This window comes from Hypanus sabinus, unplaced genomic scaffold (genome assembly GCF_030144855.1).
Source record: "Hypanus sabinus isolate sHypSab1 unplaced genomic scaffold, sHypSab1.hap1 scaffold_457, whole genome shotgun sequence".
NCBI lineage: Eukaryota > Metazoa > Chordata > Chondrichthyes > Myliobatiformes > Dasyatidae > Hypanus > Hypanus sabinus.
Genome location: NW_026781330.1, coordinates 330,400 through 387,564, shown reverse-complemented (window position 1 = coordinate 387,564; position 57,165 = coordinate 330,400). Strand labels below are relative to the sequence as shown.

The 57,165-nt window shown below is 48.4% G+C and overlaps 2 protein-coding genes across 2 annotated transcripts; both read left to right on the top strand.

The window, feature by feature from the left end:
* The first annotated feature begins 8,330 nt into the window (after positions 1-8,330).
* On the top strand, positions 8,331-23,087 carry LOC132388998 (C-type lectin domain family 2 member B-like). Its single transcript, XM_059961413.1, has 5 exons — positions 8,331-8,459; positions 11,627-11,731; positions 17,087-17,229; positions 17,676-17,740; positions 18,855-23,087. The coding sequence occupies exons 1-5, from the start codon at positions 8,435-8,437 to the stop codon at positions 19,042-19,044; spliced, it is 528 nt and encodes a 175-aa protein (XP_059817396.1). The 5' UTR covers positions 8,331-8,434; the 3' UTR covers positions 19,045-23,087.
* A 6,378-nt stretch (positions 23,088-29,465) lies between these two features.
* LOC132389003 (oxidized low-density lipoprotein receptor 1-like) lies at positions 29,466-52,791 on the top strand. The gene is made up of 8 exons (XM_059961420.1): positions 29,466-29,475; positions 31,915-32,034; positions 37,706-37,825; positions 44,252-44,368; positions 45,086-45,310; positions 49,921-50,063; positions 50,617-50,681; positions 52,132-52,791. The coding sequence occupies exons 1-8, from the start codon at positions 29,466-29,468 to the stop codon at positions 52,319-52,321; spliced, it is 990 nt and encodes a 329-aa protein (XP_059817403.1). The 3' UTR covers positions 52,322-52,791.
* Positions 52,792-57,165: the final 4,374 nt, after the last annotated feature.

Genomic DNA, 57,165 nt, shown 5'->3' with positions numbered 1-57,165 from the left:
GACGGAAGAAAATTGGATTAGTTTACGATTAGACTGTACGAGGTTGTCGGGAGCGTGCGGTACTGTGGGAACATTTTGGGACCGACAGGTGTCTGTCGGGGAAGGGCAGGGCAGTGGGAATATTTCGGAAACTGCCAGGGGACAGTGGGCACAGGGATTATTTTGGCACTGACGCATGTCGCCTGGCTGTGACTAGAGAAAGCAACAGTAGGATTAGTTTGGTGAATGAAATGGATCTGAGGGCGAGGATAAGAAAACGATTAATTTGGAGACGATATAGGGTGATAGTCACACAGTGGGTGAACGGGATTATTTTGCGATCTGAGGCAAGGATGTGGGGGAGAGGGTGCCAGTGGTATAAGTCTGGAGGCGGACCAGAGACTATGGGGAGAGCGCGGTGTTGTGGGATATGTTAGGGGACAGGCACGATGCTCTGGGTAGAGGGTGGGGCAACGGGATTAATCTGGGACCGGCACAGGGCTGAAGGAAGAGTGTGGATCAGTGGGATTCCTTTCGGGACAGCCATTGTTCTGTGGTGAGTCGATGGGACAGTGGGGTTTGTTTTGGGAATGAAACAGATCAGAAGGGAGAGGGTGGGCCTGGTCGATTCGTATGGGGACTGACAGAGGACTCTGGTGAGGAAGCGGTTCGGTGGGATTAGTTTGGGGGATACGGGATTGTGGTGAGACATTGGGACCGTGGTATCTGTCCGAGTACTGACACGGAGCGGTGGGGAGAGAGCGGTTGAGTGGGATGGGTTTGGGGAATGACACAGGCTGTTAGCAGAGAGCGAATCCATGAGATTAGCTTGGGGATGGTCTCGGCTCGGATTCTCTGCTGGAGCTGTTTTGTCTCTGTTGAAATTGTTTAACCCTCTTGGACAGGACTGTGGGCATGACCCTCTTGTACAATGTGTCCCCGTGGACGTCCAACTGCAGAGACTGCGAGGCGTACTTAGGGAGTTACCCTTGTGATAGAGATCGGCGTTTCATCTGCGAGAAGTCGGCACCTTTGTTCCCGGATATTCCTGAAGAGATCCAGGGTCTCTGCCAACAGCCAGAGGAGGCGACGTGAATGAAGTGACTACTCCCATTTTTCCCTTCTCTCTCTATCACTCTCACTCCTAAATCATTTCTAAATTTGCTCCCTACCCTCTCTGCCCCACCCTCCTACTCCATTTCCTCTTATCGCAAGCAGATTCTCTACACCAGACACCGACAAACCCGTCCCGCCGTCTATCCCTTTCTTTCTCGCCATTCCCACCGTCCCGCTCTTCCAAGCTCTGTCTACCTTTCTCTCTGCCCCGTCACCTCCTCAAATTTCCTCTAACTTACTTAACTTACTCAACCCACTCTTTCTCTGCATCCTCCGCAGATCTGTTACACCTCTCTCCCCTTCCCTCCCCAGGGACTCTGTACCTCCCCTCCCCGTTCTCCCGTTCTCTCTCTAAGCCCTCTGACTCCCTGATCTCTCTCTCTCTCTCTCTCTCTCTCTCTCTCTCTGCTTTCCATCCACTTTCAAATCAATCCTGTGCCGTCTGGTGCTCAACAGCCCAACCCTGTGGAAAAGCTTATGCCTATTCTCTCTGCCTGTGCCCCACTTGGGTTTATGGAAATCTGTAAATTTACAACTACTCTCCGGGGACTAAAGCCCCAACTTTCCCTCGCTCCCACCATAGCTCAGTGCTCCGAGTTTCGGCCACATCCCCTAGAACTCACTGTACAATATATCCAGTTCAGCGGCATTTTCACCTACGTCTTGTCCCACGGCAACGTGACCTCCCGACTCCTGGACTCAGTGTGACTGGTGAAGACCAGCGGGCAAAGTATCCTGTCCACCCCATCGGATGTTTTCGACAAGAATCGCTATTTCAATTATTATCTGAAACTCATAAAACCTGGAATTTGTTGCTTTGCCGTATCGATACGGCGCAAAGATGTAGGATCAATGTAAATTACCAAAAAAAAAAGATAATAAAAAATCGGTAAAATGTGGAGGCGTTGAACATGCGTTCGAAAACGTGGTGCTGAAGGGGAAGAAGGTGTCTCTGAACAGTTGGGAGCTCAGGCTTTTGTACCCATTCCCCGATGGTGTATTGACAAGGGAGCCTGTCCCCGGATGAGGTGCCTCCCTGATGGATGCCCCCTTCTCGAGGCATCGCCTCTTGAAGATATCCTCGATGCTGGGGAAGGTGATGCCCTTGACGCTGGTTGAGTCTACACCCCTCTGCAGCCTCTGGTGACCCTGTCCCTTGCGGCCTCCACACCAGGCGGCGATGCTCCAAGTCAGAATGCTCCCAATGTCCGTCTGCAGACATTTCCTTGTCTTCAGTGAAGGGCCAAATCTTCTCAGACTCCTGACGTTGTCACACTTTCTGTAATGGGAGAGGTATGCGTGGCGTTGACGGCAAGTGTAGAGAATGGTCCGGAATACTCTCAGACTTCGCGAAATAAACAAAACGACAATGACGAAAATCAAAGATTAGATCACAATCTGCAGCATTAGAAAAGATAATACAGCACGAGCCCTTTAATTCTGCCGGGCAATCATTGGCGCTCAGAAGCTTAAAGGGAAAGTGACAGCTAACCATGCTCCGGGTAATGGAGGTTCCGAATCCCGGATGCCTGCCGATGAAGACACTTTCTTCCTGTTTACATGCCCAGTGTAGATCCTCTGAGATGCTGACACCCAGAAACACAGGAACTTCAAATATGATCATAGGATAGAGAGGCAGAATTAAGCTCTTTGGCAAATCGGGTCTACTCCGTCATTTCATGATGGTCGATCCATTTCCCTCTCAGCCCCTGTCTCCCGCCGTCTCCCTGTATCCCTACATGGCCTGACTAATCAAGAGTCTCTCAGCCTCTCCCTTAAACATCAGGTCGTATCATTCGCAGCCTGCTGTGGCAACAGATTCCATAGGTTCATCCCAGAAAGGCAAACGAAATTCTCCTCATCGGCGTTTTAAAATGACGGTCCGCTATTCCAGGTGGGCCTACTGGCCTTAGACTCTCCCACCATAGGGAAACTTTTCTCCACGTTGATTTTATCGAGGACTTCAAGCATTTGATCGGTTTCAACAACACCAACCACCACCCTCCCACCTCCCACGACCCCACCATTCTTCAGATCTCCAGCCATAAAACGCCCCAGATTAATTAATCTGTTCAATCCCGGAATCATTTCCGTGAACTTCCTTTCAACACTCTCCAATTCAAACACATCCGGCCGGATGAGGTAAAGGACCCGGAACTGCTGACAATCTTCGTTGAGACCTCACCAGTGCTTTATAAAGCCTCAACGTTACACCCCTGCTGTTCTATTCTAATATTCTCGACCTGAATGTGACATTGCATTTGGCTTCCTCGCCACCGACTCCGCCTGCAAATTCATCTTCAGGGAATACAGCACAAGGACTCCCAAGTCTGTTTGTACCTCAAGTGTTTGAATTCTCTCCCCGTTTATAAAACAGTCTGTGCCTTTATTTCCTCCACCAAAGTGCATGACCATACACATCCCGATGCTGTGATCCATCCGCCCCTTCTTTCCCCATTCTCTCAATCTCTCTGGAACATTCTGTAGCCTCTCTGCTTCCTCAGCACTATCTGTAGATCGGGGATTTCGCTGCCGATCTGCACTGACTGAGTTTTCCCAATGAGGAGGACAGCTGCCCGGTGTTGTATTGTCCAAGTGGCCCAGTGACCAGTGGGGAGCGAACAGGGTCGTATCGGATGTAGACCTATTGTGCTCATCGTCAGGGTGCAGCGCGTCCACGTCCGTGCTGGAACAGAGGTTAACTCTGGGTGTGACCCGACTCTCAAAGCGCATAATCACAGCATTGTGAGTGACACTGGGCGAGTGTAGTTGAGGAAGCTCACCCTACTCTTCTCGGGCAAGGTGTCACTTTCCGCATTTGCAAGTAGGGGGTAAATTCCGTCTGCAACAGTGTAAGATTGAAGATATCCTCGGCAACTCCAGACCACTCTGCAGTCCTACCCATCTCCGCCACCTTGTCCCTCATCTACACCCCTCCCCATCTCCGTCACCTTATCCCTCATCTACACCCCTCCCCATCTCCGTCACCTTATCCCTCATCTACACCCCTCTCCATCTCCGTCACCTTGTCCCACATCTACACCCCTCCCCGTCTCCGCCACCTTGTCCCTCATCTACACCCCTCCCCATCTCCGTCACCTTATCCCTCATCTACACCCCTCCCCGTCTCCGCCACCTTATCCCTCATCTACACCCCTCCCCGTCTCCGTCACCTTATCCCCCATCTACACCCCTCCCCATCTCCGTCACCTTATCCCTCATCTACACCCCTCCCCGTCTCCGCCACCTTGACCCTCATCTACACCCCTCCCCGTCTCCGTCACCTTATCCCTCATTTACAACTCTCCCCGTCTCCGTCACCTTGTCCCTCATCTACACCCCTCCCCGTCTCCGTCACCTTGTCCCCCATCTACACCCCTCCCCATCTCCGTCACCTTGTCCCTCATCTACACCCCTCCCCGTCTCCGTCACCTTATCCCTCATTTACAACTCTCCCCATCTCCGTCACCTTGTCCCTCATCTACACCCCTCCCCATCTCCGCCACCTTGTCTCTCATCTACACCCCTCCCCGTCTCCGTCACCTTGTCCCCCATCTACACCCCTCCCCATCTCCGTCACCTTATCCCTCATCTACACCCCTCCCCGTCTCCGTCAATTGATTTGAATTGACGTTGTACTTGCATGCTTCATTTTCATGAGGAGTAAAAATCTTTATGTTACATTTAAATGTGGAATTTGCAATTTATAGCAATATGTAATAAAGATTAGCTGCAAGAGAACTGTTAATATAACAGAGAAATTAAATTCTATCAGCGTGAATTAATCCGTCTGATGGCCTGGCCAAAGACGCTCTCCCGGAGCACGATGGTACTGTTTGATTGTTTGTTTGTTTGTTTGTTTGTTTGTTTGTTTATTTATTCATTCATGCATTCATTCACTCACTCATGTATTTATCTGTTTATTTATTTATTTATTTATTTATCTATCTATCTATCTATCTATTTATTTATTTATTCATTCATTCATTCATTCATTCATTCATTCATTCATTCATTCATTCATTCATTCATTCATTCATTTATTTATTTATTTACTTACTTACTTACTTACTTACTTACTTACTTACTTACTTACTTACTTACTTACTTATTTGCTGCGGTACACGATCTCGGATGGTAGCAGCTGCAACTGTTGGTTATTGGGGCGACTCGGGTCCCCGAAAATCCTTCACGCCCCTTTTTCACATCTGTCTCTGCAAATGTTCTGAATCGTTGGAAGTTCACATCTACAGATGCGCTGGGCTGTCAACACCACTCTCTGAAAAGTCTTGCGATTGAGGGGATAAGGTTCCCATACCAGTCAGTGATGTATCCACTCAGGATGCTGTCTGTTGTGTCCCTGTGGAAAGTGCTAATGTTTCGGGGACCCATACCAAACTTGGTCTACTGTCTGAGTTGAAAGAGGCGCTGTTGTTCATTTTTCGCCGCACAGCTGCTATGTACAGTCCGCGTTAGATCCTGGGTGATGTGTCTGTTGAGGAACGTAAAGCTGGCCACCCTCTCAACCGAAAATCCACTGTTGTCAATAGAGCTCAGCCTGTCTCCAATCCGCTATAGTCCACAAACAGCCCCTTTGTTTTTGCGACATTGTGGGATCTACACCCCTCCCCTTCTCTGCCATGCCCACCCACCCTGATGCCCATTTTCCGTTGACGACCTCATCTCCAACAGCCTCAACGTGTCCGTTACTACCCACTCGCATCCAAACGCTTCCCGCTCTGTGATCAGAGGGAATTGTGGGGAGAATGGCGGAGAGCTGACCGTGTTCCACACGGTTTCCTGTCAGTAATTGCAACCTCACCACATCTTCACTGCCATCCCTCTCCCCCTTTTCCTTCGGCGCTGCGTCCGGTCACACACACATACCATCTCTGAAACAGACACAGAATTCAGGTCTACAGGAACGCGGAAGTGCTGGGGATTGGTGAAAGGGGAGTGTGGTTAGAGAGAAAGGGATTCACAGACTATCTGACTCCGTTGCTTTATTATGGCAGAGAGCGAAGCGAACTTCACTGAGTGTCTGGTACACGGATAGTGTGATTGGACGGTGCGGACGAAGCGCCACCTAGTGTCTGGCCTGGAAGTGTGTGATTAGACGGTGTGGGGGGAGCTGCACACTGGATGGGACCATATTAAATGTGTGATATTTCAGGTGCAGGGACTTAACCCTGTCTCTCATCCCGGGAGTGTGTGATGGTGCCGTCTTGAGGGAACGCCACTCTGTCTCTGAGGCAGGGAATGTGTTTGAGCCCACAGATTTCCGTCAGGTGAAAATTCTGTGGGAATGGGAGAGAAAGGGAAGAGACAAATGAGTGATGAAATGAGTGAGAAAGGGAGAGGGGAGATATTCAGCGACGGCCCAGTGAGGAGTGCAGTGAGATGGAAAGGCAGAGGGATAGAGAGAGTAGAGAGACGGAACGAGCTGGAGAGGGAGAGAACAGTTCAGTCAACGTGATAGCTGGACTGAGAGAGAGGTCATATAGGGAGAGGTAGAGGGTTGAAAAGATATATAGGGACGGTGATAAAGAGAAGGGTGCGGGATGGAGGGAGAGGGAGTGGAGAGGGAGGGGTGGTTGTTGAAAACCCTTCTGAGTTTCTCTGAAGCTCCAGCTTCGGATGGCAAGTAACTATTTTTCCGTTTGCTTTGCTCCTTCCAGCTGTCTGCTGGGCTGACGTCCCTGCTGTTTAATTGTTTTTGCTGTCTTGACCAAAGGTCAGTCCGGGTAGCCGCACGCCTTCAAGACTTCTCTCAAATACCTGCGCTCCCTGACTTTAGCTGTAATATTGGTGGGCTTACACTCGGCGCCGTGATGTCGTGTTCTGAAAACCCACAATTATGTTCTAATGGGTGATCAGAGTTAAACCGTAGATGATGATCTGTCTGTGTTGGTTTCCTGTGAACTTCAACATCCAGATGTCCATTTCCTTTGATAAGGACTCCACAGTCTAAAAAAGGCAGTCCATTGTTCTCGACGCGTCCGGTGTAAATTTGATGTTTTCATCCACCCAGATGATGCTTTCTGTGAAGGTTTTTGCATCATGGATTTTGGGGTTAACCCAATAACAGTTACAGCATGGAAACGGGCCATCTCGGTGCTTCTAGTCCGTGCCGAACGCTTAATCTCACCTAGTCCCAACGACCTGCACTTAGCCCATAAACCTCCATTCCATTCCTGTCCATGCACCTATTGATTTTTAATGACAATATAGAACCTTCATCTACCACTTCTACTGGAAGCTCGTTCCAAACAGCTACCAGTCTCTGAGTAAAGAAATTCCCCCTTGTGTTACCCCTAAACTTTTACCCCCAAACTCTCAAATCATGTCCTCATGTCCTCTGGTTTGAATCTCCGCTACTCTCAATGGAAAAATGCCTATCAACGTCAACTCTATCCCGCTCATAATTTTAAATACCTCTATCTAGTACCCCCCCACCCTCAACCTTTTACGATCCAAAGAGTGAAGAGTTAACTTGTTCAACCTTTCCCTGTAACTTAGGAGCTGAAACCCAGGTAACATTCTAACAAATCTCCTCTGTACTCTCTCTATTTTGTTGAGTTCTTTCCTATAATTCGGTGACCAGAACTGTAACAATAGTCGAAATGGATTCTTTGTATTAGTGACACAAATCCCTCCGAGACTCCTTCCAATTACACCTCCTTGATCCTGTCCTCTCTCTCTACTCCCTTCCCTCCCCATTACCCTCGCTTAAATTATTTCCTCTCTCTCCCGCTCATTCGAGAACTCTTTGCCTCCATCGTCATTCTCTCCCCTTCACTCCTCACTTCCATGAACTCCTCTTCACCCTTCCCGCTCTCCCTCTCGTCCCCCTTCTCCTCTCCGTTCCTCACATTCCATTTCTTACTCTCTGTTTCCCCCGTTTGCTCGCCCTCTCTTTACTCCTTCTGTCTCTCAGTCCCTCACCAAGTCTCCCTATCTTCACGTTTGTCATCTCCATCTCTTACTTTCTCAGGTCACGCCTCAGACTCCCCCTTCACTTTCTCTCCAACCAGACAGCCCCCTGTTAGCCACTTCTCTCTCTCTCCCCCAAAACCAATCTCTCTCCCTCCCCCTATCTCCCGACTCTCACATTCATTGCCCCGCCACACTCGACTCACTCGATCACCCTCCCCAACATCTACAATCTCTCTCCTCCCCCTGGTCTATTTATCAGCCGCTCATCCGGTATTTGTTTGTGGCGTTCTGATCCTCTTATCAAGGCAGGCTTCCTCTGACAACGGCTACTTCCTCTCGCTGAGCTGAGAGACACAGAGGAACCTCGACAGGAGAACTGAGCGATTCTTCCATCAATGCCAAGATGGAATCACGGTCTCCATCCAGAGGTGTGTGGGGAGGAATGATGAAGGGAGGGAGCTCCATTACGTGTCTGATCACGGGTGCGTTTGATCGCACAAGAGGAGGGAGTTTCTATCTCTGTCTGAGTCCTGGAGTGTTTTACGGAACGGTGTGGAGGAAGATTTACTCTGTGTCGGACCACGAAAGTGTGCGATGGGACGGTGTGGAGGGAGATTCACTCTGTGCCTGACCCCGTGAGTGTGTGATAGCACAGTGTGTAAGGAGATTCACTCAGTGTCTGACACCGGGGGTGTGTGATGCGACGGTGTGGAGGGTGATTCACTCTGTGTCTGACCCCGGGATTGTGTGCTGGGGCGGTCTGGAGGAAGATTCACTCGGTGTCTGACCCCGGGTGTGTGTGATCAGACGGTGTGTAGGGAGATTCACTCTGTGTCTGACCACGGGAGTGTGTGATGGGACGGTGTGGAGGGAGATTCACTCTGTGTCTGACCCCGGGAGTGTGTGATGGGACGGCGTGGAGGCAGATTCACTCTGCGTATGACCTCGGGAGTTTGTGATGGGACGGTGTGGAGGGAGATTCCCTCTGTGTCTGACCCTGGGAGTTTTTGCTGGAACGGTGTGGAGGGAGATTCATTCTGTGTCTGACCACGGCGTCTGTGATGGGACGGTGTGGAGGGAGCTTCAGTCTGTGTCGGACCCCGGAAGTGTGTGATGGGACGGTGTGGAGGGAGATTCACTCTGTGTCTGACCCCGGGAGTGTGTGATGGGACGGTGTGGAGGGAGATTCCCTCCTTGTCTGACCCCGGGAGTGTGTGGTGCGACGGTGTGGAGGGAGATTCACTCTGTGTCTGACCCCGTGAGTGTGTGTTTGGACGGTATGGACCTGCGCCTCCTTTCCTCAGTACGCGTGACACTTTATTCTGCACTCTGTGATTGATTTGCCTTATTCTCCAATAAATTGACCTGTACCTGTGGATGTAACTGGGGCCTCTCCTGTCTGTGATGTATATAAATAATCCGGAGACCATGTAGATCAGTGGGTTAGTAGATTTGCAGATTGGCCGAAGGTATGTGGTGCTGTGGAAAATATTCCAGACCATAAGACAAAGGAGAAGAAGTCGGCCATTCGACCCATCGATTCTGCTCCGCCGTTTCATCATGAGCTGATCTAATCTCCCCTTTAGTCCCATTCCACGGCTTCTCACCATAACATTTGATGCCCTGACTACTCAGATACTTATCAAATTCTGCCTTAAATACACCCAATGACTTAGCCTCCACTGCCACCCGTGGCAACAATTTCAAGAGATTCACCACCCTCTGGCCAAAAAAATCGCAATCCTTGTTCTGAATGGGCGCCCTACAATTCTCAAGTCATGTCCTCTCGTAATAGACTCCTCCGCCATGGGAAACAACTTTGCCTCACCCACTCTGTCCATGCCTTTCAGTATTCGAAATGTTTCTATGAGGTCCCCCCTCATTCTTGTAAACTCCAAGGAGTACAGTCCAAGTGCGGTCAAACGTTCCTCATATGTTAACGCTCTCATTCCCAGAATCATTCTAGTGAATCTTCTATGATCGTTCTCCTATGTCAGCACACACTTTCTTAAATAAGGAGCCCAAACTGGGATATTCACTGGGATATGGATCAGTTACATATATGGGTTGGAGAAAGGGCAGATGAAGGTTAACCCAGTAAAACCGTAAGTTTTTGTATTTTGGTATGCCAAATGCGAACAGAAGTCACACTATTAAAGCCAACGCCCAGAGCAGTGGGATCTTGGGGCCCAGTGTCATTGCTCGTGGCTACACAGTTTGATAGGATGATTGAGATGTCGAATGCCATGGTTGCCTTTATTAGTCGGGGCGTTATGTCAGCAAGTCAGGAGGTTATGCGGCAACATTATAATGCTCAGACTGGGCTGTATCAGGCAGATTGTGTAGAGTTCCGGTCACCACATTATGGGAAAGATGTCGGGGCTTTGGAGAGCCTCCAGAGAGGGTCAACAGGACGTCGCCCGGATTCGATGACGTGTGTTACAACGAGAGGTCGGTCGGACCCGTGGGCTGTTTTCCCTGGAGCGGCGGAAGACGAGCGGAGATAGGACAGATTATCTGAGACACGGACAGATTAGACTGACAGAACCTTTTTTCCACCTAAATTAGAAATGCTAGTACCAGAGGGAATGTACTCGGGAAAACACTGTGGGTCTGTTTTGTGTTGAACTGCTTGCTCTGTCTTCTCTCTGTGACAATAATAAACCAATTTCCAAAGTTACCAGGCATAATGTCCTGAACACACAAAGCCTAGATTATCATCCCGGTTTTCTTCCGGGTTTTTCCACTTATCACTGACGTCCAACCAGCGGTCTCCGCCCTCTGTATTCTGTGGATTAGGATTCGAAATAGATAACTCACAGTGGATCCCTTGCATCGCAAACTTGTGAATGATTCTCCCATGAGAGGGATGTTGTCAAAGGCCCGTCAGAAGTCAACTCTTTACCACTCACTAACATGCCCTGTCGACCCAAGGTCACTTTGTAGGTCGACATTTAAGATTCCTGCCGTCACCTCTGTGCTGCCCCTTTACATTTGACTTGGCAAAGCTCAAAACCTCACACTTACCCGGGTTAACCTCTTTCTCCCTTTTCCCCAACCACATTTACAACTGATCGATATCCCAGTGAATTCGTGGGCGATCTTCCACACAGTCCACAATGTCACCAAACTTTGGGCGATTCGCAAGATTAAAACCCACCCAGCTCCATTTTCATCCTTGTCAATCCGATACATCAAAAATACCAGAGGGCCCGGGCAGGTCACTGCGGAACACGATTAGTCTCAGACCACGAGCGAGAATAAGTCCCGTGCGCCACATCCTCTGGCTAGTGTGGGCAGGCCAACTCAAAGTCAAAAGTTTAGTATTCAAAATTCATTTATCATCAAATCCTTACTCAAATATTTACCAATCTCTGAACAACTTACAACTAGGAAAAGTCAATCAGACATGAAACAGTCTTTGCCGAGTACAGGATTTGGGACTGTCAAATACGACGGCTGGAAAGTGGATGAGATTGAGAGAGGCGGGAGGGGGTGATCGTGGTGGAAGGAGAGAGCGCGGGTGGCGGGTGGAAGGGAATCCCACTGGGGAACACGGCTGAATTCACGCACACGCTGAATGGTCTCTCCACAGCTGCGCATGAGCAGGAGCCGAGACATAGACCGTGCCGTAAGATCTGCCTACTCTGCCTCGTTACGTCCGTCCTCGTCGCGATAGTTGCCGGGCTCTCGATCCATGGTGAGTCAAACAGGCTGCGCGTGGAGTCAGACAGGAACGAAACGGAGTGGATTCAGGTCACCACGTAAAATCTCACAGTGACGCCGAGACAACCCGCACTTTTGACACCAACACGCTCATCACCGTGACACGGATACACCCCTCACCAACATGCTGACTCCGACTCGCCAATCATCGTGACAGCAATAGCAGTGACACGTCCACGGACACGCAAGCCTCGTGTTACCGATGGGTTTCAGTGAGATTCCCACTTCACACTTCTGACATCCAGTGAGTCCAGGCCCAGAGCTATGTTCTTCATTAGACAATCCTGGATTCATTTTGGTGATTCGCCTTTGAATCATCTCCAATGTCAACACATCCATTCTTAGATTCTTAGGGGCCCACAGCTGCTCATAATACTCCTCCTGCGGCCTCATCAGGGCTTTATAAAGGCTCAATATGAGATCCTTGCTTTTGTACTCTAGTCCGCTCGAAATCAATGCAACCGTCTCATGTACCTTCCTCAGCACAAATTCAGCCAATATATTCACCTGTAGGGAATTCTGCACGAGGGCTCCAAAGCGCCTTTGTAGTGATCGCTCTGCTTAGAAAATAATCGACGCTTTTATTTCCGCTACAAAAGTACATCAACAGACATAGTATTCCATCTGAAAATTTGTGTCCAGTTTTCTCATCTATTTCAGTCCTCCTATGTCCTCCCCGCTTTCTCAACCCTATCTGCGCCTCCACCTATCTTCGTCGCGTCCGCATACTTGGCCACAAAGCCATCAATTCTTTCAACCATATTATTGACATATAATGTAGGAAGATGCGGTCGAAACTCAGACACATTAGAACACCCCTCGTCTTGAAGAAACATTAGTATTGATCCACGATTTCATTGATTTATTCTTCAGCTACCTCCTTCAGAACCCTGGATGCAGCACATCTATTCAAAATGAATTTTCAAGCTTCAGACCTCTCAGTTTCTGGAGCACATTCTCTACACTTATGGCACCGTTACTCACTTCTGCCCTCAGACTGTCTCGAATTTCCGGCATACTGCTGGCGCCTTCAGTAAATACTGAAGCAAAATATTTATACCGTTCTTTCACCATCTCCCTGTGTATATTACTATCTCCGCAGTATCATTTCCCAGTGATCCAATATCTATTCTCGGCTCTCTTTTACACGTTATATATCTGAAGAAACATTACTTCAGATCCTTGCTTTTGTACTCCGTTCCGCTCGAAATCAATGCTAACGTCTCATTTTCCTTCCTCACCACAGTGTCAATCAGCATATTCACTTTCAGGTAACACTACACGAGAATTCGCAAGCGCTTATGTAGTTTGCTCTTCGTTTATAAAATAATGCACGTTTTTTTCCCGGCACAGCAGACATTGTATTCCATCTGAAAATTCTCGGCCAGTCTTCTCGTCTATGCAGGTGCCACTTTGACCACTCCACTTTCTCCACACTACCCGCGCCTCCATCTGTCTTCGTGTCGTCCGCATACTCGGACGCGAAGCCATCAATTCCTTCATCCATATTATTGACATATAATGCAAAAATAAGCGGTCCCAAATCAGACACGTTGGAACATTTAGAGTTACCAGCCGACAACCAGAAGGGTCTCCCTTTTTTCCCACACTTTGCGTCCTGCCAATCCGCCACTGTTCCACCCATTCTAGCGCCTTTCCTGTAATAACCTAGGCGTTTAACTTGTTATTAAACCTCATGTGTGGCAACATGTCGGACAATGGAATTCTGAAAATCCAAGTACACAATATCCTCCGAGTCTTCCTGCTTATTCAGAGCCCGATTTCTTCAGAGTATTTCAACGTATTGATCTTGAGAGATTTTCCTTTAAGGAAACTATGCTGACCTTGCCCTATTTTTGCATGTGCCTCCAACCCGAAACCACGCACTCAATAATCTACTGCAATATCTTGCCAGACACAGAGATCAGAATAAGAGTCCAGCGATTTCCTTTCCTCTGCCTCTCTCCGTTGTTGAAGGGGGAGTGACACCTGCAATTTCCGAGTTTCCGGAACCAGGACAGAATCCAATTCTTCTTGAAGTGGCATTAGAAATGATCCAAGATCTCTTCAGCCACATCCATCAGAAAACTGGGTGTAGAACATCTATTCAAAATGACTATCTAACTTCATACCTCTCAGCTTCTCAAGCACCTTCTCTATATTTCTGGCACCGTCAATCACTTCTGCATCCAGACAGTCTGGAACCTCAAGCATACAGCTGGCGTCTTTTACAGGAAATACTGAAGAAATACATAGTCAGTTCCTTCGTCATCTCCCTGTCCCCCATTACTATCTCCCGAGTATAATTTTCCTGTGATCCAAAAGCTAATCTCGTCTCTCGCTTACACTTTATATATCGGAATTAACCTTTTCAGTTGCGTGATGTGATGCACAAAGATTCAGGAGCTGAGATCCTGTGTTATCTTTTTTTTCCAATGATTTGATTTCATGTTTTATTTTAGGAACAAAGCCAAGCCGCTCTCCTGGCTTACGTGATTATCTTTTCCGTGCAATGCTCTAATCAATATAGAAGAATAAAACAACAACAATGACGATTAATAATAATAATAATAATAATAATAATAATAATAATAATAATAATAATAATAATAATAATAATAATAATAATAATAATAATAATAATAATAATAATAATCAAACGAATAAATAAATAAATTTCAGTATACGCATATTGAATAGATTAAAAATCGTGCAAATCAGAAATACTATATCTTGACATGTGAGGTAGTGTCCAAGGCTTCAGTATCCATTTAGAATTCGGACGGCGGAGGGGAAGAAGCTGTTCCGGAACCACTGAGTGTGTGCATTCAGGCTCCTGTTCCTCCTTCCTGATGGTAAGAGTGAGATGAGGTCATACCTGGGTGCTGGAGGTCCTTATTAATGGACGCTGCCTTCCTGGGAAACTGCTCACTAGTATTGTCCCGTGTACTTTGCAGGCGGACAAGATTTAGAAGCATTTGCAGTTTCTTTCGGTCCTGTGCCAGACAGTGATGCAGCCTGTCAGAATGCTCTCCACGGTACAACTACAGAAGTGTTTAAGTGCATTTGCTGACCCGTCGAATGTCTTCAAACTTGTAATAAAATTTAGCCGTTGTCTTGCCTTCTTTATAACTACAACTTCACGTTGGGACCAGGTTAGATCCTTAGAGATCTTGACACCCAGGAACTCGAAGCAGCTCACTCTCTCCAGTTCTGATCCCTCTATGAAGTTTGGAATGTTTCCTTCGTCTTACCCTTCCTGAAATCCAGAATGAGCTCTTTCGTCTTACTGACGGTGAGTGACAGGCTGTTGTCTACTTGCCAGAAGTCTGTCTGATCAGCAGAATTATCTGAAACTGGAATCTGATGTTCTGTGACGATAGTTGTCTTCTCAAAGAAGGTGAAAGCATCACAATGAAGCAGGGAGAGTCAGCAAATACTTTGCCAGCTGATCCGTGCTGAGCCAGTAAGAGATTTAAAATGTGCATGGAGCCCGATTCGACTTGTCGGCGGCCCTCAGTCATCACAGGCAGTCGCTTGTTTTGAGGACAGCCAGCAAGAGGTTTAAAAAGTGGGCGGTCCCTTTGGGAATTCTTTGCAGTCTTCCGTCATTGTGATTTATTACTAGACTGGTATATGGTGGAATTTAAGGTGGTGGGTGGTTATATGGGAGGCAGGGTTTGAGGGTCGGCACAACGTTGTGGGCCGAAGGATCTGTAATGTGCTGTACTATTCTATGTTCAATGTTCTATGTGCTATGATTAGGCAATTTGCGATGGCTAACAAAGAGTAGATAGATTTAACCGGGGCGGCCGTTATGTGAGAGGGCCAGTGTGAGAGTGCAGGACAATCCCTGTGTCATTAATAATCCAGCTGATAAAGAGATCTAGACTTCGGCCCCTGCAACAACGCTACAGGCACCGACACACCTCGCAGCGTGACACTTACACATACTTCACCGTGACACCAACATGTCCTTCACCATCACACCAGAGTGACGAGAGTCACCTCTCACCTTGACACTGACACATCCCTCACAGGAACACTGAAACAGCCTTTACCGTGACACCTACACGCTCCTCTCCATGGCACGTACACGCTCCTCAGTGTGGTATCGTCGCGTCCCTGACAACGAAATGGCCATAACCCTCAACGTGATACCGACACTCCCCTCACTGTTGACCGACTCGCGAATCAACGTGACACAGACACACACTTCACCATCTCGCTCAGTGTTACAGATCCGTCAGTCTCTGCTCGCCTCCGATCAAAAGTACCTGAGACTTTGGGAGCAACATCAGGAGATGAACAGGACCCAGCGCCAATGTCGACTGCAAATCCACGAGCCGAACTCAACCCTTGAATCGATAACATCAGAGAATTCACGCCTGGATCTCTCCCAGACCACCTGCCTGAAAAACATTTCCGTCCTAAACAACAACGTCTCAATCCGCGAAAACAAGTTCAATCACCTCGAACTGAAGTGTAAAGCTCTCAACGAAGCCAAGGATCAAATCTGACAACTGCTGACCAGCAGAAAAGGTGTGATAACATCCGCCATTCTGCCGCTCCAAATCACGGCAGAGGGAGAGGAATCTACATCCTGTGGCTGATCTCGGGAATGTGCAATGGGAAGGTGTGCTTGCAGTGATGCCGTATGTGTGTTATGGGACGGTGTGGGTGGAACGACCTACCCCGAGAGTGTGTGATCAGACGGTGTGGCGAGAGCGGCACCTAGTGTCTGTACCCCGGAGTGCATGATGCAGCGCCACAGAGGCAGCTTCTCTCAGTGCCAGGCATTGGTGAACAGGGAGCGTCAATCTGCGTTTGACACCGGGTGTTTCTGATAGAAGCTGCGCTCTCTGTGTGATCCCGAGAATGTGTGACCTGACAGTGTAGATAGAGACTCGGTCTGTGTCTGACACGAGAGACTGTAATGAAACGGTGTGGAGGGAACTTCAGTCTGTGTGACCCCGGGAGTCTGAGATGGGACACGATGCAGTGTGCTTTTCTCTGTATGACCGCGGAAGCTTGTGACGGGACGGTGACGAGGCAGTTTCACTCTGTCTAACCACGGAAGTGTGTGATGGGACGGCGCACTCTGTGGCTGACACCAGTGTGCGTGATAGGATGGTGTGCAGTAAATGTTGCACTGTGTCTGCCCATCTGAGTGTGTCAAGGGATGGTATGGAGAGAGATTTACTCAGTGTAGGACCACGGGTTTGTGTGCTGGGACTGTGTGGAGTGATCCTCCTTCTGTTACTGACTCTCAGCGAGCGTAATGGACAATGCGGAAGGTTATTCATTGTTCCTTATTCCTGATTTGCAGAGAAAGCGTGTTCCCAGGACTGGATCGGAAATGCAGGCCTGTGTTATTTCATATCCACGTTTGAAAGTTCTTACGAGCTGGCGAAGCAACTTTGTTCTATCCCTGAATCAAAGCTTCTTGAAATAAGTTCAAACGAGGAAGAGGTATGTGTCAGATAGACAGAAGATATATCCACACCTTCCCATCACACATTCCAATGGAGATACAGAGTGAAGCTCCCTACGCTCCGTCCCATCACACACTTCCGGGGTCAGACACAGAGTGAATCTCCCTCCACACTGTCCAATCGGACACTCCTGGGGTCAGACAGAGAGTGAATCTCCCTCCACACCGTCCCATCAGACATTCCAATGTAGACACAGAGTGAAGCTCCCTACACTCCGTCCCATCACACACTCCCGAGGTCAGACACAGAGTGAATCTCCTCCACAACGTCCCATCACACACTCCCGGAGTCAGACAACTATCGTTGTGAAGCTCCCTCTAACCTGTCCCATCATACATTTCTAGTGTAGACACATAGTGAACCTCTCTGCACACCGTCCAATCATAAATTTCAATCATTAATTATAGCAATTTAATTTCACAGGATTTTGTTGACAGCGCTGTCCGCGGCGAAGACAGTTCATACTGGATTGGAACATGCAAAACGGGGTGAGATTTGGGGTCACGCCGGTTTTATAGAGAGATTGGGCAGTGGGAATAATTTTGAGAACTGACACATGTCTGCGGCGGAAGTGTGGCACGTGGAGCTTTTGGGGGCTGCCACAACTCACTGGTGAGTGCTGGGTCATTGAGGATATTTTCAGGACAGCAACGGGTCAATGGGGAGAGTGTAAGACAGTAGGAGTATTCTGTGGCCTGGCATTTCCTGTTGGAAGAGACTGGGCAGTGCGATTAATATGTTGACCGACGCAGTCTGTGTGAACAAAGTGGAAAGGGGGGGGGGTGGTATTTTGGGAACTGAAATAGGTCTGTGGGGAGAGAATGCGTCGGTGGGAGTAATTGTGGTGGGACACTCTGGACAGGGTGTGGGGTATTGAGGTTAATTTTGGACTGACACGGGTCTGTGGGGTGCGATTAGGCAATGCGATTAGTTTGTGACCGACACGGGCTCTTGGTGGAGAGCGGACAGTTGGTTTAATCTGTGGGCTGACATTGACTGTGGGAAGAGACTGGCAAGCGGGAGTGTTTTGGTGATTGACAAAGGTCTGTAGGGGGCAAGTTGGACAGTGCGATTATACTGGGGACTCGCAAGGAGCTGATGGGTAAGAGTGGGAAGTGCAAGCATTTCGGGGTCAGACACGCGGCCTTGGGAGTGAGAGAGAGTGTCAGTGGGAGTATTTTGAGGAATGCGACAGGACTGTGGTGAGAGTGGCGCAGCAGGTTAAGTTTGCGGACTGACACGGTTCCGTAGGGAGAGGCTGCGGCTCTGGGAGTAATTTCAGGAGTGACAGGGCACTGAGGGGAGAAGATGTGATCGTCGAGTTATTTTGGGTTATTCTGGGGTTATTTTGACACTGTGCGTAGACCGTTGGGCAAGGGTTTATTCGGGGACTGACAGGGCTGCGGTGAATGGGTTAGTGAGAGCATTTTGGAAAATGGAAAAGATATGTATGGAGAGAGAGAAGGTCAGTGGGAGTATTTTGGAGACTGACACCGGTCGGTGAGGAGAGATTGAGTCAGTGGGAGTATTTTCGGGACAATCACAGGACAGCCTGCTAGAGTTGTGTTCTCCCTTTTGAAACTCTTTACCCTTCCTTAATAGGAAAGTGGCCTCTAACGTCGTGTACAAGGTGAACTCTGGAAAGTTCGAATGCGGTGAATGTAAATCCGGTTGGATTGGCAGTTGCAAAAATGATCAGCACCGTTTCATTTGTGAGAAGCCCGCAGCTTTGTGCCCGGATATTCCAGAAAAGATCCGGGATCTCTGTCAAAATCCCGTGGAGCGTACTTAAATCAAGTGGCATCATTCTCTTACCCCTATTCCAGCTCTCTCCCCGAGTCTGACAACCCCATCCGCTCTGCCCCTCGCCCCTACCCCATTCTCCTCTCTCTACCTATGGCACTCTTACTCGGCATCTCGCTTGTGGATCAGAACTGAGGGGATGATGAGTCTCAACGCCGGACTGTTGTCAGCCAACAGCAGCCTAACATTGGTGATGTAATGTCCAGCGAGAGTTCGTCACATTACAGCGGTCACGACTTTACTAAAGAGGGTGTCGACACAGGATAGGAGGGGCTTCTCAAAGCAGCCAGTCACAGTATCTGTGAGCGTCACTGGGCTGTTGTAGTTGAGGCAGGTCACCCTGCTCTTCTCGGGCACTTAATCCCAGTAGGTGTGAGTGTCACTGGGCGATTGTTGTTGAGGCAGGTCACCCTACTCTTCTCGGTCTCTGGTGTGATAGTCGCCCTATGGAAGCAGGTGGGATATTCCGACTGCAGCAGCAAGAGATTGTGGATGTCCTCGGACACTGCAGCCTCCGCTGCAGTCGCTCTCCTCTGCATCACCTTATCAATTATCCAAGCCCCTCCCATTCTCCCTGTCTCCATCAACCCCTTCATCACCTACACCCCTCCACTTCTCCGTCCGTCCCTCCCTCTCCGATGCCCTTTCTGCGATAGTCGCATCATCCCCTACAGAAACGTGCTCTGTCACCTCCCCCCTCCCCACCCTCCATATCAAACGGCTCCCTGCTTGTGTTCAAAGCGAATTGAGGGGACAATGCGTATCAATCCCAGGATCATTCCCGCGAGCTTCATTTCAATCCTTTCCAATGCAAGCACACCTGGCCGGTTTACATAAGGGACCAGAACGTAAAACTCGCCAGTGTTTTACAACACCCAAACTTCGCTTTTTTATTGAAATCATCTTGTTATGAAAGCTTCCTCGCCACCGACTCCACCTTTGAATTAACATTTAGGGAACGGTGTACGACGTCACCCGCGTCCCTATGCGCCTCAGTTTATTTTTTTTAAATTTTCTCTCCACTTAGAAAATAGTGTACGCCTTTATTTCTTCGACCAAATTGCGTGGCCATACACATCCCGCCACGGTAATCCACCCGAGGCTTCTTTGTCCATTCGCTCAATCTCTCTGAACCCTTCTGTAGCCTCCCTGCTTCCTCAGTACCACCTGTAGATCGGTGACGTCACTGCCGGTCTGCACTGACTGAGGTTTCCCGATGAGGATGTCCATCATCCAGTTACCCAGGGAGGTTCACTGGCCCAGGATCTGGAGCTTGTAGATCAGAACAGAGGAAATGTTTATGCTGAACGCCAACAGCAACCTGACGGTGGTTTTGTAATATCCCTCCTCATTCCCTGCAGAAGCGCTGCTCCGTCACCCCCCTCCCCTCAAACACCCTCCTGCATGTAATCACATGTATTGTCTGTATTGTCTATTGTCTATCCTATTGTCTATTGTCTATTGGGAATCAAGGGATATGGGGACAAGGCAGGGACTGGGTATTGATAGTGAATGATCAGCCATGATCACAGAATGTCGGTGCAGACTCGAGGGGCCGAATAGTCTACTTCTGCACCTATTGTCTATTGTCTATTGTCTATTGTAATTGCGGGAATAATGGGGTATTGATCTCTCCGTTCTGAGCGTTTCTAGCCTTTCAGGCTGGTTGTGTGGTTTCTCATCACCTCCTCCCAGTGGCTGCAAACTCAACACTTCTTCACTGCCCTCCCCCTCCTCCCATTCTCCTATTCCCTCTGCTCTAAATCCGGTGGGTCACAAATAACTGTCTCTGAGACAAACGCAGAATTCGGTTAGGCGGGATCGCCGTCTTCCTGGTGATCGGTGAGAGAGGAGACAGGGAGCTTCGCCTTGTTTCTTGACGACGTCAGTGTGTTATGGGACAATACGGATGAAGCTTCACTCTGTATGAACAAACTAATCAAGAAATAATGGTGCAGTGTTCCCTGAAGGTGGAATCTCATGTGGATACGGTGGCGAAGAAAGCTTTTGGTATGCTGGCCTTTATAAATCAGAACATTGAGTATAGGAGATGGGATGTAATGTTAACATTGTACAAGGCATTCGTGAGGCCAAATTTGGAGTATTGTGTACATTTCTGATCACCGAAGAATAGGTAGGATGTCAACAAAATAGAGAGAATGCAGATGAGATTTACTAGAATGTTACCTGGGTTTCAGCACCTAAGTTACAGAGGAATATTGAGCAAGTTAGGTATTTTTTGTTTGTCGCGTAGAAGGGTGACGGGGGAGTTGATAGAGGTATTTAAAATTATGATACAGATAGATAGCGTTGGACTGGATAGGCTTTTTTCTATTAGAGAAGTGGAGATTCAGGCAAGTGGACTTGAGTTGAGAGTTAAGGGGCAAAAGTTTAGGAGTAACTCGAGGGGGGACTTCTTTACCCAGAGAGTGGCAGCTGTGCGGAACGAGCTTCAGGTAGAAGTGGTAGAGCCAGATTGGATATTGTCATTAAAAAAAGAATAGGTATATGGACAGGAAAGGAATGGAGGGTTATGGGCTGAGTGCAGGTCGGTGGGACTAGGCGAGAGTAAGCGTTCGGCACAGACAAGAGGAGCCGAGTTGGCCTGTTTCCGTGCTGTAATTATTATATCATTATATGGTTGTACGTGTCGGACCCCCGATCGGGAGTGTTTGGACAGAGCTGAGTTTCTGTGTCTCTCTCCTTCTCCTTCCCTCCCTCTCATCCTCTCAATATAACCTCCATCATCCCACCTGCCTTCACTCTACCCCTCCATCCTATCCAAATATCCCTTCTCCTTTCCCCTTGCACCTGACTTGCAATGGAGAATGTGACCGATCTCGACTGCGATGATAAAAATAATGACGGGAATGTCCGGCCATTTCACCTCCTGTCCAGTGGGCAGCGCCGTTCAGAACTGCCGGTCGGTTTGTTATCAGATGTCCGTCAGTTGCGACTCGAGTGCGGGCGGGAGAGATTGGGAAAAAGAGGAAAGATGAGTGTGAGGGTGGTGGAGAAAGGGAGAGGGAAGAGAGAAACAGAGCGCTGTGTGAGAAGGACAGTGAGATCGAAAGGCATAGGGAGAGAGTGGCTGGAGCTGGGGAGGGAGCAGAAGAGAGGAGCGAAATTGAAGCAGGTTAGGGGAACTCATGCAGGAAAGAGAGGGGATAGTGAGGGGGAGGCAGTGTGCCATACAGAGAGAAAGAAACGTGTAGACCGAGGGAAATTGACTGGGATTGCGACGGAAGTCAGAGAGATAGAGAGAGAAGGACAGGAAAGGGAGGAGGAGAGAGGGGAAAGGACTGGGAGCGAAACGGGAGGAAGTTTGGGAGAGCAAGAGTGATGGGCAGAGAGAGAGAGAGAAGGTGAGAATGGTGATCTGGGCAGAGATAGGGGTTCACTGACCAAAAAGAGGATAGAGTGTTGCAGGTGAGTGGAAGGTGGGGAAAGAGAAGCGCGAGCGTGTTGGTGATGGAGTAAAGAGAGAGGTAAATATGCGTACAGATTAGAAGGGAGTAACAAACAATGATGAGCTTATGATCAATGACCTTATGGGTACCATATGTTGGCTGCTGTCCAGCCAAAAAGGGAACCTTACCCAGCAACAAGTGATTTCCCAGACATTGTTCCCTAATAACGTTAGTCAGTTGTCCATATAAAGAAATATCTTGTCGCACAAAGCATTTTTGAGGTATAACATAACTAAATAGGGGAAGGACAGCGCAGGGGGTTGGTAAAAATTTGGAGAGTAGGGGGAGGTGTCAACATAAGGAAATGAGATTATATCCAAGCTCACCTTGGCTGAAATAATTATAACGAACCAATAATGATTTTAAAACTAATTGCATCTTAGCATGTGATTGAAACTATTCTAAGACTGTATTAACTCGCGTAATTATAATATTCCCTGCTATGATCAACGTTATAAATTATGTGGAATTGTGTGCGAGGGGAGGGAAGTGTACTGACTGTCTCTTTGGGAGATCAGTCTGTAACTCCCACCACCCCCCCCCACCCCGCCATGAATAAAGAGTGAAGTTTGTTGAAGTATCGCTTGTTTTCCGGTTTTATTGAATTCGTGGTACCTCGGGTCGATCCGCCTTTGACACTGGGAGAGAGAAAAAGTACGAGAGAGAGTCTGATGTTGGCGAGAGAGGGAGTTGGGATGGAGAGGGGAAAGATAGAGAGGGTCGAAGAGAGAGCGAGTGGGGGAGAGAGTGTCACGGTGGAAGGGGGAGGTGACGGGGAGATAGGGTATGGAGGGTTTGGAAGGGAAAGGGATAGAGAGGGCGAGGCCAGTGGGCAGGGAAAGAGGACGAGACGGAGGGAAGAAGGAGCATGAAGATGGAGAGTGGAGTAAGAGGGAGATTGATGGGATAGGGGAGGGAGTGGAAGGCTGCGTAGGAAAAGAGCGTGAGGAGGTAAAGCGAGAGGAGCGGGAGACAGCGAGGGTGGAGGGAGAGCTGGAAGAGACGGGGTGGTGTAGTGAATAGTTGAGGGATGGGGAGAGGAATCCACTCTTGCCGTCCCTTTGCCGTGCGCCGTCTCTTGTCGGGATGTTCCTGACCGGATTTCCCGAGCCTTCTTAAAGAGGCAGAGACGCAGCTGCAGAGAAGTATAGGGTGACGGGGCAGAAATCCCCCAATTGATAGCCAGACCGACACCCTTCCCACCTCCTATGATCCCGTCCTCACCACTCAACTCCGTCTATCACTCCCGCTTTTGCAGAGACTCACTCTCCTTCTGAGCGAGGGGCCCTCGATACGGGGGAAGATAGTGTCTCGCCTGTGTTGTCAAGCCCCACATCCACCCTCGGGGGAGCAGGAAGGGAGGGTGAAGTACAGAGAAGAAATGCGCGAGAGATGATGTTGGAGAGTGGAGAAGCGGATAGTGAGACGGAGGGGAGGAGGTACGGTAGTGATTCTGGGAGGTGGAGAGAGAGGCCGAATGGTTGGGGAAGTAGAGAAGCAGGGGGAGTAGGATAAGAACCGAGGAAGATAGTGGGGGAGAGAACGCGAAGGCGGCAGATAGAGAGAGAGATGAGTCATGGTGGCATGAAGGGGACTAATGCAAAGTTTGGGAAAGGAGGGGATGAACGAGCTTTTGGGAGCTGGAAGAGAGAGAAGAGGAGGTGAAGATCAGTGACAGTGAGCGAGTGGGAGGGAGGAACAGTGTCAGGTGTTCGCTGACGTCACGCCACCTCCGTCAATCCTCCCCGCATCTCCCGGATCGCATGACGCCGAAGGCTCCATTGGGCCGGAGGGAGAGCCCCCTACCGGCCGGGCATGGCATGAGCTTGCATTCTTCTCCTTCTCCACCTCCTCTTAGCCACTCGCCCTTTTCTCCCCCTCCAAACTCGTTTTTCTCCGCTCTGACCACTCAGCGACCTCACTGGTGTTCCCTCCTTCAGATCCACCGACCTGCGTGAAAGGCAAGGGATCCAGCAGAGGGACGGTAGAAGCTGCACTCTGGTCTGCCCTGGGGGTTTGTGATGGGAGAGAGAAGTGAACCCTGTGTCTGACCCTGAGGGTTTGTGATGGGAGAGGGAAGTGAACCATGTGTCTGTCCCGGGGGTTTGTGATGGGAGAGTGCGGAGGAGAGGGAAGTTAACCCTGTGTCTGACTCTGGGGGTTTGTGCTGGGAGTGTGCGGAGAAGAGGGAAGTTAACTCTGTGTCTGACTCTGGGGGTTTGTGATGGACAGTGCGGAGGAGAGGGAAGTTAACTCCTTACCTGACCCTGGGAGTTAGTGTTGGACAGTGCGGAGGAGAGGGAAGTTTGTGTCTGACCCTGGGGGTTTGTGATGGACAGTGCGGAGGAGAGGGAAGTTAACTCTGTGTCTGACTTCGGCAGCGTGTGAAGGGATATGGCGGAGAGAGCTTCAGTCTGTTTCTGATACTCAGTGTTTCTCTTCCAGCTGAACCTAATATATTGAGTGGATTCTCTCTGAGCCTCTTCTCTCGTTTTCTCTCTCTTCAACTCCATCCTCTTACCCCTCTACTCGTTCGCCGCTTCTCAACCACTCTCCCCTCCCTCGTCCTCTCTCCGTTTTGTTCCTCATTTCACCCTCTCATTTCCCCTCTCTCCATTCTCGCCCCGTCACTGCCCCTTCCCTCTCTTTCCAGCCTTCAACCTCTCGCTCTTATCTCCCTCTTCCCTGCCACTGACGCTACCTGCTCCATTTCTCTGACTCTTTCGCCCTGTCTGCACTCTCTCTCATATTGTCTCCCTCCTTCACCCTCTCTATCCTCCAACTCGCTGTAACTCCCTCTCCCCTCTCGCTCGCTCATTCACTCTGTTCCCTGCTCATCTCTCAACCTCTCTATTCCATCCCCATTCTCTCTTCCCTCTCTTTTTGCCCACTTTCTCAATCCTCTCCCCTCTGGCACAGTTCCCCGGTCTCCCACTCTCGCTCTCCTCTTTGCACACTTCTCCTCTCTATCGCTCGCTTGGTCTCTGCCACCCTCTCTGTCTCCCTCGATCACACATGTTTTAACCGCCACATCGATCCTTTTGCTCTCTCAGCCCTTCTGTCTTCCCTCACCCCTGTTGCTGCCTCCCATCCCACTCACCCCCTACTTTACCTCTGCTTTCCGTACTCTATCTTCCCCTGTCACGATCTACCCCATTCTCTTGCTTTGTCTCCCAGACGGTCTCACATCCATCTACTCATAGCTGATGATTGGGAAGGGCGAAGACCCCCATTTGCTTCTTTCTCTATCGTTTACGTTCCTTGTCCCTCATCCCTCCCCTTTCCTGCTTTCCTCTTTCCAACCTCTCTCTCCCCTCTATATCCCTCTCCGATTGCTCTCATTCTTTCTCTCTCCGTCTCTCTTCCACCCATTCTCCTGCCCCCCCCCACTTTCTCCCTTTCTCGCCCAATCAACTCCTCCACCATTTCTCTAACTTTCCACCCCGTCCCATCCGGTGTCCCTATCTCCATCACTTTAACTTTCCTTTCTCTCGGACCTCACTCCCAACACTACCTCTTCTCTCATTCCTTTACCCACTCAGTCCATGGCCACACAGTTCCCTCTCTGGCTGCCGACCCCCAATCTCCGCATTCACTCCCTTCAGCTATTTCTCCCCTCTCTCGTTATTCTAATCTCAGTCGACCACCGTCTCGCACAGACTCAACCCACCCGCACTTGCTGCTCCCCACCCCCTGCTATCGGTTCGTCTCTTTACCAGCTGTTCATCTGCTGCTTGTTGGTGTCGATCTGACTCCCTTGTCAAAACGGGCTTCCTCTGACAACGGTGACTTCCCCTTCTGAGCTCAGAGAGGCAGTGAATCCTCACAGGATGGACGCCAGAGAGACTTACATGAACGTGAAATTCGCAGACCCGTACCCACTGTCTCCTTCTCCAGGTGAGTAGGGCAGGGAGACGAAGGGAGGGAGCTTAAATCTGTGCTTGCCCACAAGGGCTGAGATGGGAGAGTGTGGAAGGAGCTTCCCTCTACGTCTGGCCATCCGAGGGGGAGGGGCGCTGCTGTGATGCAACTACGCAAAGGCAGATTTTCTCTGTGTCTGACCACGGGAGTTTGTGATGGGTCGGTGGGAAAGGAGATTCAAACTGTGTTTGACCCCGAGAGAGTGTGAAGGGACGATGTGAAGGGAGATTCGTTCTGTGTCTGACCCCGGGAGTGTGTGATGGGATTGTGTGGAGGGAGATTAATTATGTGTCTGACCCCGGGAGTGTGTGATGGGTCGGTGGGGAGGAAGATTCAAACTGTGTTTGACCCCGGGAGTGTGTGATGGGACGATGTGAAGGGAGATCCATTCTGTGTCTGACCCCGGGAGTGTGTGATGGGACGGTGTTGAGGGAGATTCTGGCCTAGGAATGTGCGACGGGACGCTGCAGAGGGAAGATCACTGTGTCAGACCTCAGCAGTCATACCCTCTGTATGACCCTGGCGCGGTGTGGAGGGAAAAATTGATACTGGGAGTGTGTGATGTGACGGTGTTGCGGGAGCCTGAGGCAGCATCTGATACTCACTGTTTTTTCCCAGCATAACCCAATGTATCGTACCTGGAATTTAATGTCAAAAGCCTCCCTGAGCCCGTTATCTCGCTTTATCTTTCACCCACTCTATCCTTCTCTTTCCCTGTTCCTTTGCCCCTTTCTCATCGACTCTCCCCTCCATCGTCCTCTGTCCGCTTTGTTCCTCATCTCACATTCTAGTTCACCTCTCTCGCTTTCTCCCCATCACTGCCCCTTCTCCCTCTCTCCCACTTTCAACCTGTGTCCCACCTCCCCCTCCTCTGCCACTGACGCTGTGTTCCATTTTCCATGTGCCTCTTTCCCCCGTCTCCTCTCCCTCTCCCAGATTCCCCCTCTTTCCACCCACTCTCTGTCCCTCCCTCTCCACTCTCACTCGCTCGTTTTCGTCCCTCTCTACCCATCTCCAACCGCCCTATCCTGATCCCCACTCTCTTCCCTCTCATTATGCCCACTGTCACAATCCTCTCCCCTCTGTCACATTCCCGACTCTCCTATTCCTGCTTTCCCCACCCCTTTGCACACTTTACTCTCTATCGCTTCCTGGGTCTCTTCCACATTCTCTCTCCCAATTCGATCACGCGTGTGTCAACCAGCCCATCGCTCCTTTTACCCTCGCTCACTCCCTGTCTTTCACCCCTCTTGCTGCCTCTCACCCACTCACTCCCTGTGTTACCTCTTCTTTCCGTAATATCTCTTCCATTCTCTCTCTGTCCCCCATTCACTCATACTGTCTCACATTCTCTCGCTTTATCTCATAGACTGAACTCCGCCTTCTCAGAGCTGAACATTTGGAAAGTCGAGCCCCCCATTTGTGTCTCCCTGTACGTTGTCAATCCTTTTTCCCTCTCTCCGCTCCCTCATTCCTTCTCTCTCCCTTTCTTCCACGCATTCACATGTCCCCTCTTTTCTCCCTCTCTCTCGCAACCATCTCTCTCTCTATTCTGCAGCCCTCAACCCCGTCCAATCCGGTTCAACCATCTCCATCACTCTTACTTTCGCTCCTCTCCCACCTCACTCCCAACACTCCCTCTTCTCTCATTCCTTTACCCACACAGATCCCGACCACACAGTTCCTTCTCTCACTGCCGACCCACAATCTCCTCACTCTCTCCCTCCACCATATCTCCCTTCTCTCGCTTTTCTTATCTCAGTCGATCATCCTCTACAACACCCTCATACCCTCCCGACTCACACTTGCCGACTCCCCCACCTCTGCGCTCGGTTCTTCTCCTTACCAGCTGTTCATCTGCTGCTTGGTGGTGTCGATCTGACTCTCTTGTCAGAATGGGCTTCCTCTGACAACGGTAACTGCCCCTTCTGAGCTCAGAGAGGTAGAGGAACCTCGACAGGATGGACGCCAGAGAGGCTTACAAGAAGATCACTGTTTCCGATCCCGGCATTCAGAACCTGTGTATGACCCTGGCCCGGTGTGGAGGGAACTTCACTGTGTGTGTGATACCGGGAGTGTGCGATGGAGCGGTGTGAAGGGAACTTCACCGCGTGTGTGATACCGGGAGTGTGTGTTGGGATGGTGTTGAGAGAGCCTCAGGTAGTTTCTGATGTTCACTGTTTTTCTTCCATCTGAGCCTAATGTATCGTATCTGGAAAATAAAGTATACCCCTCTCTGAGACCCTTCACCCGATTACTCTCTCAACCAAACTATCCTTCCCTTTCCCACTTACCCCTCTACTTCTCTTTTCCACCTCATCTACTCTCCCCTCACTCGTCCTCGGTCTTCTTTGCTCCTCATATCATCCTCTCGTTTCCCCTGTATCCATGTTCTCCCCATCACAGCCCCTTCCCTCTCTGTCCCTCCTTCAACCACTCTCCTACCTCCCATCTCCACAACTGACGCTCTCTGTTCCATTCTCTCTCTCTCTCTCTCTCTCTCTCTCTCTCTCTCTCTCTTGCTTTTCCCCGTCACCCCTCCCTCTCACACTTTCCCACCCTCTTTACACCTCTCTTTCCTCCCTTTCTCTCCACTCTCGTTCTCTCCTTTGCACTCGTCCCCTCTATCGCTCCCTTGGTCTCTTCCTCTCTCTCCCACTTCCATCACGTATATTTCAACCACCCCACTGATCACGTTTACCCTCTATCCCCTTCTGTTTTCCCTCAGACCTCTTGCTGTCTCCCATCTCTCTCTCCACCTCTGTTAGTCTTCTGTCCGTATTCCCTCTTTTACTCTCCCGCCACCCCCCATTCTCTAACACTCTCTCTCACATTTTCTCGCTTTGTCTTCCAGATGGTCTGACCTCCACCTACTCAGAGCTGATGATTGGGAAAGGCGAGCCCCCCAGCGATCATGATGTGGAATCGTCCGTTGCCCCGGGACCGGGCGAGTGGCCAATCACTATACAGACAGGTCAGAGTTCTCGACAATGAAGACACTCTGGGGAACTTGCGCGTCATGTGCCGAAGTACCCAAGTTTTTAATGCTTCCGCCTCGACCGTTTCACATTCAGCTCGTTCCGTAGACTGACCACCATCTCGATAACAAAAGGCTGTCCATCGACTCCCCAATTAAATCTCTTCCCTATCTCACCTCAGTCCTGCGCGCTTCGGTCCATAATTCCCCAAGTCTCTCGAAAATAGCTGTGTGTATTCACTCCGTCTGTGTCCCTCGTGGCTTCAGAAACCTCTGAAAGGTCACCCCCTGCCCTACAAGGTATATTTTTGCAATCAGCCCAACCTCGCTTCGTAACCCAGACTCTGGAGGCCCGGCAACATCTTCCTCTGCACTCTTTCCTGTTCGATTGCATCTTTCCCAGAGCAGGACAATCAAAGCTGAATAACGTACCCCGTGTGCGCCCTTACCGACGTCCTGTTCAACTACAACACGACCTGCAGTATTGTCTACAGTTTTAGTCACCAAATTACAGGAAGGATATTAATAAGTTTGACAGAGTGCAGAGAAGATTTACAAGGATGTTGCCGGGACTTGAGAAACTGAGTTAAACCAGTTGAATCAGTTTGAATCAGTTAGGACGTTATTTCCTTGAGCGCAGAAGAATGAGGGGAGATTTCATAAAGGTATATAAAATTATGATCGGTATAGATAGAGTGAATGCAAGCAGGCTTTTTCCACTGAGGCTCGGGGAGAAAAAGGAAAGCAGAGGACATGAGTTAATGGTAAAGGGGGAAAAGTTTAAAGGGAACATTGTGCAGGTTTCTTCATACAGAGAGTGGTGGGAGTGTGGAATGAGCTGTCAGATGAAGTGGTAAATGTGGGTTCACTTTTAGCATTTAAGAAAAACTTTTACAGGTACATGGATCAGAGGTGTATTGAGGGAGATGGTCCAGGTGTAGTTCAGTGGGACTAGACAGAAAAAATGGTTCGGCACAGCCAAGAAGGGCGGAAAAGCCAGTTTCTGTTCTCCAATGTTCTCTGGTTCTCTGGTTCTGGTCCCGGCTCTTATCGTCTTATGGTCTAATGATTTTCCAGAGCGATATACCATCTGGAACCTAACAGCTACCATCCCGACCTGATCCGTTCTCCACAATTCAAATTAGTCAGACAGATCTCTTTGTTTTCCACGTCATCTTCCAGTATACACAGCCATCTGGGCCTTGTTAATAGCCGTGTTATAGTCTATCTACACTCCATCTAATCTCCGTGCCTGATCTGTCTTACCTGGTCAAATTATCCCGACAAGTCAACCTGGGTCTCACACCACCTAGAATTCTCCTGCCTCTTCTATCATTCACCCGCTCTATCATCCCCTTTCCATCCCTCTATCAGTGCTCAGTGATCCTTCTCTGCCTCTCCCAACCCTCTCTTCCATCTTCTGGAGTTATCTGCCTTCAGGGAACTTGTGAATGGATGCTTTAAAGTCAGTGTGCAGTATGCCCACCAATCCGAGCAAATCAGTCAGTCAAATCCCCCTGGTCACCACACTATTATACAGAGTGACCTACAAATTGTAAGCGAGAAATGCCTTATTGAGTTCCCACACTCATCAGGTCTACTTCCCAGTTCCAATGAAACGTCCTGGTTCCTCACTCATGATACAGAGATACTGTTCCGCCCGTGACCACAAAAAACTGCAAGGCTCTGTGGACACAGCTGAGCACAGCACCGAAACCAGCCTCCCCTCCATTGACTCTGACTGCTCTCCCTGCTGCCCCGGGGAAAGCAGCCAGCTTCATCAAAAATCTACCTTCACCCACCCCCACCCATCCCTCTTCTACAACAACACCATGGACAGGAAGTTATGAAAGTATGTATCATCAGAACATAGAACAGTGAATAATCTACAGCACATTACAGTTCCTTCTGTCCACAATGTTGTGCCGACCATCTAACCGACTACAGAGACTGCCTAGAAATTCCCTAGCCGCAAGCTCGTCATATATCCAATCTTTGAGAAAAGAATGTTTCATACAATAATAGGAGCAAAATAGTACAAATATAATCCTCTGTCTTTCCACTCTCTCTCGCTCCCTCTGTCTCCTCCTCCCACTCTACCCTCTTTCGATATCGCTTTCACACTTCTCACTCCCCTTCACTATCCTCTCTCCCTATTCTCTATCCGTCTCTCCGTCCTAATTCTTTCCCCTTTCCCTTTTCCCATGCTCCCCATTTCCAGCAGATCGCCCCAATCTCACACCCTCTTTCCCTCTCCATTCACTCATTCCACTCTTTCTCTCCTGCTCGATTTCCCCGTGTTTCTCTTCCCACTTCACTCTCTCCCGCAGCTCCTCTCCCTGCCTCTCAGCCCTGTCTGTCACCCTCACTTAACACTCTCTCGTTACTCTCTCTCTCCCTCGCTCCTGTTCAACCTTTTTGTTCGCACTCGCCCCATTTTCTAACGATCTCTCCTCCTCTATTCTCTCTCTCTCTTCTCATTCTCTCGTAGAGAGTCTGACACCCACCTACTCAGTGGTGATACTTCCAAAAGACGAGCCTCTCATCAATGAGAATGAAGATCCTCCCACTGCCTCGGGAACCGCCGAAATAACAGAGACTGCACAAGCAGGTCAGAGTTCACAATAATGACGTCATGCTGAATATGTCACGTGCCCGCTGCCAAAGTATTCTAGTCCTAACGCATCTGCATCGATCACTTCCTCCGGCAGCTCGTTCCAGCTTGTACTTAAAAAAAAAGAAGTCGTCACTCGGTTACCCTGTTGAAGGTTACCCTCTTTCTGCTATCATCTTAGACCTGTGCGCTCTGTTTCTCGATTCTCCAAGCCTAGAAGAAATTACTCTGCGCATTCATCTGTTCTGTTCTCCACGTGGTGTTATACACATCTGTAAGTTCACCCCTGCTCTCCAAGTTGTACAGTCACGACCCGCCCAACCTCTCTCTGTTACTCAGTCTCTCGAGCCCCGGGACACCGCACTCCAAGTGTAGTCTCACCGACGGCTTGTGCAATTGTAGCGTGATCTCTTGCCTCCCCTACTCAGTAGCAGCTCACGAGGGCCGACGCGTCAGACACGTTTTTCGCCGCCCTGTCTACGTATGACATCACTTTCAGTAAATTGTGTACCGTACTCCTAAACCCCTATGTTGTATAAAATTTCACCTTCTTCTTCTTCTTTCTTCTTCTTCTTCTTCTTCTTCTTCTTCTTCTTCTTCTTCTTCTTCTTCTTCTTCTTCTTCTTCTTCTTCTTCTTCTTCTTCTTCTTCTTCTTCTTCTTCTTCTTCTTCTTCTTCTTCTTCTTCTTCTTCTTCTTCTTCTTCTTCTTCTTCTTCTTCTTCTTCTTCTTCTTCTTCTTCTTCTTCTTCTCCTCCTTCTTCTTCTTCTTCTTCTTCTCCTCCTTCTTCTTCTTCTTCTTCTTCTTCCTCTTCTCCTTCTTCTTCTTCTTCTTCTTCTTCTTCTTCTTCTTCTTCTTCTTCTTCTTCTTCTTCTTCTTCTTCTTCTTCTTCTTCTTCTTCTTCTTCTTCTTCTTCTTCTTCTTCTTCTTCTTCTTCTCTTCTTCTTCTTCTTCTTCTTCTTCTTCTTCTTCTTCTTCTCTCTTCTTCTCCTCCTCCTCCTCCTCCTCCTTCTTCTTCTTCTTCTTCTTCTTCTTCTTCTTCTTCTTCTTCTTCTTCTTCTTCTTTCTTCTTCTTCTTCTTCTTCTTCTTCTTCTTCTTCTTCTTCTTCTTCTTCTTCTTCTTCTTCTTCTTCTTCTTCTTCTTCTTCTTCTTCTTCTTCTTCTTCTTCTTCTTCTTCTTTCCCCCCTGAACTTCCCTCCCCTTACCTTAAAGCCAGGTCCTCTTGTACTGAGCATTTGTGCCCTGGGGAAGGGGCGCTGGCTCTTCACTCTATCTATTCGTCTCAATATCTTCTGTACCTCTATCATGTCTCCTCTCATCCTCCTCCTCTCCAAAGAGTTAAGCACTAGCTCCCTTAATCTCTGATCATATTCCATGCACTCTAACCCAGACAACATCCTGGTAAATCTCGTCTGTACACTTTCCAGTGCTTCCACATACTTCCTTTAGTGAGCCGACCAGAAATGGACACACAGTACTCCAAGTGTGGCCTGACCAGTGTTTTATAGAGCTGCATCATTACAGCGCGCCTCTTAAACTCTATCCCTCGACATATGAAAGCTAACACCCCATAAGTTTCTTAACCAGCCTATCTACCTGCGAGGCAACTTCCAGGGATCTGTGGGACATGTACCCCCCCTGTTCTCTCGGCTCCTCCACTCTACCAAGTATCCTGCCATTTACTTTGTACTCTGCCTTGTATTTAGTCCTTCAAGGTGTACCACCTCACACTCTTCCGTGCTGATCACCATCTGGCACTTTTCAGCCGACTACTGCATCCTATTAATGTTTCTCTGCCATCTTCTACAATCTTTCACAACACCACCAACCATTGTGTCGTCTGCAAACTTGCCAATCTTCCAATCTCCCGATTGCCCCCTCCCTCCTTTTCTATCTGCTCCATTCCTTCTCCGTCTCTCTCTATCTCCCTGTCTTCCATCGTCCACAGCGATCTGCAATCTGGGACCTTGTGAACTGACTTATTAAATTCAACGTTCATTACCAATCCGCACAAATCAGTCTGACAAATCCCCCTGTGACCCACACCATTCTACAGAGCAGCCTATAAAGTGGAAAAATTAACCGGCCTCATTGTGTTCCTTGCAGATCACGTCTGCCACCCTGTTCTCATGAACCTCCCTGCTTCATCAATCAAAATACAGAAACCGCTCCACCAGCGCCCGCAGGAAACTGCAGAGCGCTGTGGACCCAGCTTAACACATCTCTGAAACAAGCCTTCCCTGCATGAACCCTGTCTACTCTTCATGCTGACCCGTTAAAGCTGTTAACAAAGTGTTGAGCTTAGAGCGTGGATGAGTACATGGAGATATGATGTGGTGATTATTACAGAGACATGTCTGGCTCAGGGACACGAATGGTTTCCTTTAAGTGCCGGGTTTTAGATGCTTCAGGAAGGACAGGGAGTCAAAAGTGGTGGGTGTGTGGCACAGTTGAACGAAGATAGTGTTACAGCTGCAGAGAAAGTGGACGCCATGGATGGATTGTGTTCGGAATCTCAATGGTCGGAGGTTAGGAACAGGAAGGGATCAATAACTTTACTGGTGTTTTTTTTAATAGTCCGCTCAATAGTAAAAGGAATATCTAGGAGCAGATACGGAAACAGATCCTGTAAAGGTGTCAGAATAACAGAGTTGTCGTGATGGGAGATTATAATTTCCCAAATATAGATAGGCATCTTCCTAGAGCAAAGGGTTTTGATGTGGTCGGGTTTGCTAGGTGTGTTCAGGAAGGTTTATCGACACAATTTGTACATAAGCCTGAAAGGGGAGAGTCTGTACTTGATTTGACATTGGGAAATTAACCAGTTCTGGTGTTAGATCTCTCAGACGAAGCGCATTCTGGAGAAAATGAACATATTTCTTTCTCCTTTACATTAGCATTGGAGAGAGAGAGGAACAGATGGAAAAGCTTTTAATTGGAGTAAGGAGAATTATGAGGCAAACAGGCAGGAAATTGGAAGTGTAATTCGAAACAGGTGTTCTCAGGGAAAAGTACCCGAGAAATTTGGGAAATATTGAGGGGATATTTGTGTCGTGTTCGGTATAGGTACGTTCCAATAAGACAGTGAAGTTACGGTAGCAGGCAGGAACCGTGTTGTAGAAAAGTTGTAATAAATCTAGTGAAGAAGAAAACAAAAATTACAAAAGTTTCAGGGAGCTAGATAATGTTAGAGATCTAGCAGTTTGTAAGGCTAATAGGAAGAATCTGCAAAAATAACTCTCTTCTCCTAAACTCTACCCCAGGATTCATGAAGGCCAATACACCGTACGCCTTCTTAACCAGAGAATCAACCTGCGCAGCTGCTTTGAGATTCGTTAGGACTCGAACCCAAAGATCACTCAGATCCACCAAACTAACAGGCTCCTTGCCATAAATACTATATTCTGCCATCGTATTTGACCTACCAAAATGTACAAATTCTCACTTATCAGGGTTGAGCTCCATCTGCCTCTTCTCAGCCCAGTTATGCATCACACCAATGCCCCGCTGTAACCTCTGACAGCCCTCAACACTATCCACAAAACCTCCAACATTTGTGTCATTAGCAACATTACCAAGCCATTACTCCACTTCCTCATCCAGGTCATTTATATAAAAAAATCACGAAGAGTAAGGTACCTAGGTGAGTTCTCTGAGGCTCTCCAATGGTGGCCAATTGCCACGCAGAATATGATACCTCTACAACCACTCTTTGCCTTCTGTGGGAAAGCCAGTTTTGGATCGACAAAGGAATGTCACTTTGCATCACTTGTCTCCTTACTTTCTCAATAAGCCTTGCATAGGTTACCTTATCAAATGTCTTGCTGAAATCCATATACACTACATCTACTGCGCTTCCTTCCTCAATGTGATTAGTCACATCCTCAAAAAATTCAATCAGGCTCGTAAGGCAGGACCTGACCTAGTCAAAGCCATGCTGACTACTACTAGCCACATTATAACTCTCCAAATTCAATCAGGCTCGTCAGGCGCGCTCTGACCTTGTCAAAGTCATGCTGACTACTACTAGCCACATTATACCTCTCCAAATTCAATCAGGCTCGTCAGGCGCGCTCTGACCTTGTCGAAGTCGTGCTGACTACTACTAGCCACATTATACCTCTCCAAATTCAATCAGGCTCGTCAGGCGCGCTCTGACCTTGTCAAAGTCGTGCTGACTACTACTAGCCACATTATACCTCTCCAAATTCAATCAGGCTCGTCAGGCGCGCTCTGACCTTGTCAAAGTCATGCTGACTACTACTAGCCACATTATACCTCTCCAAATTCAATCAGACTCGTCAGGCGCGCTCTGACCTTGTCAAAGTCATGCTGACTACTACTAGCCACATTATACCTCTCCAAATTCAATCAGGCTCGTCAGGCGCGCTCTGACCTTGTCAAAGTCATGCTGACTACTACTAGCCACATTATACCTCTCCAAATTCAATCAGGTTCCTAGGCAGGACCTGAACTTGTTTAAGCTATGCTGACTACTGCTAGCCACATTATACCTCTCCAAATGTTCATAAGTCCAGTCTCTCAGGATCTCTCCATCAACTTGCCAACCACTGAGGTAAGACTCACTGGTCCACAATTTCCTGGCCTATCTCTACTCCCTTTCTTAAATAAAAGAACAACATCCGCAAACCTCTAGTCCTCGGCATCATCGCTAGTGGGTTAGAAACCCCCTCCCTATCCCTCCCCCACAGTAGCATGGGGTACCTCTCATCCGATCCCGGCGATGTATCCAACTTGATGCTTTACACAAGCTCCAGCACATCATTTCATCACTACAATCACCAAGATCTTTTTTCCATAGTGAATACTGAAGTAAAGTATTGATTAAGTGCCTCTGCTATATCCTCCTATTCCACGCACCCTTTCGCACAATCATATTTGAATGTCCTACTCTTTCTGGTCTTATCCTCACGCACTTCACATACTTGGAGAATGCCTTGGGGTTTTCCTTAGTCCTGTCCGGCAAGGCCTTGTTATAGCCCATTCTGGCTCCACTAATTTCCATCTTAAACTCCTTCCCATTAGCCTTATAAGTTACTAGTTCTCTAACATTTCCCTCGCTCTCTGAAGCTTTTGTAAGTTTTTCTTTTCTTCATGACTAGATTCATTACAGGCTTTGTACACCACGGTTCCTGTCCCCTACCCTACCCTACAGGAACTGCAGCTCGACGCACCAGGCGCGGATGTGGCCGTCCGAGAGGCTGTGTATCTCCTGGACTTCCCACATCCAACACGCAGTATAGAATGCCGGCCTTACAGACATACTTCCTGTTCTATTCCTACAGGTAGCTTACCACGTCTCGATCCGTTATTGCTGGAGCCCGAATGTACCAAAGCCCCGACCACTCTGTCTCAGATCACCGCTTTGACAACCGCTCCTTAGGTGACCGCTCCGCTTGGCAGTGTCTCCCTTTTGTGGCAGAACATTCCCTGCTACCCAACTCACGATTGGTGCTCCGGTTACAGCCACTGACAGGCCACGTACAATGGACTAGAGTTCTCGAATCCCCCTTTATAAATAACCACTGCAGAACTACGAGAATTCCCATTTCATAAAGATCTGTTGACGCCGCCAATAGCCAAAGTACATTCTCTGCCAGTCTCTCAACCTTTTATTTCTCTGTCTCTCTCTCTCATTCTCTCTCAGACGGTCTGAAATCCACCTACACAGTGCTGAACCTGCCGAAAGACGAATATCTCGTGGAAGAGTACGAGGATCCTCCCATTGCCTCGGGACCCGCCGATGTGTCAGTGATTGCACAGGCAGGTCAGTGTTCAGAATAATGACGTCACGCTGAAGGGATCACGTGCTTTACGCATCAGTGTACAAGTTCTGATGCATCTGCTTCGACCACTTCCTCTGGCAGCTCGTCCCACAGACGGACCACTGTTTGGGTAAAAACAAAGTTGTCAATCTTGTCTCCACTTACGGCTGTCACTGTATCCCTGAGCGCTTTGGTCCACGATTGTCCAAACCTGGAGAAAGATTACACTGTGCGTTCACCTTGTCTGTGCCCATGTTCTTTTACACAATTCCCTCAGGTCACCTCTGCAGTCCAAAGTATAAAGTCTCCATAACTCAGTCACCCGAGTCCCTGCAATGTCGTGGTAAATCTCCTCTGTACTGCCTCCAGCTCAGTGGCAACTTATCCAGGGGAAAGTGAGGGAAACGGAACTCTCTACTCCAAGTGTGGCCTCACTGACGGCTGTACATTTCCAACGTGACCTCCCTACTCCTGGACTCATTGCCCTGACTGATGAAGGGCGGCTCGACTGACGCCTTCTTCACCGCCCTGTCTACCTGTGACTCCACTTTCCAGGGACCGTGTAGCTGTACTCCTGGGTCCCTCTGTTCTACAACACTCCCCAGGGTCCCTGTTTACCAGTGACTCCTCTTTCAGGGAACCGTGTCCCCATACCACTAGGTCCCTCTGTTCTAAAACACTCCCCAGGGTTCCTGACTATCTGTGACTCCACTTTCAGCAACCTTGTATCTCTGGGACCCTCTGTTCTACAACACTCCGGAGGGTTCCTGACTATCTGTGACTCCACTTTCAGCAACATTTTATCTCTAGCCCCGTTCCATAATGTTTCCCATGGTCCCTCCCGTTGACCGTGCAAGTTAGAACACAGAACATAGAAAAACTACAGCACAATACAGGCCCTTCGGCCCACAAAGTCGTGCCGAAAATGTCCATACCTTAAAAATTAAGAGGCTTACATATAGCCCTCTAAGCTCAATGTACTTATCAAAAAAAAAAAACCCTTTAAAAAACCCTATCGTTTCCGCCTACACCAACCATTGCCGGCAGCCATTTCCAAGCACGCACCACGATTGAGTAAAAAAAAACTTACCCGTGACGTCTGCTGTGTACCTACTCCCAAGCACGAAAAACCTGTCTCCTCTTGTGGCAACCATTTCAGACCTAGGGAAAAAGTCTCTGACTAGCCACACGATCAATGCCTCTCATCATCTTGTACACATCTCTAAGGAGAAAATGCTGAGTTCACTCAACCTATTCTCATAAGGCCTGCTTCCCAATCCAGGCATATCCTTGTATCCATGTATATTCCCGCTGCACCATTTCTATGGCTTCCACGTTATTCCTATAGTGAGTCGACCAGAACTGAGCACAGTACTCCAAGTGGAGTCTGACCAGGGTCCTATATAGCTGCAACATTACCTCTAGGCTCCTAAACTCAATCCCACAATTGATGAAGGCCAACACACCGTATGCCCTCTTAACCACAGGTTAAACCTGCGCAGCTGCTTTGAGCGTCTATGGACTCGGACCCAAAGATCACTCTGATCCTTCGCACTGTCAAGAGTCTAACAATTAAACTATATTCTACCATCATATTTGACCTACCAAAATGAACTACATGAAACATATCTGGGTTGATCTCTAACATTACCTAGCTCTCTGAACCTTTGGTAAACTTTTCTTTTTCTTGGCTAGATTTATCACAGCCTTTGTACGCCACGGTTCCTGTACCCTACCATAACTTGCCAAAAATAATTCACCTCATTGGAACATACCTAGACAGAGTTCCACACAAATATCCCCTGAACATTTGTTACCTTACTTCCGTACTTATCCCTGAGAACATCTGTTTCCAATTTAAGCTTCCAGTTTTCTGCCTGATAGTCTTATAATTCCATTACTTCATTTAAACGCTTTTCCAACTTCTCCGTTCCTATCTATCTCCAATGATATTGTAAAGGAGATAGAATTATGATATCTATCTCCAAAAGTTCTCCCACTGAGACATCTGACACCTGACCAGCTTCATTTCCCAACACGGGATCAAGTACAGGCTCTCTCTAGTGGGCTTATTTACAGATTGTGTCAAGAAATCTTCCCTGACACAAGTTCTACGCTGTTGTTTGCCTTCCTGAAATACGATAGCTCAAACTAAACTGCATGTGCTGCTGCTCGGCCTACTGACTCAGCGAATCGAGATCCCTCTGTAAGTTATAATTGTTTTCACTGCTTAAAACGCCAGAAGCGTTAATGCCATATGCTAGACTACCTACCGTGTGTTGTATAATCCGCTATAAATGGTCGATATAGTTGAGAAAGATCACTGGTCCCACCACAGACCACCCATGAACAACGCTAGGGACGGACTTAATGTCTGAGAAATGAACTGCAACCCTAAACCTTGTCATCCTTCGTCCAAGCCAATTGTATAAATAATCAGCCATCCCTCCCAACGTTGCGCACCATCTCCTGGAACGGTATACCATCTGGCATCTTGTTAAAATCTACGTACAATACATCCAGCACATCAACCTGATCAGTCCTCCACAATTCAACTGGTCAGACAGATCTCCTTGGGTTCCACATCATCTCCAGACCAGTCTACTATCTGAGACCTTGTTAATAGCCATGTTCAAGCCTATGTATGATCTGTCCTCCCCATTCAAATCCGCAGGACATATCTACCTGGATCTCACGCCACCTGTCATCTCTTTTTCCCTTCTCTATTCTGTTCTCCCGCCCAGACTCACCGCTCCATTCTTTCTCGGACTCTCTGTACATTTCTGTCTCCCAACTTCCAGAGTGATCTACCATCTGGGATCGTGATACTGGACTTCTCAAGCGTCCATTATAGCTATCAATCCGGACAGTCAAATTCCCCTGGGTCCTCACACCGTTACACAGTGTAGTCGACCAAGTGAAAAAAAATGTTTTATTTCTTCCATGTTCACCATGTCTACTACCCTATTCTCATGAAGCGTCCTGGTTCCTCACTAAAAATATAAACACTGCTCCGCCCATGACTGCAAGAAACTGCAGAGCGTTGTGGAAAGAGCTGAGCCCAGCTCCGAAACCAGCGTCCCCTCCATGAACTCTTTCTACGCATACTGCTGCTCCGATAAAGCACCCAGCGTCATCAAAGGTCCCTGGACATTCTGTCTTCTGCACCTCCTATCGGAGGGCAAATGCGGAAGCATGTATCAGGAGGCTCAAGGACAGCTTCTTCACAACAGTAATCAGACTAGTGAACGGACCCCTAATACGATAAGATGTACACTTGACCTCAAATCTTCCTCTTCGTCGCTCTTGAACCTTTTCGTCTGCCTGCACTGCAATTTCTCTGTAATTTTGATACTTTATTCTGCATTCATGATTGGGTTACCTTGTTCTACCCCAATGAAGTGACCTGTATCTATGGATGTGGGTGGGATCTCTCCTGTCTGTGATGTATATAAACGATTTGGATGAGAATGTAGAAGGGTGGTTTGGTATGTTTGCAGATAATACTTTGATAGAGGCCCTGCAAATAATTCAGTAGGACATGGATCATTTCTGATATGGGATGGAGGAGTGGCAGATGGTGTTTAACCGGGACAAACGTAAAATGTTGCACCTTGGCAGGTCAGAAGTTCAAAGAAAGATCACTACTAAAGCCAAAACCCTACAGTGTGTTCTTTAGCAGAGCGATCTTGCAGTCGAAATCCATTGTTCTTGGCCATGCTTTCTGTTGTGAAGTCAAAGAAGGCTCACATCATGATTGACATTATTAGTTGGGGTACTGGGTTTAAAGGTTCGGCTGCTACAATGCAAATTTATAAAAAAATATTGTTATGCTTAGTCAGGCGTGATGAATCTCATTGCCAAATGTGAAATGTCTAACACGAGAGGGAATGCATCCTGAACAGCATTCATCTGCGGGACTGGCTCGTCTCCGATGCAGGATCTTCCAAACACGCAAAGCCTTGTTAAATGTCCAGGTTCTCACAAGTTTTGGCCACAGACAGCAGTTCCCAGTGCGGAATCCTGGGTGACACTACCAGTCACGGACATCCGCCGCCCTCTGTGTTCTGTGGACAAGACAGAACCGAAACCAAATTGACAATTCACTGTGAATCCCATTCATCGCAATCTGGTAAATGGCTCTCCCATGATAGAGACTTTGTCAAAGGCCCATCTACCGTCAATCCTTTAACTCTTCCATACTGTTCGGGTCATATTTCACCGGTTTTGACATTTGAAAACAGTAAGAACACTCCAAATGCCACTTGTTTGGCCGAAATTTGATGACGTTCCCTAAAGTGGCAAAAAATGTGCGACAATTAAAATATTTAAATATTTTAAACCTTTCTGCAGGTGCTACAATTTTTTTTGTATATTGAAGCTGTTCCGGGTCACATTTGACCCGTATATATTGAAATGGATGTTACATCTCTGAAACATTCATTAAGGATTAATCACCCATTTATTTACACATATATAACACATATAACAATCACAGCACGGAAACAGACCATCTCGGCCCTCCTAGTCCGTGCCGAACTCTTAAGCTCACCTAGTCCCAACGACCCGCACTCAGCCCATAACCCTCCACTCCTTCCCTGTCCATTTACCTATCCAATTTTACCTTCAATGACACAACTGAACTGGCCTCTACTACTTCTACAGGAAACTCATTCCACACAGCTATCATTCTCTGAGTAAAGAAATGCCCTCTCGTGTTTCCCTTAAACTTCTGCCCCTTAACTCTCAAATCATGTCCTCTCGTTTGAATCTCCCCTAATCTCAATGGAAACAGCCTATTCACGTCAATTCTATCTATCCCTCTCAAAATTTTAAATACTTCGATCAAATCCCCCCTCAACCTTCTACGCTCCAATGAATAGAGACCTAACTTGTTCAACCTTTCTCTGTAACTTAAGTGCTGAAACTCAGGTAACATCCTAGTAAATCGTCTCTGCACTCTCTCTAATTTATTGATATCTTTCCTATAATTCGGTGACCAGAACTGCACACAATATTCCAAATTTGGCCTTACCGATGCCTTGTACAATTTTAACATTACATCCCAACTTCTGTACTCAATGCTTTGATTTATAAAGGCCAGCGTTCCAAAAGCCTTCTTCACTACCCTATCTACATGAGACTCCACCTTCAGGGAACTATGCACTGTTATTCCTATATTAATGTCGGATAAGCTATTTACACATTCTAAATAGATCTGTGGTTCAAAATATTGGTTATGAGGGGTTTCTCGGGCCGGGTCAAAATTGACCAGGACCGTGCTGAGAACGTATAGAATATGAACTCACTGTAAGGGTTAACACTGCATTGAGCTGCGTGATCAACCCGAGATCCATTTCCCGTCCACAGTTACGGGTTCTGCCGTTAACTGTTTCCGGTCCCTTCACATTTAATGCCCCTGAAGAAAACACCTCACACTTACCTGAGTTAAACTCAGTTTACCATTTTTCCATCGAGCTCTGCAGCTGATCCATACCCCACAGAAACTATTGGCGATATTCCGCAGTGCCCACAGCACCACCATTCTTTGTGTCGTCTGAGATTTTACAACCATCCATCTCTATTTTCATACAGGACAATCATACACATCACAATCACCGGATTGTCCTGTCGTATATGTAGACCACTTTTCCACCTCGTTATTCATCTTATTTTTCTCAAAATCTATTTAGTTTTATTTTTTATTGAAACAAACTGTTCGGGATAGGTTCTCCCGGCCATTCCGGTCGCGCTGCTCCGATTTATTCCTTTCCTAATGACTGTTCAATTTACAATAACCAATTAACCGATAGTCCGGTATGTCTTTGGACTGTGGGAGGAAACCAGAGCGCCCAGAGGAAATCCACTCGCTCATGGGGAGAAATTGGAAACTCCTTGCGGGCACCGGCGGGCATTGAACCCGGGTCGCTGGTACTGTAAAGCGCTGCGCTAACCATCACGTGCCCGCGCCGCCCTTCTCCTTGTCAGCAGCCACAAAACAAAGAAACACAATGGAGCCCACGAAAATCCCCACAACATGTTCATCCCCACAAGACCGTCATTTAATCATGCATGAAAAAGTAACAAAGCGGACAAACAATAATACAGCTACGAGAAGTAATAAAACCGTGACACTATCTCTTTCTAGTCTTTCGCACCCCCTCTCGCTCCCTCCCTTTCTCTTCCCCCTCTCTCTCCCATTTTTTCCTACCCTCACTCCCTCTCTTCTCCACTCTTTCGCTGTCTCTCTAACACACATCAAATTCCCTATTAAAACTGAACATAGCTTCCTCTTTTCACGCCACCTTTCCCTCTTTCCTTTCTCCTCCCGTTTCTTCTCACCCATTCTCTCACATTTTCCCGCCCATCGCTCCCCTCCCATCATCCCTTTTCTTCTCCCTCTGTTTATGTGATTTTTCTGTCCACAGATCTGCGTAAACAGGAGCCGAACAAGAACATCGGAAATAGACCGGACCGTAAGATCCGCCTACTCTGCCTAGTTCTTTCCGTGCTCATCGCGATAGTGGTCGGGCTGTCGATCCACGGTGAGTCGAACGGACTCCGGTTGGAGTCAAACCGTAAATTAACAGTGTGGAATAAAACATGAATGTAAAATCTCACAGTGACCCGGACTCGTCGCTCAACGTTTACCTCACCACATATCTCACCATGGCCCTGACACATACCGTTCAGTGCCACCGACACGTGCCTCACAATGAGACCCTCACTTTCCTGACGGTGAAACTGACACTACACTCACCTGGATAGGGACACACCTACCATAGCCATGACATGCCTCTCACCGTGACACAGACACACCCCTCTCTGTGAGACCACCACACCCCATACCACGACAAAGATACTCCACCAACCGTGACACCACCACGCCCCTCATTCTGAAATTTCCCTCGCCGTGACATCGAGATACACTTCATTGTGATCCGGCACAACTCTCACCGGGGCACAGAAACACCTATCACACCGACACTTTCCTCACAGCAACTCGGACATGACCGATACTGACGTGGACGCCCATTGTAACATCAACAAAACCTTCACCGGGACAATGATATATTCCTCAGCGTGACACAGACTCGCCCCTCAAAGTGGCGCCGACGACTCTCACTGTGCCACCATCACGTCCTTCACTGTGACGCCCTTCACCGTGACGCTGACACAACACTCTCTGTGACACGTTCGGTAGCGTGACGCTGACTCACGTGTCACTGTAAACGCTAAACATCCTTCACCATCTCTCTCAGTATCACAGATTCGTCAGTCAGAGATCACCACCGACCGAAACTACCACGAGTTAAACTCAACTCTTCAATCCAAGATAGCTGAGATTTCTGCGCTCAATTCTAGTTTCTCCGATCTTAAACGAAGGCACAGCGATCTCCGTCACCAGTTCACTGAGATGGAAACGAAGTACAGATCTGTCAACGAAACCGAGGCTGAAATCTGTGAATTGTCGACCAGCGGAAGAGGTGAGGCATCATCCCCCTCTTTCACCCGCTCCTCATCACAGGGCAGGCATGAAGTGTCACTCTGTGCCTGACATCGGGAGTGTGTGAAGAGGTGGTATGGAGGGAGATTCACTATGTGTTTGACCCGGTGAGTGTCTGATGGGACCGTGTGGAGGCCGCTTCCCTCTGTGTCTGACACTTTGCTCTATAGTGTGTTGAGAAGCTGTAGATGGACAATCTCTCTCATTCTGAGACAGCGGGAGAGCTAAAACCGCGAGCCGACTGATTTATTCCTAATGACTGTTCAATTTACAATAACCAATTAACCGATAGTCCGGTATGTCTTTGGACGGTGGGAGGGGGAAGGTAATTTCTTCGGCAGTTTGAACGAGACGTTCAACCGCATGAAGGTCGGCCTCGGAGACAGAGCGAGAGTTTAAAAAGCGAACAGATAATTGGAGTGGGCGACGGAGAAGTGGGAGACAGAGTAGGAAGGGTTTGGCTTATTCAGAAGGTCGGCCTATTCAGACAGTCAGAAGGCATAGAATCCAGGGAAACCTGATCAGGTGAATTCAGAATGGACTTGCCTGCAGAAGCGGAGGGTTGTGGTGAAAGGACGACATTGGATTGGAGGGTTGTGACCAGTGGTGTCCAACAAGAATCGGTTCTGGGACACCCAATTTTCGTGGTTTTTATTAACAACCAAGATGTGGGGTAGAATTGTGGGCTAGAAAGTTTTCAGACGAAATAAAGTTTGTTGTTGTTGTAGTTAGTTTAGAAGGAGCCAATGATTTCGCAGAGTCATTGATAGGATGCAGAAGTTAGCTAAGCAGTGGCAGATGGAGTTCAACCCGGAGAAGTGTGAGGTGGTACACTTTGGAAAGACAAACTCCAAGGCAGAGTTCAAAGTAAATGGCAGGACACTTGGTAGTGTGGAGGAGCAGAGGGATATGGGGGTACACGTCCACAGATCCGAGAATGTTGTCACACAGGTATATAGGGTAGTTAGGAAAGCTTATGGTTAGTCAGATTTCATCAGTCGAGGGATAGAGTTTCAGAGTCACGAGGTAATGATGCAACGCTATAAAACTCTGATAAGGCCACCCTTGGAGTACTGTGTCCAGTTCTGTTCGCCTCACTGTTGGAATGATTCTGAACCATTGGAAAGTGTACACAGGAGATTTAGAGAGTATGGATTATGATCAGAGAATAAGGGTGCTAGGGCTTTACTCTTTGGAGAGAAGAAGGATGAGAGGAGACATGATAGAGGTATGCAAGATGTAAAGAGGAATAGATAGAGTGGACAGCCAGCGCCTCATCCCCAGGGCACCACTGCTCAATACACGAGGACATGGCTTTAGGATAAGTGGTGGGAACGTCAAAGGTGATTTTAGAGGAAAGTTTTCTTAACTCAGGAGATGGCTGGTGCATGAAATTCACTGTCTCATTCAGTGGTGCAGTCAGAAACACAAGAGAAATTTCAGAGACTACTAGGTTTATGTTGGAATTTAAGTTGGGGTGATATATGAGAGAGACGGTTCAAGGGTCGGTATGTAATAGTGTGTTGCAAGACCTGTACTATCGTGCACTATTCTGCATTCTGTGTCTATGTCCGTTTCTCGGCTGTACTGAGGAAGTTTCTTTCCGTGGAGTGTGTGATGGGGACGTGGAGAGAGAGATTCACATTGTGTCTGACCAAGGATGTGTATTATCGGAAGGTGTGCAGGGAGATTGAATCAGTGTCTTGTTGTCTGACGCATAGTGCGTATGATGAAAATATATGGTGAGAAATGGGGTGGGTGATTGCGTTTTGGGGGAGGGGTCATGTGTGCGTCTGACACAGGGAACAGTTATGCGTGACGGGATGGTGTATCGCTCTCTCTCTGATAGCAGGGTCGTGTTATAGGACTTTGCTGAGGGAGATTCACTCTGTGTCTGACCCCTGGAGTGTGTGTTGGGACGGTGGGCAGTGAGATTCACTCTGTGTCTGACCTCGGGAGTGTGTGATGGGACGGTGCGGCGGGAAATTCACTCTGTGTCTGACCCCGGGAGTGTGTGATGGGACGGTGTGGAGGGCGATTCTCTTTGTGCCTGACCCCGGGAGAGAACGTTGCTCAAGGAGTTTCATTCCTTGCCTCTTACGTCTGCTTGATGAGGCGGTGTGGAGGGAGCCACAAGAACGTGTGATGTGACAGTGAGCAGCGTGCAGTCTGAACCCATGCCTGTATGATGGGGCCGTAGGGAGAGAGAGCTTCACTCTGTCTGAACTCTGTTGGGTATTACCTAACAGTGTAAGGGAGTTTCTCTTTGTGTTTGTCTCCTGGATTCCATGATGGGACACCGTTGAAGGAGATTCCCCCTGTGTCTGACAAAGGAGTGGATGATTGGAAGTTGCGGTAGGAGCTAAATCCTGTGTCTCATCCCGGGAGTGAGTGACTGGACAGTGTGGATTGAAGTTCTGTTTGTTGCTGTCCCTCAGGCAGTCTGTGATAGGATGGTGGGAAGGAGATGTGTAACTGACTGCTGTAGTTTATGATGGGACGGTGTTGACGGAGCTAAAGCTTGTGACGGGTACCGAAAGTCTACAATGGGTGTCGTGGCGGGAGATTCAATTTGAGTCTGACACCAGTAGAGTGTAATAGGACGGTGAGAAAGCATATTGAGTCTGTCTACGGGAATGCGTGACAGGAGGTTGTTTGTATCTAACTGCGGAAACGTGTAATGGACAGTTTAGAGGGAGCTTCAAACTGTGTCTGAGCCCAGGAATGTGTGCTGGGACGTGGTAGAGGGAGCTTCACTCTGTGTCTAACACTGGGAATGAATGATGGGACGGTTAGAGTGAGCTTTATATTGCATCTGATGCAGTGTTTTTGCGATGGGATGCTATGCAGGGGGCATCACTCTGTGTCTGACCCCTGGAATGTGTCTTGGGTGAGACAGGAGGGAACTTCACTCCGTGTCTTATACCGGGAGTGTCTGATGGGAAAGTGCAATGCGATGCTCACACTGTGTTCAACCCCTGGGACTGAGATGGGAGAGGTGCGTTACTCCTCGCCTGACGTCCATGTTCTGTGAAAGAATGTTGTGGAAGATGCTTCACTCTGTGACTGAAACAGTGTGCGTGTGAAGGAATGCTACGGAGGGAGCATCACACTGTATCTGATCCTTGGCGTGTGTGATGGGATTGTGTGGAAGTGCTCCACTTTGTGACGGACACCGTGTTGTTTGTTGGTGTGGCGGCTGCAATCACCAGCCTCACCATATTATAGTGCCCTCTCGCCTATCATCTCCCTGATAATCTAGCAAACGACTGAGCTGTTGCATTACACCAGCCTAGATGGGGCTGGATAATTGGAATGTGCCATTCTGCGACAGCCAGAGATGTATTCTCTGGAGCTGCTTCATTCATGCCGTATCCTTTTAAGGAGAGGAATGATTTCTGTCCCCTGCGATTCACTATGGACTGGCCAGCATCGAATATAAACCCACAGGCAGGAGGAGTGGTGTGTCTATTGGTTTGAGAAGTATTTTCAATATTGTTGTAAACCAGTGCCGTTCTGTTTAGCTGATTGAAGTTCGGACTCTAGAACGGTTCTGTTGATATTGTAAACATTTTGTGTATTAAAACCCCTATTTTCTCACCTTTACCTGCTTACCCAGTTTTATGCTTACCCTGGACTTTCACAGTTCGGGTCTTGTACAGAGAGCATCAGCCCGGCCTGGCAGTGAAAGTGACAGATGGGGCAGAGTGGAGGGAGCATCACTGTGTGTCGGGCCCTGGGATTTTGTGATGGGTTGGTGTGGAAACATCTTCAGTCTGTGCCTAACGCACCGACTATGTCCTGCGACTGTGCTCTGAGATCTTCCCTCTGTGTCTGATGCCGTGATGCGGTTTGCCAGAGTGTTCTGGGAACTTCTCTGCATGTCTGATATCGGGTTTTCTGATGGAACAGTGCAGAGGGAGATTCACCGTGTCTCTGACCCGGCGAGTCTAAGTGATTGGACGTTTCGCTGACATCTTCAATTTACAACTGAACTCAGAAATGTGTGATTGAACGGTTTGGGGAGAGGAAGCTGTGTCTGACACCAGGAGTGTGATGGGAAAGTGTGGAGGAAACTTCACTCTGTGGCTGACAGCCGAGAATATGTTTTGAGAGAGTGTTTTGGGAACTTCACTACATCTCTGCCATCGGGAGTGTATGATGGGACAGGGCAGATAGAGCTACACACTGTCTCTTACGCGGCGAGACTGAGTGAACGATCGGTTCGCAGAAAACGTCACTTCACAACTCAGCCCATACATGTCTGACCCCGGGAGTGTGTGATGGGATGATGGGGAGGGAGATTCGCTCTGTCTGAGCCCGGGAGTGTGTGATGGGACGGTGTGGAGGGAGATTCACTCTGTGTCTGACCCCGGGAGTTTCTGATTGGAGAGTGTGTAGGGAGATTCACTTTGTGTCTGACCCCGGGAGTGTGTGATGGGACGGTGTGGAGGAAGATTCACTCTGTGTCTGACCCCGGGAGTTTCTGATTGGAGAGTTTGTAGGGAGATTCACTCTGTGTCTGACCCCGGGAGTGTGTGATGGGACAGTGTGGAGGGAGATTCACTTTTCTGTGTTCCTGAATTCCAGAGCAAGCGTGTTCCCAGGATTGGATCAGAAATGAAGACCGGTGTTATTTCATATCGACGTTTACAATACCTTATGATGGAGCGAAAGAACTTTGTTCTCACTTGGATTCAAAGCTTCTTGAAATAAATTTTATAGAAGAAGAGGTATGTGTCACATCGACAGAAGATATATCCACACCAGATCGAATCTCCCTCCCCAATGTCCCGTCACACATACCCGTGGTCAGACACAGAGAGAATACCCCTGCACACGATCTCACCACACTCTGCCGGGGTGAGACTCAGTGTGAAGCTCACTCCACGCCGTCCCATCACGCACTTCCGGGGTCTGACCCTGAGTGAATCTCCCTCCACGCCGTCCCATCACACATTTCCGGGGTCTGACCCAGAGTGAAGTTCCCTGCACACAGTCGCGGGGTCAGACACAGAGTGAATCTCCCTCCATACCGTCCCTTTGCGCACTGCCGAGGTCAGACACAGAGAGAAACTCATTCCACACTGTCGCATCACACGTTCCCGGGGTCAGACAGAGACTGACGCACCCTCTACACTGTCTCTTCACACAATCCCGATTTCAGACACAGATTGGAACTCCCTCCACGACGGCCCTGCGCACTCTCCGCGTGTCAGGCAGTGAATGTCGCTCCTTAGATTGTGCTCGATTTCAATTATTAATGACAGCAATTTAATTTCACAGAAATTTGTTATCGAAGCTGTCAGCGAACAAGACAATGCATTCTGGATCGGAAAATGCAAAACTGGGTGAGATTTGTTCTTATATTGGTTTTGAGGAGAAAACGGTCCGTGGGTTCTATTCGGGGACTGATACGGGATACGAGAAGGGAGCGGACGGTGGGAATACTTTGGGTGCTGGAATGAGAGTGGGAGCTGCAAGTATTTTCGGGACAGACACGCAGCGTTGAGATACAGAGTAGATCAGTGACAGACTTGTAGTGAATCAGACATGCTTGTGGGGAAATTAGAACAGTGGGGATCAGTTTGGAGACAGACATGTTTCCACGGGGAGTAATTCGGGGTGTTTGAGTATCCCGTGGACTAACACGGACCGTGGGCGATGCCGGGGCTTTGAGAGTAATTTGTGGAGTTGCACAGGCCTGTAGGGAGGAGGTGGGATCGTGGGGCTCCTCTGGGGACTGTCAGAACTCTGTGGGTAGAGAGTTGGACAAGGGATTAATCTGGGGCCGACACAGGAATACAGAGAGTAGGTAAGTGAGAGTGTTTTGGGATGTTGTACAGGTACGTGGGAAGAGAGTGGGTCTGTGACAGTAATATAGGGACTGACACCGGTCGGTGAGGAGTGATTGAGGCAGTGGGAGTATTTTGGTGACTGACACCAGTCGATGAGGAGAGATTGAGTCAGTGGGAGTATTTTGGGGACGGATACCGGTCGGTGAGGAGAGATTGAGTCAGTGGGAGTATTTTGGGGACTGACACCAGTCGGTGAGGAGAGATTGAGTCAGTGGGAGTATTTTGGGGACTGACACCGGTCGGTGAGGAGAGATTGAGTCAGTGGGAGTATTTTGGTGACTGACACCGGTCGGTGAGGAGAGATTGAGTCAGTGGGAGTATTTTGGAGACTGACACTGGTCGGTGAGGAGAGATTGAGTCAGTGGGAGTATTTTGGTGACTGACACCAGTCGGTGAGGAGAGATTGATTCAGTCAGAGTATTTTGGGGACTGACACCGGTCGGTGAGACGAGATTGAGTCAGTGGGATTATTTTGGGGGCTGACGTTGGTCGCTGAGGAGAGATTGAGTCAGTGGGAGTATTTTGGGGACGGATACCGGTCGGTGAGGAGGGATTGAGTCAGTGGGAGTATTTTGGGGACTGACACCGGTCGCTGAGGAGAGATTGAGTCAGTGGGAGTATTTTCCAGACTGACACCAGTCGGTGAGGAGAGATTGAGTCAATGGGAGTATTTTGGGGACGGATACCGGTCGGTGAGGAGGGATTGAGTCAGTGGGAGTATTTTGGGGACGGATACCGGTCGGTGAGGAGGGATTGAGTCAGTGGGATTATTTTGGGGGCTGACGTTGGTCGCTGAGGAGAGATTGAGTCAGTGGGAGTATTTTGGGGACCGACACAGGCCGGCTGTTGAGAGATTGTGTCAGTGGCAGTATTTTGGGGGCTGACACCGGACTGTGCTGCAGTAGTGTTTTCTCTTTTAAAATTGTTTTCCCCTCCTCGACAGGGAAGAGGCCTCTAACGTCGTGTACAAGATGAGCGCTGGAAAGTTCGAATGCGGTGAATGTAAATCTCCTCGGATTGGCAGTTGCAAAAATGATCTGCACCGTTTCATTTGTGAGAAGCCCGCACCTTTGTGGCCGGATATTCCTGAAAATATCCGGGATCTCTGTCAAAAGCTCGTGGGGCCGACTTAAATCTAGTGACAACAAACTCTTCCCTCCAGCACAACTCCCTCACATACTCTGACTCCATCTCCTCTGCCCCTCGCCCTCACCCTATTCTTCTCTTTCCACCTATGGCACTCTTAGTCGACATCTCGCTCTCTCTTTACCCTCGGACCTCCAAACTCGCTCTCTCTCTCATAACTCCTCCACTGCTGTCTCTCCTTATTTCGTTCCCATATTCCTTCCCTTCACTTTCTTGCCTCCCTCTCCCAGTATCTAAGGACTGTATCACATGTTTACCACCTGACTCATTATCTGTAACTTATCCGCCTTGAACTTTGTACCTTTGTATGATCAGTACGTGGCATGAATGTTAAATTAATGTAAGGTGCAAAAAGTTAAAAAATAGTCCCGCAAAAATGTCGAGGCGGTGCTCCTACATTCAAAAGTGTGATGCGTAGGTGAAGAAGGTGTTCCAGGATCGTTGAGCTTCCAGTCTTCTCTGTCTCTGTCCCGATGGTAGTACTGAGCAGGGAGCTTGTCCCCGGGGTGAGGGGCCTCAGTGATGGATGCCGCCTTGTCGAGGGATCGCATCTTGACGATATCCTCGATGCTGGGGAGGGTTGTGCCCGTGATGGAGCTGTTTGATTCTACACCGCTCGCACGCCTCTTGCGACCTTGTGCATTGTAGCCTCGACACCAGGCGGCGATGCAAAATCAGAATGCTCCCAGCGATCACTTTCTCGTCTTCAATGAAAGATCAAATCCTCTCCAACTTCAACCTCTGTAATTCTTTCTGTAACGAGAGACCTATGGTAGTAATGGGAAGTGTAGAGTATGGTCTGGAATACACTGAAACCCAGACTCGAAAAGTGCATATCGCAAAGAATAGTTCTCGAAATGGATTTCCTCCGGTTGAGCACTGAGTGCTCAGCTCGGTGACGTCAATGACAGACTTTCCATGAAGCAATGTTGACAGGTAATAATGAGTTTTAAAGGGAAAGTGTCAGCACTCTGCACTCCGGGGAATGGGCGTGCCGACATTTGGAAGCCTGGCGCTGTTCAGTCGGGAACATGACACTTCTGCGTGTTTGCATGAATGTGTTGGTCCCACCAAGACAGATCCACTGAGATGTTGACACCCGGCAACACAGGAACCTAAAATCAGACAATGAGATACAGGAGCAGAATTAGGCCATCGAGTCTGCTGCGCCATTTCATCATGTCTGATCCAGGTCCCCCTCAGCCCCAATCTCCTGCATTTTCACCGTATTCCTTCATGGTCTGAGTAAACAACAATCTGTCCACCTCTGACTTCAATACACGCAATACAGCCGCCTGTGTAATGAATTCTATAGATTTACCATACTCAAGCTAAATACATTCCTCCCAATCTCCGTTCTGAAAGGACGGATCTCCATTCCGATGTGGGTCCACTGGTCTTCGTCTGTCCCACCACGGGGAACCTTCTGCCACATCGACTTTATCGAGCCCTTTAAAGATTCGGTCGATTTCAACAGCAGCAACCCTCCCCCCGCTCCCTCATACTTCTGAGTTCCAGCCATCAAACGCTCCTGATATGATCAGCGATTCAATCCCGGAATCATTCACGTGAACTTCCTTTCAGCCCTTCCCAATGCAAGCACATCCGGCCGGATTAGATAAGGGACCCGGAACCGCTCACATTACTCCGTAAGGTCTCACCAGTGCTTTATAAAGCCTCAACTTTACATCCTTCTTTTTGTATTCTAATCCTCTTGACGTGAATGCTAACATTGCACTTGGCTTCCTCGCCACCAACTTCACCTGTAAGGTAACTTTTTGGGAATCCTGCACGAGATCCCTCACGTCCCTACGCGCCTCAGTTTTTGAATTTTCTCTTCATTTAAAATTTTGGTCTATTTGTTGGACCAAAGTGCATGGTCATACATCTCCCAACACAGCAATCCACCCGCCGCTTCTTTGCCCTTTCGCTAAATCTCTCTGAACCCTTCTGTAGCTTCTCTGCTTCCTCAGCAACACCTGTAGATCGGTGACGTCACTGCCGATCTGCACTGACTGAGAATTCCCTATGAAGATCTCAATCTTCCAGTTGCAGAGGGAGGTACATTCGCCCAAAAATTGGGGCTTGTGGATTAGAACTGTGGATATGATGATGCTGACCACCGGACTGTTGTCAGCCAACAGCAGCCTGACGTTGGTGATGTAATGTCCAGCTGGAGTTCGCCGAATTACAGCGGTCACGTCGTCTATGGATTGGACGAGATATCACCAGCCTCTCACAGCACATAACATTGCATCTGTGAGTGTCACTGGACGAGTGCAGTTCAGGCAGTTCTCCCTAGTATTCTTGGGCACTGGTGTGATTGTCGCCTGTTTGAAGCAGGTGGGAAATTCCGACTGCAGCAGAGAAAGTTTGCAGATGTTTTCGGACATTCCAACTTCCGCTACAGTCCCTCTCCTCTCCGTCATCTTATCCCTTATCCACACGCCTCTATGTCTCTCTGTCTCCGTCAAACCCTTTATCACCTACTTCCTTCCGCTTATTCGTCTTCCCTCCCGCTCCGATGCCCATGCTCCGTTACCGGCTTCCTCCCCTACAGAACCCGTGCTCTGTCACCGCTCCCCCCACCCTCAAAGCCTCCCTGCCTGTGTTCAAACGGATTTGCGGGATTAACGTCAGATGTTACAACCCTCGCCTTCCACCCAGTATCGAGCTCTCCGTTCTGAGGCTCTCTACCTGTCTGTGGGGGCAGGCCCGTCGTCTGGTTCCTCCCAGTGACGGCCAACTCAACATCCCTTCACTGCCCTCCCTCTCAGCCTCTTCCCTCCTCCTCTCTCCGCTCTAAATCTGGTTGCTCACACCTACCATCTCTGAGAGAGGCACAAAATCCGTGACTGCTGGAACACCGAAATGCTGAACGTGTTGAAAATTGAATATTTGCCTCTGTTTTTCGTGTTTGCATGAACGTGTTGGGCCCACGATAGACCCTCTGAGTTGCTGATACCCAGGAACCCAGGAACCTCAATTAAAACCATTGAGTCTGCTCGCCATTTCATCATGGTTGCTCCATTTCCCGTTCCGCCTTCACCCTGTCTCCGTTCATGCCCTGACTAATCAGAGATCTAATAGCATCTGTCTCCCTTCAGGCCTTGAACAATGAAATATTTATCAATCCCTGCCTTAAATATTTCGAATGGCTTGGCCACCACCGTTGCTTGTAGCATTGAATTCCACAGATTTACCACGCACTGGAGAAGGAAAATCAACTCATCTCCGTTCTAAATTATATCCTCCTATTATCAGGCTGTGTCTTCTGGTCCTAGACTCCCCTGAGATAGGGAACATTTTCTCGACCTCCACTCTGTCATAACCTTTAACGATCCGAGAATTTTCCATAAGGTCATCTCTCATTCTTCTGAATTCCGGCGAGCGCAGGTCCCAGACTCATCAAACCCCCTTCGTATGACAATCTATTCAATCTTGGAACCATTTTAGTGACCCGCTTTGAATCCTTTACAATATGAACACATAATTTGTTCGATAAGAGATCCCAAACTGCTCAACATTCTGGAAATGTGGCCTCACAGTTCTTATTAAGCGATAAAACTCCATCCTTTGTTTGGCATTCTCGTTCTTTCGAAACTAATGGGTGGAGAGGAGCGACAAATAATGTCTAACCGCGAGAGTGTGACGCGACGGGGAAGAATAAGTCTCACTTTGTGTCTGTACCAGGCACAGTGTGGAGGGGACTTCACCCTGTGTCTGACCACGGGTGGGTGTGATGTATCGTTGCTTAAGGAGTGTCACTCTGTGTATAATTTCGGGAGTATGTGATGGAATGGTATAGAGGGAACCTCGCTCTGTGCCTGAATGACGGAGTCACAGACTCATATAATTTTGGGGTCAGGACAGTCTCCAAACAGAGATCGGGAGCGCAAAATGTGCGCATTAAAAAGTAGAGCCTCGCGTCTGTTTGAACAACAAACAATCAAGGAAGCGGTTTCATTAAAAAGGAAAAATGAAGGGAAAAGCGGCCTTCAGCAATCGTGGAGGCAAGACGCAATGCTGCAGCTATATAGGACGATGTTCAGACCCCACTTAGAGAACTGTGCTCAGGTCTGGTCGCCTCACTACAGGAAGGTCGTGAAAACATAGAACGGGTGCAGAGGAGATTTACAAGGATGTTGCCCGGATTGGGGAGCATGCCTTATGACAATAGGTTGAGTGAACTCGGCCTTTTTTCCTTGGAGCGACGGAGGATGAGCGGTGACTGTTAGATGTGTACAAGATGATGGGAGTCATTGATCGTGTGGATAATTAGAGCATTTTTTTCCCAGGGCCGAAATGGCTAACAGCAGAGGGCACAGTTTTAAGGTGCTTGGAAGTAGGTATGGAGTTGAAGTTAGGGGTAACTTTTTACGCAGAGACTTGTGAGTGCGTGGAATGGTCTGCCTGCGTCGGTGGTGGAGTCGGAAACGATTGTGACTTTTAAGGGATTCCTGGACAGGTGCATGGAGCTCAGTAAATTAGAGGGCTATGGGTAACCCTAGGTAATTTCTAAGGTAAGAAGATGTTCTACACAGCTTTGTGGGCCGAAGGGTCTGTAATCTGCTGTAGGTTTCCGGTGTTTTTTGTGTTCGATGTTATCTATCTCCGGATTATTCTGCAATCTGAGGAGGTGATGAGGAGAGTATATTTTTAACAATATTTTTGTTCAGAAGAAAAAAACAAGATTTACAGAGTGCAACTCATAGATACATCTCAACATAACTTGTGTACATTCATATATTGTAATAAAATTGAACAAAATGTTTTAGCATAACACATAAAGGTATACCACTCTGTAATAAAAAATTAAAGATAGGTCATA

What these genes read in the sequence shown, in the direction of transcription:
- LOC132388998 (XM_059961413.1), top strand. Translation starts at nt 8,435, where the DNA reads ATGGAATCACGGTCTCCATCCAGAG. An exon ending in ATCACGGTCTCCATCCAGAG is followed by an intron (nt 8,460 to 11,626) that starts GTGTGTGGGGAG and finishes GTCTCTCCACAG; the next exon opens with CTGCGCATGAGCAGGAGCCG. An exon ending in ATTGGAACATGCAAAACGGG is followed by an intron (nt 17,741 to 18,854) that starts GTGAGATTTGGG and finishes CTTCCTTAATAG; the next exon opens with GAAAGTGGCCTCTAACGTCG.
- LOC132389003 (XM_059961420.1), top strand. An exon ending in GGTCGGGCTGTCGATCCACG is followed by an intron (nt 44,369 to 45,085) that starts GTGAGTCGAACG and finishes CATCTCTCTCAG; the next exon opens with TATCACAGATTCGTCAGTCA. An exon ending in TAAATTTTATAGAAGAAGAG is followed by an intron (nt 50,064 to 50,616) that starts GTATGTGTCACA and finishes TTAATTTCACAG; the next exon opens with AAATTTGTTATCGAAGCTGT.